Source organism: Delphinapterus leucas, chromosome 14 (genome assembly GCF_059928025.1).
Source record: "Delphinapterus leucas isolate spDelLeu-1000000601 "Yukka" chromosome 14, BTC_Dleu_Yukka2, whole genome shotgun sequence".
NCBI lineage: Eukaryota > Metazoa > Chordata > Mammalia > Artiodactyla > Monodontidae > Delphinapterus > Delphinapterus leucas.
Genome location: NC_143142.1, coordinates 47,008,357 through 47,076,513, shown reverse-complemented (window position 1 = coordinate 47,076,513; position 68,157 = coordinate 47,008,357). Strand labels below are relative to the sequence as shown.

The window sequence follows — 68,157 nt, the reverse complement described above, 5'->3', positions numbered from 1 at the left end:
CGTGACACAGCTGCACCACCACCAGAGTCTATGGGCACTCGCAATCAGTGATGTTGAGCATCTTTTCATGTACTTACTGGTTATTAGTATGTCTTATTTGGAAAAATATCTATTCAGGTCCTCTGCCCATTTTTAAATATGACTGGTTTTTTGCTATTGGGTTGTATGAGTTCCTTAACCCGTTATCAGATAGATAGTTTGCATATATTTTCCCCCATTCTCTAGGTTGCCTTTCATTTTGTTAATGATTTATTTTGCTGTAAAGAATCTTTTTAGTTTGATGTTGTCCAATCATTTATTTTTGCATTTGTTGGTTGGGCTTTTGGTGTCATATCCAAAAATTCATTGCCAAGACCAATGTCAATGAGCATTTTTCCTATATTTTCCACTAGGAGTTTTACACTTTCAGGTCTTATGTTTAAGCCTTCAGTAGACCCATTTCGAGTTAATTTTTGTGAGTGGTGAAAGATAGGAATCCAGTTTCATTCTTTTGCATGTGAATATCCAGTTTTCCCAATACCATTTATTGAAGGGACTATCCTTTCCCCACTGAGTATTCTTGGCCCTCTATGAGGGTTTATTTCTGGGCTCTCTATTCTGTTCCATTGATCTATGTGTCTGTTTTGATGAAAGTACCATACTGTGTCGATTACTAGAGCTTTGTAGTATAGTTCGAAATCAGGTAGTGAGATGCTTCCAGCTTTGTTCTTCTCAGGATTGCCTTTTATAGGATTAAGTATAAGAAATTCAAATGTTATTTGTGTTACCAAGTCCAAGCCTGTACTGCTTGCTGCATGACAGGCCAATAAATGGAGAGAGAGGTTGTTGGGGCAAGGAGTAGCAACTTTATTCTGAAAGCCAGCAGACCAAGAAGATGGTGGACTTGTGTCCCAAAGAACCATCTTGCCTGAGTTAGAATTCAGGCTTCTTTTATTCTAAAGGGGAGGGAGTAAAGCCAAACACTTCCTGGTTCTGGTCAGCCTCAGGAGGGGACTATCTATCTATCTCCCTGCAGTTATTCACAGGTGGGCCTGGTCAGGATGTTTCTTATGAAGCTGACAAAGGTATTTTAGCTTAATGCTCATTACCTGGGAGGCAGGCTTCCCAGAGATGGGCCATTATGTATAATTTAAGCTTATAGGCAACATCCCTTTAGGGATTAACTTGTAATAGAATACAAAGGTTCTTCCCTATTACTACAATTCCCCACTGTCAATGTCCATTCCATAATCTTGTGGGAAAAAGGACAAAGACCACTCTGGCTACTTCCAGAAGCTACAAATATTCCTTAGAATCTTTAGTCAGTCTTTTATCTACAACTATTCGAACGTGATGAACCCCCTTAGCACTTTGTTCATTTGTAATTCAACTTGGGGTTTTGGTTCCAGTTCCCAATACATGTACTAAATTCCTGAGTTGTTTATTTGGACAAAATTACACAAATTGGTTGACGCTTCTCCAGCTACAGTGAAATTACCATCTACTTCAGTTGGATGGGCAGATCTGTTGGAGGCAAATGCGTGAACAGAGGTTGGTACAGAGCCCAAAGTTTTAACAGGTTGGCAACTGCTAGTTCTTTTAGAGCATTTACAGATTCTCTCACCTGGGCAGACACCTAGAATGGCCTACCATACAATATTTCAAAGGGGCTTAATTTAAGCCTGCTTCTGGGAGCCACAGATCCAGAGCAAGGCAACTGGCAAGGCCTTACCCCAAGTTAAGTTGGTATTCATTTTCTCAGTTTTTCCTGTTGATTGTGGTCTCCAGGATGAATGTAGTTCCAATGCCTTAATCCAAATCAGGGGATAATTCCCTTAAGAAGGGCTTTAACCAATTAAAAAGTACTGATTTTAAAAAATAACTTGGAAGACACTGGGATAGCCAAAAGGCACAGAAAAAGACATTCAGCCTCACTAATCATTAGAGAAATGCAAATCAAAACTACGAGGTATCACCTCACACCAGTCAAAATGACCATCGTCAGAAGTCTACAAACAATAAATGATGGAGAGGGTGTGGAGAAAAGGGAACCCTCCTACACTGTTGGTAGGAATGTAAATTGGTGCAGCCATTATGGAAAACAGTATAGAGGTTCCCTAAAAAGTTAAAAATAGAGCTACCATATGACCCAGCAATCCCACTCCTGGGAATATATCTGGAGAAAACCATAATTTGAAAATATACATGCACCCCGGTGCTCACTGCAGCACTATTTACAATGGCTAAGGCATGGAAGCAACCTAAATGTCCATCAACAGAGGAATGGATAAAAAAAGATGTGGTACATACATACAACGGAATATTACTCAGCCATTAAAAAAGAATGAAATAATGCCACTTACAGCAACATGGATGGACCTAGAGATTATCACACTAAGTGAAGTAGGCCAAAGACAAATATCATGATATCGCGTATATGTGGAATCTAAAAAGATGATACAAATGAACTTATTTACAAAAAAGAAATAGGCCCACAGACATAGGAAAAAACTTATGGTTACCAAAGGGGAAAGGGACAGGGGGAGGGATAAGTTAGGAGTTTGGGATTGCCATATACACACTACTATATATAAAACAGATAAACAAGGACCTACTGTATGGCACAGGGAACTGTACTCAGTATTTTGTAATAACCTATAAGGGAAAAGAATCTAAAGAAGGGTATATACATGTATAACTGAATCACTTTGCTGTACACCTGAAACACAACATTGTAAATCAACTATATTTCAATTAAATTTTTTTTAATAATTAAAAAAATAAAAATAACTTAAAACTGCTACACACAAAACAAATTGTTCACAAAATATTCTCCTTTCCTTCTGAAGGTTTTACGATGCATTGTTATCATTAATCAGTCTTTTACTATTAAACTTAAATGGCCAATTGAGACAATTCTGAGACCATTCTTCCACCACCGATTAAGACTGGCATAATGGCCAGAGCGGCTGGGACAGCTAGCTCAAAGGGAGGGGTTAAGGTTTGAAGCAACATATCCTCTCTCTCGTTCCCTTCCTTTTCTTATTTTCCCTGATGTAATAGCACAAATGCTTGGACATAAGAATTTCATCATTCTTCCCTGCTCTTCACAAAATAGCTAAAGAGTCATTCAAAAGCCACTGTAAAACCATAAATAGCAATTGATCACCTCTAACCATTAAAAGGTTGCCTTTTTGCTTTGGCATCAACCAACTGGGATTACAATGCAATTGAAAAGAAACTTGGTTACTGCTGTGACATACAACAATTTAAGATAATTACTAAAATTATGACTGATGGGACTTCCCTGGTGGTCCAGTGGTTAAGACTCTGTGCTTCCAATGCAGGGGGCACAGGTTCGATCCTTGGTCAGGGAACTAAGATCTCACGTGCTGCACGGTGTGGCCAAAAGATAAAATAAAAATTAAAAATTAAAAAAATTTTTAATAAAATAAAATTATGACTGCTACCATTTACCAGGATATACTAGAACTTTAGGAGTTCCATATGATTTCCAGAATGTGTACATTAATAGCATTTACCCACATGATACAAGAAGTTTTATCACCACTTATTTGATGATGCTGCCCACATAATTTAACATACCAAATAAGCCTAATTAGTTTAATATTTCTCTCTCTGAGATGGAGAGAAAATAATTTGAGTTGTTCCGGGGACCCTTTGGAAAACACCTCAAAGTTAGCTAGAGGTCAAGTGAACTTCATTTAGAATTTGATCTTTGGGAACTTTGTCAAAAATATCAAAAAGTTTTAACCACCGATAATAAAAGAGCTCAAAGGCAAGTACAGATCACTTAAACAAAGAAACTCACAATCTATTACCAAAAGCAGTTCAATATTTTAAGAAAACTTTGTCCTCTTAGAGAACCAAATTCAGGTTTTGTGCCACTTTACCTTTAAAATTCATTTTCTTAAGTTCAATCTTAGCCAATCCTGACTATGCACAAAACTCTTTCAGTGTTCCTCCTCCACAAACTTTCTGTATCCATATTACTCTGTCCCTCACTTTCTTTTCCATTCAGAAATGACCAGCTCTAGGACAAAACCACCTTTTTCCCTTTTACAAAATGCATTTTCATTCCTCATACCTTCTCTGCTGAAGACACACATCCTACATCTTTTCATACTGAAATGTTTCCCTTATAATTCTTAACCTTAAAACCTTAATCTCTAGTGAAAACCAAGAAGCAAGTACTTGTAAACTGTCATACCAGCATTTCCTGATTGACAAACTCTCTGGAGAAGGCAAAGATAGGCAAATTTAGATACGCCCAGCAAATAATGTTCTAATATTTTATCCTATTTGAAATGACCCAGATAGTCAATGATTTCTCTTCATTTAATTTAGTTTGGTTTCAACATACAAAATCTTGAGACTATTTTACATACACATTCCCAAAACATAATTATTTCTATAGAGTTTACCTAAAACTCTTAACTAATTTACCTCTATATTATTTACTCAAAAGCTTTATCATATTATTTTTCTTGCTGACATATTTTGTAAGAAGAATAATAAGATCTTATTTAATTTCTAGTAAACCTAAGTACAAAAAGTATTACGCTTAACGTTGACGACTCAAAAGACATGTCTGTATTAATCAAGCCAACAAGCTTAAGTTAACTCAGATACCAGATATTAATTCAATACCGAATATTTCCTAGATCATGTGAACCCAAAATTCATTCTGGCCAGTTTTTTATATGAGTATATATATAAGCACTTAATTTCCTTAAAGACAATTAATTTTGGAAATGCCACACAACTATTAACACACATACAAACACACAAAAAAACACAGGGGCCTCACAGTTCCCGTTCCAAAATTTCAGCCATGAATTGGGTACAACAATGTAAAACCTACCAGTTACAAAAGAGGTTGGATTCAAATTGGGTTTCTGGTAGATGGGACAAATCAAGGTCAGCTGTCTAGATGGCTAAACACTTTTTACTAGTATTTATGGAAAAGACACTTCTATTTCTATGTGTAGATTTTGGCGATTTTAGGAACCAAGTAGAACGTTTCTCTTCTTCCTGGGAATGTCTCACTCTTGGACAAGAACAGACAGGTTTTTTGTTTTTTCCCTGTTCCTTTCCTCCATTAGTAAAAGTTTTAAATATCACAAAACCGATTTGGCTGTAAATGGAGAAACAGAACCAAACAAAATGAAACAAAAAACCTAAAGGACAAACAGAAAATCCTAAATAAACCCTCAAGTTCAATCTTGGGGTTTTACATATACCTGTGACACAGGAGACCATAAACGATGTAATTAACACAGCAAGGGTAGCAGTACATGGTACACAGAGTCCCAAGATAACCCTGCCTAACCCCCTTGTGGAGATCCTCACAGGTACTGTGGCCACACAATATAACAATAAAATATCATCCTCTTCTCACCCATGGGTTCATAGCTGTAAGCAGATCACTTATCCAAAATGCTCCTCAGAGCACTTTCTTTAGGGATAGTTGAAACATTCCCTTTTTTTTTTTTTTTTTTTTTGCCGTACGCGGCCTCTCACTGTTGTGGCCTCTCCTGTTGCGGAGCACAGGCTCCGGCCGCGCAGGCTCAGCGGCCCTGGCTCACAAGCCTAGCCGCTCCGCGGCCTGTGGGATCTTCGCGGACCGGGGCATGAACCCGTGTCCCCTGCATCAGCAGGCGGATTCTCAACCACTACGCCACCAGGGAAGCCCGAAACATTCTCTATTTTTAAAGACAGAAATTCAAGCCAAAAAACCACAAACGGCACACACAAATGCTAGCGTCCAAAGAAACCAACAAACCGGTTCACAAATTGGGTAAAAGTCCAACAGCTCTTTCCTCTCTCCAACAGGGTACCCCACTCAAATACAAAAGAAATTGGTTTATTCCGAACAAAAAGCCCCAGAGAGGAAATAAAGTTCCCGGCTGTACACACCGGAGCAACTTACCCTACTGTATGAAGCCCCTCGGATCCCAAATGTAGATTCTTCACTCCAACTGCCAAGCCCTGGGGGAGCCGGTGCCACTTTGGGGAATTTTGAAGAAAAGATCCTTAGGGCAAGTGGTCCCAGCAGCTGCTAGGGCCCAACTGGGGTTGGCTAGCCACAAGCAACAAGCCTCCTGGCTGGCTGGGCCAAAATGTGTTACTGAGTCCAAGCTCGTACTACTTGCCTCACGGCAGGCCGATAAATGGAGTGATGAGTTGTAGGGGCAAAGGAAAAGCGACTTTATTCAGAAAGCCCGCAGACTGAGAAAAGTAAAGGCTCGTGTACCAAAGAACCATCTTGCCTGAGTGAGAATTCAGGCTTCTTTTATACTAGAGGGGAGGGAGTAAAGCCAAACACTTCCGGGTTCTGGTCGGCCTCCGGAGGGCATGTGATGATTTCTATCTCCCTGCAGTTATTCACAGGTGGGCCTGGTCAGAATGTTTCTTGGGAAACTGACAAAGGTATTTTAGCTTAATGCTCATTACCTGGGAAGGCAGGCTTCCCAGAGATGGGCCATTAGGTATAATTTAAGCTTATAGGCAACATCCCTTTAACGATTAATTTGTAACAGAATACACAGTTTTTCCCTATTATATTTAGGGTCTTTGGTGGTTTCATATGAATTTTAGGATTTTCTATTTTTATAAAAACTGGGATTGGAATTTGGATAGGGATTGCATTGAATCTATAGATGGCTTTGGGCAATGCGGACGTTTTAACAATATTAAATCTTCTGATCCATGAATACATGACATCTTTCCATTTACTTGTGTCTTCCTCAGTTTCTTTTATCAGTCTTATCAGTCTTTTCAGTGTACAAATCTTATCAGTCTTTTCAGTGTACAAATCTTTCACCTCTTTGGTTAAATTTATTCCCAAATGTTTTATTGTTTGTTTGTTTTGTTTTGTTTTATTGGGATACAGTTGCTTTACAATGTTGTGTTAGTTTCTGCTGTACAACAAAGTGAATCTATTATAAACGGGGCTGTTTTCTTCGTTTCTCTTTCAGATATTTCACTGTTAGTGCACAGAACTCAACTGATTTCTGTATGTTAATTTTATATCCTGCAAGTTTCCTGAATTTGTTTATTAGTTCCTTGGTGGTGTCTTAGGGTGTTCTTTAAATAGGATCACATCACCTGCAAACACAGACGATTGTACATCTTCCTTTCCAGTTTGAATGCCCTTTATTTCTTTCTCTTGCCTGATTGCTCCGGCTGTGACTTCCAGTACTATGTTGAGTAGGCGTGGCTAGAGTGGGCACCCTTGTCTTGTTGCTGATATTAAAGAAAAAGGTTTTGGGGCTTCCCTGGTAGCGCAGTGGTTGAGAGTCCGCCTGCCGATGCAGGGGACATGGGCTCGTGCCCCGGTCCAGGAGGATCCCGCATGCCGCGGAGCAGCTGGGCCCGTGAGCCATGGCCGCTGAGCCTGCGCGTCCGGAGCCTGTGCTCCGCAACAGGAGAGGCCACAACAGTGACAGGCCCGCGTATTGCAAAAAAAAAAAAAAAAAAAAGAAAGAAAAAAGAATCACTATGCGGGATGTATCTCATAATCACCAACTTTGGGGGGCCATTAACTACTTTCTTTTTCCCTGAAGTCTTCCAGAATAATGCAGCCTATGAATGGGGGTGACGAGCAGGGGAGGAAGGCAGGACGTGGTGGGAAGGGGGCTCTGATACCAGGGTTGACTGTGTCTTGCAGAAGGATATGTAGCAGGAAATCACCCCCCAACTCCCTCCCCAGTACCTGTGTTTTTTGTCTTTTTTCTTTTTTTTAAGTGTATAATTTGATATATTTTAAGGTTTTTTTTTAAAGTATAATTGACATGTAATGTTATATTAGTGGTTTTTCAAATAGAGAAGAGGATAATTAATGAGTCTAATTGCACGGTCATCTGGTTAAGGAATCAAACCTGGCCTGTAGCATAACTGTATAAAACACAATCTTATACTTTCTTTAAATTTTTAAAAATTTTTGTTAAAATTTTTGGTCATTCCAACATCAGTTACCTATAGCAGGCACAAAATAGAGTGGGCATCCTATCCACAGTGATTTCCCAGCATCCATTCCATCCCGCTCCTTTGCCACAAGTGTGTGCACTGAACCAGACTGGGCTGAACAGGGCACCTTACCCTTGGCCACAAGAAACTGGCACATAAGCTAAGCCATGGCAATCAAAACCCTTCCCCAGGATACTGCAGAATGGGGCTGGAGGCAGAAAGCACCACATCCTGTCTGCGGCAGAGCCGTTAGGACCTGAGTCTGGCAGCACCAGCACCCCGTCCCCTACCACAGAGGAGCTGGTTTGGTAGAACAAAGCCAGCACACACGAAGAGGTGGAACTGGGACGGCTGAGAACAAGACTTGGTAGCACACACGTTCCTGATTCCACTGATTCCTGGGGCCAGCTCAAACCCAGCCTTCCAAAGGTCAGAATTTGCAAGCCAATACAGTCCCCATTTGCTCAAGCAAACTTACCACTTCTTCACTTATAAGCCAAGGAGTCCTGAATTATACAACCAAAAGTCAAGTTTCAACTCAGCTGTTTCTAGAATTTATCTTTCTTACTTCTCTGGAATTCCACTGGGATGTCTGTGACTAAACAGCAGTTGTGCTTCCTTAAAGAAAGCTACACTTTCTTTCTCATTTCTCATAGACTCTGCCAGGGAGCAGTGGTTAAACGCCTAGACTCCTGACTCAGAAGGTCCTGGTCAAATTGTTACCCCAAAATTGGGTTCGCCTCTTGGTGGGTGTCGAGCCAAAAGACATAACCAATTCAAAGAGCAGGAGAAGGAAGGATTTATTTCTTGCAGCAAGTAGGGAGAACACCAGGGATCTTTCCCAGAGCAGTGCCTCCCCAAACAGCAAAACTGGGGAAATTTCAAGCTAAAGGTATACGCATATTCATGAAGGGGTTTGGGTGGTATATGCATATTCATGAAGGGACTTGAGCAGAAGAGAATTCAGCATAGAATTGGGGCAAAGTTTACCAGCATCCAGGCTTCAGCTGATTGAAGTCAAGAGGGTGAGAAAAGGTTAAGATCATCATCCCTTAAGTTCCAACCAGTCTGGGGTCTCAGCAGGTCATTACCATCCTCCACCTGGATGGGGGGACCTTAGTTCCTGCAGAACTCAGATATGTATCAGATTGGTGTGATATCCCTTGAGGAAGAATCAGGACCTTGTTTTGTTGCTGAACTACTGTTTCTTGACTGCTTTTCCCTTGTTCCTGAATTCCCTCACTTCCGTTAAGATCATTAATTACTGAGACCTGTTCAAGGGCAGGCGTGCATGAGGCCAGGCTTAGATCACAAAATGCCTTAGGCCAAAAATGGCTTCTCTTATGTCAGGAAAGCCATGCCTGGTTCTCTTTCTCCAGGGACTCCCTACCTTATCGGTTTATAAAATCTCAGCTCAAGGATTTACTAGCTGAGAGATCAAAGCCCAGGGGTGACACCTGCAGGAAGTGGTCTGTTTAAATGGGTTCTAGTTAATGGGGAGATTTTTTTGTGGGCTACTTGTCGATTGGCATATCACATAGTTTATGAATGCCACTAGTCAGTGGACTCTGATAGAATTATCTTGAGAAAACATTCCCATCTGTCACTCAGGGCTATCATTCTTTAGCTTTCCCTTCCTTCCTTGTTCCTTCTTATATTGTTACTATAAATGATCCAAGAAATTATAACCAGAGGCAGCGGCAGCCAAAAGAAGACACAAATTGGAGGCAGATTAAGAGGATTAAGAATAGAAAATAGACAAGTTTCTTGGGATTGTTAGAGCTTCCAAGGAGAGAAGTATATTCAGTTCTTTTCTGATATGAACTACCTTTTTTATAGTTATCTTAATATTAACTTAGGAGCTTTCAGGCTACAAAAATTAATTCATGAAATACTGCCGAACTATGGAAGCGGGGAACACCCTTGTGAGTCGGATGAGGGGTCTGGCTAAGGTTTACAGATAAGCAAGGGTTTGTTGTACATTGATGACAGTGCAGGTCGGTGCCTTATCACACCAACCTGACAACCCCACGTGCTCCTTACATGTGATAGTTTTCCAAGGCTCCATCTAAAAGGAAATGTTGCATAATCCTAGCTGCTTTGGAGGGTACCAAATCACTCTCATTAAGGTTTATGAAGACTGAGTCATTCCCCAGAAAGGGGACACCTTTGATCTAAAGCTACTCATTCAGAAAGGTAGTCCTTAAGGACCTGGGGATGACTTTGTTTTTGTTGGTTATACAATCATCAGAAAATGATGACAAAAACTTAAATCTTTTTATTGTGACCATTAGAGTAAGAACACAAGTCAACCCCAAAAAACATGTAATATTTGAAAATACTTGGAAAAGGGAAAAAAACAAAACAAAACTGGGACTTCCCTGGTGGCACGATGGTTAAGAATCCACCTGCCAATTCAGTGGACGTGGGTTCGAGTCCTGGTCCTGGAAGATCCCACATGCCACGGAGCAACTATGCCCTTGCACTTCAACTACTGAGCCTGTGCTCTAGATCCCTCGAGCCACAACTACTGAGCCCGTGTGCCACAACTACTGAAGCCTGCACACCTAGAGCCCGTGCTCTGCAACAAGAGAAGCCACCGCAATGAGAAGCCCTCACACCGCAACAAAGAGTAGCCCCCGCTCACCACAACCAGAGAAAGCCCAGCACAGCAACCAAGACCCAATGCAGAAAAAAATTAATAAATATACAAATAAATTTATTTAAAAAAAAAACTCAGATAGCTAACTCAACGCATTATCTGAGCTATATACACTTGAGGTAGTTATATGAAAGATGTACAAATAAGATTCCTTTGTAAAAAATTCTCCTCACAGTTTAGATGTCCTAATGTAGTGATTGGGAACCTGCAAACAATTTAATCACTTACAAAATTAAAAATATCTAACCTTTTCCCTCTTCCCCCTACGCCTGCCCGTGCATGACTTTTCCAAGCCTCTGGAAGACCTGTTTCTGTGGGGTCCCCGTGTGGCTGGACAGACAGGGAGCTGGGAAGGGAGCTCAAGATATTCTTGGAACCTGTTCTAGCCATCAGCTCTGGAACAGAAGGGCCTACTGAATGGCAGAAACCAGAATCCAGGCCTCACGTCTTCAGGAGGCCAAGAGCAGTTAAAAGCGGAGCTGAGGAGAGCCTTAAGTCTGAGGCTTAGTCCTTGGATTGGCAGGTCAAATAATAAATTCCTTGGTAAAGCAAACTCTTCAGTCTGAGGAACTCCTTTGCAGTCTCGGTCACACTGTTAGATTTTTACCTCACTTTCCCATACAGATGATTCTGCTCCCAATTCCGATGTCAGGAGTGGGCGTGCGGGCAGGAGGGGCAGGCGTTCCCCACACCACCAAGGAATTCTCCTTCACCAGCTGGCTGTCCTACAATTCAACCCAGTTCTGACACTATCTACCCGGAAATAGCATCAGACTCCACAAATTAAGGACTTAGTGGTACCCTAGATGTCAGTTGCAAATCCAGCTCGCCACCCACGCTTCTGATCCAGTGACCCCCTCCTTGGGTTGGATTAATTTGCTAGAGGAGCTCACAGAACTCAGAGAAACATTTTTCTTACTAGATTACTGTCTTGTTATAAAAGGATATAACTCAGGAATAGCTAGATGAAAGAGATGTGTAGGACAAGGTATGGGGGAAGGGAGTGGAGCTTCCATGCTCCCTAAGCAGCCCACTCTCCCCATCCTGCCATGTGTTCACCAACCCGGTTGTCCAAACCACAGCCTTTTGGGGTTCAATGGAAGCTTCATTATACAGGCACAACTGATTAAGTCATTGGCCATTGGTGATTGATTCCACCTCCAGTCCCACCTTTCCCTGGAAATCAGGGGGTGGGATGAATGTTCCAACCCTTTAATCTTGGTCAGTTCCCCTGGCAACCAGCCCCCATCCTTAGGTGAGTTCCGAAAGTCACCTCACTAACATAAGACACCTTTACAGTTCTCGTCACTTAGGAAATTCCAAGATTTTTAGGAGCACTACAGCAGGAACAGGAAGACCAAATATATATTTCTTACTAGAAATCACATTATCACACATACTTACCAGAACAATTTCTTTTCTGTTTGTTCCACAAGTAGAGGTTTGGTTTAGTTTGGCTTTGCTTGATAATTTTCTCCTTAAAGAGTTAACGTATGTTCTGTATAGGTAGTACTTAAAGGGCAGATCAGATGTATCATCTCCCACTCCTGAGGTATGGCTGGCTCCTCAGTGGAGTGTGTTAAAAAAGAGACAGCAGGGGCTTCCCTGGTGGCGCAGTGGTTGAGAGTCTGCCTGCCGATGCAGGGGACACGGGTTCGTGCCCCGGTCCGGGAGGATCCCACATGCCGCGGAGCGGCTGGGCCCGTGAGCCATGGCCGCTGAGGCTGCGCGTCCAGAGCCTGTGCTCCGCAACGGGAGAGGCCACAACAGTGAGAGGCCCGCATACCGCAAAAAAAAAAGAGACAGCAGGCCCCAAATAGAGTCACTTGTGCTAACCTTGCATCAGCAAACCAAGACTTAATACCTAACTTAATTGCAGTTTCAACCCCTCCGCTCCCCTGCCTGCCCCACCCCGGCAGAAAGGTAACCTTTAACCAGTCAACCTGGAATCACCTGGTTAGCATTGGTGAGGTCATCTGCCCCTTCCGTTCCCTTTAGGAAGGTGACCTTGCCTAAAACAATGCATTCTTTGCTAATAAATTTCTTCTTCTGGCCCTTTCACCTTTAAAACCCTTCCCTTTTCTACAGCTTGGTGGAATTCCTTTCAATTTGCCAGATAGGATGCTGTCCAATTCATGAATCGTTTAATAAAGCCAATCTGAGCTTTAAATTTACTCCGTTGAATTTCTGTTGTCGAACAGGTGGCACACCCTGCCTACGGCACCACACGTACATAGCAGAGTTGGAAAAAGCACAAATTGAAGGCCAGATTGACCTAATTCCAAACATAGTATTTTTCACCTGCCAAATAAGGATAATACCACAAAGGACTGTTGGGAGAATTAAATATATAAAATGCCCCGTAGAATTGAGTACGGGGCCCTCGGAAAATATTAATTCCCTTCTCCTGACCAAGAAGAAGGTTAGTTTTCTTCTTCTGATCTTGCTAATCTCCAAAATCCCAAAAGAGATTTATGAACTGTCCACCTCCAGGGGCCTGTTTCCACCTGCTAGGTTGGTTTGAAATGGGCGTTTAACTGGCCAGTGATTGTTTCCATAACAGCGTTTCCCAGCCATCTGAGAGCTCTGATGAAAATTTCCTATAATCGGTAACTCTAATGATGGCAAGCGCTTTGTCTCTGATGTAAACTACATCTGAGCACTGGAGTCAATGTTCTAGAAGGCTTCTAGTCTAATGGCTTTAGCAGTCAGACATGACTTCAGTGGTGAACTTTGGATTTATGGTAAAATTCTAGACGCCGAAGTATACTTGTTTGTACCTTCTGCAGTCCATGTTCTTATTTAAATATGATATTAAAGATAAACTCAATAAACTTTTATTTAAATAATTTTTTAAAAAATTTTAATAATTTTTTTAAGAGAGATTTCCTAGAAGAAAGCAATGCCACAAGCTCATCATGCCAAAGGAGAACATTTGATATAAGTTTATAATTTTCACAGAAATTTCTTGTCCTCAGTGTAGTCTTTCAGGGGTCAAGGCTGGAGTCTTACTTTTAAAGATCTCAGTTTCTAACTGGTATGTGCCGCAGAGGGCTCTAGAGCCCTGATGGGAACGAAGTTTCTATGAGCACGAGCTTGACACGTGTATATGTGTGTGTATGTAAGTGTGTGTTGGGTGGAAACATTTAATAGGAATGTTCTAAAACAAATAATAGGACAGTAGAAAAAACAAAATAAATATTTATATACATATATGTGGGCTTTAAAGACTAAAAAAAAAAATTTTAATAAATAAAGATAATCTGATTGGAGCCATTCTTTCCAGGCCCTAAGCAGTGGTGTCCAAAGAAATAGAGGGATTTTAATGTCATTTTGAGCCCCAAGATTAAATGATGTTCACTCTCTCCCAGGTTATTTAAAAGAACTGATTAACTCATCAAAATCCCCAGGTACAAAAAGGCCCAAAAGAGTGAATGAAAAAAAAACAAGAGTGAATGAAAGAGCAAATGTGAGTGTTTAACAACATGGGCATGATTTTGCCTATGGAATAAGGTGTAATTAAATTCTATGCAAAATGTGAAATTCTTAATTTGAAATAGCACAGTATTAAATGTCTTAATAAAGAATCTCTCGGGACTTCCCTGGTGGTCCAGCGGTTAAGACTCCGTGCTTCAAGGCAGGGGGCGTGGGTTCCATCCCTGGTCGGGAAACTAAGATCCCACATGCCGTGCTGCATAGCTGAAAAAAAAAAAAAAAAGTCTGTCTCTCTCTCTCTCTGTGCAAAATTAAAATAATGTGAAACATCTTAAATTTAAAATTCTTTAAGGATCTCATAATTTTAAAGCTAGTGGCCCACAAGAACTGAAAACTGTGATTATGCTCTAACCATAGGGCAGTGCCACTTTAGCTGATTTCCAGAAATACCCATCATCCCTTGCCAGTCAAAACTGGTAGAAACAAATGGCATCACAAACTTGCAATCAAAGGCCTCACAAGTCTGACTTGACAACCGTGCTGAATGGTGGGCATGGAACCACAGAATGATGCTTCCACGGGAAAAGGTCTTTAGATGATCAAATCCAATTCCCTCATTTTATAGGATTGTAACATTCCATTCAAGGGACCTACTCTCTGCTTTTTTTTTTTTGGCTGCGCCTGGTGGCATGTGGGATCTTAGTTCCTCCACCAGGGATCAAACCTGTGCCCCCTGCAGTGGAAGCATGGAGTCTTAACCACTGGACTGCCAGGGAAGTCCCCCTACTCCCTGCCTTGAAACAATGATGAAAATTCTTATACTCCCCCCACTGGAGAAGTAGTTAGTTATTTAATACCTCAGACCATGTATCTTAAATAATCACAGGACACAGGGACGATGGAAAAAGTAGTTAAAGAAAAATATCCTGGTGTGAGAATCATGGCAGGTACTGGATCACAACAGACTGAGATGGCTCCATTTCCCCTCTTACTGTAAAGAAAACTGGGTGTGGGATGGGAGTTTTTGTATAATTGAAAAAGAGGAAACATTTATATAAACTGTTATATGCTCCAGTTATAACCTTTGGAAACCACTGTAAAAATAAAAATCCATATACTATTAAAAAGCTTAAAGCCTGAGTCTAACAGGTAACTCAAATTTGGACCCAATATGGCTACATGATATTAATAAATGGCATTTTGCTAAAGTGTATACATACCTACTCACTCCCTTGTCCTCATGATATCTTCATATACTACATATGAGTAATATGACTATATTCACATATAAGAAATTGGAGAGGTTTTCATCTATTGCTCCTAGAATTGAAAATACAAACTTCTCAAAAATTTATCTCATTCTCAAGTAGGGAATTCCTGATTATGGAATAGTAACAGCTTGTCCATAACTTGGTAGTGTTAATCATCCAAGAACCAAACAATGGGAGACAAATAACATTTGCAGCACAAATGGTCATGACCCTGCATAGAAAAAAAACAATGATGATATCAACTTTTGAGGGGCCGAATTCTCTTATCCAGGGTTTTGATCGTAAACTGCCATGAACATGTGTTGTGAGGAGAGGCACATATACAATTATTTTAAAAAACTACTTTTAACTAAAAAAAAAAAAATCACTGAGAATAATCCACTATCATCCAAGATTCTCCCTCCTGCTTTCTTGCTCTCCCTTTCATCATCCCTTTGTATTTCCTCTTCTAACAATAGCAGTCCTTACCTACATAGTGGTTGTGATGTGCCAGGTGCTGTTCTAAGCACTTTACATATATTATGTAGTTTATCCTCGCAACAACATTATGAGCTAAATAATATTACTACTCAGTATAGAGATGAGGAAATTAAGGCATAGAGAGATTAAATAACTGCCCCAGGTCACACAGCAAATGTGTAGTGAGATTTTTTTCTTTTTATAGCTTTTTAAAAAATTAATTTATTTATTTTTGGCTGCATTGGGCCTTCGTTGCTGCGCGCAGGCTTTCTCTAGTTGCAGCGAGCGGGGGCTATTCTTCATTGCGGTGCGTGGGCTTCTCATCGTGGTGGCTTCTCTTGTTGCGGAGCACGGGTTCTAGGTGCACGGGCTCAGTAGTTGTGGCTCTCAGGCTCTAGAGCGCAGGCTCAGTAGTTGTGGCACACAACCTTAGTTGCTCCACGGCATGCGCGATCCTTCCCCGACCAGGGCTCGAACTTGTGTCCCCTGCATTGGCAGGCAGCTTCCTAACCACTGCGTCACCAGGGAAGCCCCGTGTTGTGAGATTTGAACCTAAGCAGTCTGGCTTCAGAGTGTACACTCTTAACCAAGAGCGTGTGGGCAACAATTTCTCTTTTGTCGCTAAAGTGACTTCCTACAACTTCCTTTGATTTGTGGTCTATTCATACAATGGAATATTATTCATCTGTGAAAAGGAATGATGTACTGATGTATGATACAATGTAGATGAACCTTGAAAATCTTATGCTAAATGAAAGAAACCAGACATAAAAGGTTACGTATTATGTGATTCTAGTTACACAAAATGTCCAGAATAGGCGAATCCATAAAGACAGAAAGCAAATTAGTGGTTGCCAGGGGCTTCGAGGTGGGGTAAGGAGGAAGGGGAGTAACTGCTTAATGGATACAGAATGTTCTTTAGGGTGATGAAAATAATCTAGCGCTGGATAGTGCTGGTGATTATATAACATTGTGATGTACTAAATGCCACTTTAAAATGGTTAAAATGGTGAATTTTATAGTTTAAAAATTTTTAACACAATAAAAAAATTGGAAAATAAAAAGTAATGATGGATAGAACTGCTGGTATCTTAGCCCAAATCAAGGCAGTGGTGCCAAACTGAACTAATAGTCATTGTAATCTTCACTGTTACACACTTGCAGTAAATAAATAAATGAGTAAATAATTTTAAAGCCAATTTTACTTAAGAATATCCTTAATGAAGCAGTAACCGTTATTAACTGTACAAAATCTCAAACCTTGAGCATACATCTTTTTTATATTCTGCGTGATAAAATGGAACGTACTAATAAAGCACTTCTGCTGCATAATGAAGTACAATGATTATCTTAAGGAAAAGCGCCTGTAAGATTTTTGAGTTAGATGAATTAGCCACTTTTTTCAAAGAATACCATTTTTACTTTAAAAAACACTTAAAGGATAAATAATGGTCATTCAGACTTAGTTATCTGGCAGATTTTTTTTCAAAATTGAATGAAGACTATGATTTTATATACATATATAATGTAATATATAACATATATATAGTTTAATACATTATTATATATGATTTTTAGTGTCCCTTTGCACAGCTTTTATAGTGGCTCTCTAGGTATTACATTAGATATATAATTATAGGTTAAAAATTGTTACATTATATATAAATCATTTATAATTATATATATATATATATATATAAAATGTAATACAATTCAGTAGAGGAACTATAGCCTTTTCAACAAACAATGCCTAGAGCAATCGAACATCCATAGCCAAAAAATTAACTCAACCTAAACCTCAAACCTTTTATAAAAATTAACTCAAAATGTATCACTGAGTTAAATATAAAACAAAAAATATATAAAACATCTTTTTAAACAGGAGAAAATATTCAGGATCTAGGGCTAGACAAAGAGTTCTGAGACTTGGGTATACCAAAAACACAATCCACTAAAAGGAAAAACTGATAAATTGGACTTTATCAAAATTAAAAACTTTTGCTCTGCAAAATATCCTTTTAGGAGAATGAAAAGACACGCTGCAGAGTGGCAAAATATGTTTCCAAACCGTACATTCAACAAAGGGACAGATCTAGAATATATTTAAAAGTCTCAAAACGCAATGGTATAAGAGCAAAAAATCCATTTAGAGCATGAGTAAAAGATGTAAAGAGATAGTCCACGGAAGATGATATAGAGATGGCAAATAAGTACATGAAAAGATGTTCAGTATCATGCATCACTAGGGAAGTGCAGACTAAAACCACAATGAGATATCACTACACATTTAATCAGAATGGCTAAAATAAAAAATAGTGACAAGGGACTTGCCTGGCGGTCCAGTGGTTAGGACTCGGTGCTTTCAGTGCTGAGGCCCGGGTTCAATCCCTGGTCAGGGAACTAAAATCTAAGATCCCACAAGCCATGCAGCGCGGCCAAAAAAAAAAAAATAGTGACAAGTGAAAGAAGTCAATCTGAAAAGGTGACTTACTATATGATTCCAACTAAAAGATGTTCTGGAAAAGGCAAAACCATGGAGACAGTAAAGAGATTAGTGGTTGTGGGGAGGGGCGGGTAGGGAAAGGGGTGAATAGGCAGAGCACAGAGGATTTTTTAGGGCAGTGAAACTATTCTACAGGACACTGTTGTAGTGGATACATGTCATTATTCACCTGTCAAAACCCACAGAATGTAGAACACCAAGAGTGAATCCTAATGTAAACTATGGACTTTCAGTGATAATAACGTATCAATGTAGATTCATCAATTATAACAAATTTATCTGGTGGGGATAATGATGGTGGGAGAAGCTTGTGTGTATGTGGGCACAAGGGGTATAGGGGATATCTCTCTAAGTTCTGCTCAGTTTTGCTGTGACTCTAAAACTACTCTAAATAATGGAGTCTATCAGGAAAAAAAAAGCGATAACACCCAAGCTGGTAAGGATCAGAGAAACTGCATCACCACTGCTGGTGGGAATGTAAAATGGTATAGGCACAATGCAAATCAGTAGCAGTTTCTTAAAAAACTAAACATGCAACTACCATATGACCCAGCAATGCTCTCCTGGGCATGTATCCCAGAAAAATGCAGAGTTATATCTATATGAAAACCAGTACCTGAATATTTAGAGCAGCTTCATTTGCAATAACCAAAATCTGGAAACAACCCAAATGTCCTGCAACAGGTGGATGATTAAACAAACTGTGGTGCATCCATGGCATGAAATTCTATTCAGCCATCAGAAAGGAACAAATTATTGTACACACAACAACCTGGATGAATTACAGAGAATTATGCCGAGTTAAAAAAAAAATTAATCCCGAAAATTTCTATACTGCATGGTTCCGTTAATATAACATTTTTAAATGACAAAACTATAAAAATAGAGAACAGATTAATGATTGCCAAGGGCTTTTTGTCCCCCCCCCACCCCCCGCCCCGCTCCACTCGCTTGGCATGCGGGATCTTAGTTCCCCAACCAGGGATCCAACCTGCGCCCCCTGCAGTGGAAGCTTGGTGTCTTAACCACTGGACAGCCAGGGAAGTCCCAGATTGCCATGGTTTAAACAGGAGGTGGGAACGAGACAGAAAGGGACTTGGTTATATGAAGGCAATTTGATGGATTTTTGTGGTAATGAAACTGTTCTGTAGTTTGTATCAATATCAACATCCTGGTTGTGACACTGCACTAAAGTTTTGCAAGTTGTCACCGTAGAGGGAAACTAAGTGAAGGGTACACAGGGATCTCTGTATTATTTCTAACAACTGCATGTAAATCTACAATGACCTCAAAATAAAACTTGAATTTTAAAAATTCTATGAAGTCATGTACCTGTCATACAGGGAGGACAGTACTTATTGCCAATGATGAACTTTAAGCTTTCAAGCAAAAATTAGCATTTTGGAAAATTTGTTTCTGACACCATGAGCATCAACTTCCAAGACTTAAAAAACTTTTTTAATGAGACGAGTGGTGACATTAATGTTATGTTTTGATACTGTGTGATGAAATGTACCAAAAGTTGTAAGAGCTACATAAGTCAGTGAACCAATATTTTCTAAATAATCAATGCACGATACGACAAAATCATGCATAGATGAAAGATCCATTCAAAATATGAGATAGACCAATAGGTTTACTGGATGGAGTACCAAAATTCATTGATTTGTTTTCAGATTCCAATTGTATCTAACCTTTAAGAAATTACCATTCGTCCACTTTTAACAAAGGATATTCAAAACGAATATCCGTAATGACTTGGAAAGCTATTCAAATATGCCTCCTTTTTCCAACTACATATCTGTGTAAGTTTAGATTTTCTTTATATTCTTCTACAAAAATAATATATTGCAACAGACTGAATGCAGACACTTATGTAAGAATTCAGCTGTTTTCTATTAAGCCAGATATTAGAGGTTTGCAAAAAATGTAACACAACACACACTCTTTTTGCTAAATTTTCTTTTGTTTTGGAAAATATAGTTATTTTTCAAGAAAATAGTATTTATGTTAACACGTATGGGCTTGTTATTTTTCAAGGATTAATGAAGACATAGTTTTCAATTTTCCTCGTTTGAATGTCTAGTATGGTAAGAACTGATAAATGGAATATTCATATGCAAAAGCTCTTTGAGGCCCTCAATAATTTCTAAAAGTATAAAGGCTCCTGAAACCCAAAACTCTGAGAACTGTTCTAGGAGTTTAAAGTGTTCTTATTGATTGTAGTTGTATGTTCAAACAGATTCTTAACCAGACTCACATACTGTGAGGCTTAAGTCAGAAAAGAAGAGAGGGAATTCCCTGGTGGTCCAGAGGTTAGGACTCTGCACTCTCACTGCTGAGGTCCTGGTTTTGGTCCCTGGTCGGGGAACTAAAATCCCACAAGCCACAAACATGGTCAGTAATAATAATAATAATAAAGGAAACAAGAGAGTGGCCAGTTTTAGAGCTGTGGGGGGCACATTTCCCCAGGGAGAAAGGAGCTGCCCTCTGTCCCTCCCTACATCGGGACAGGGCAGCATGGAAATGCTGAGATTCCACATGGAAGATCATTCCCATTGGGTGTGTCCAGTGGGTTTCTAGGGAATCACCTGTGAGGCCAACACACTTGGCCCCCAAAGAGAAGGCAGTCATTTGAAAGCTACCCCCAGTTCTTGCTCTCCGTCTTATAGAAAATATTATGCTTCCAGAACAGCCTGAATTTCTTCTCCACCTTTATCTATTTTTATTTTTTATTTTCTTACTCCCCTCCTTTAAAAACAAAAACACAAGCAACATTTCACCAATTAGACCTTTACCAAAATAATGATTTGTAGTATATCCAGCTATGTACAGAGAAGATCCGTCTATAGCAGGTGAAGTGGTTGTAATATATTGTAGGTGAAACCATCATGAAGAATTTTTCATTTCATTTGTTGGCTGTATTGCTGAGTTAATCTTCAAAGTGCATATTGCTAAAAGGGGGAAGAACAATCGATCACTTAATTTCTAAATTTAAAAACTCTCATTGAAATGAATCCAACGAAACAGTCTAATGTTTAAATGAAGTGCCATGAGCAGTCTCCTGGCATCCCTCCCAACTGGCAAGGGGACCCCAGGCTTGTCTCCAGGAACATGCTCTGGCCTATCCCACTTTATTCAGATGCTAAAACATCAGGGTGAGCACAAACTTCAGTCTCAGGAAAAAGGTCATTCCGATTTAAGATTTAAACTAGAGCTGGAGTTTCTGCTATCAGTAAATTTACTGTAGAAATGCCTAGACTAAGGAAAATGTAAGCTGACTCCTTGCTCTTGGGCATGTTTAAATGACCCAGAGGCAAAACAGTTCTGTTTTTATAATATGGTGGCTGTGTGTGTGTGTTTCCACTTAATGGCCCTACCATGTCCCTGATACTCTAATAGTTCTCTCCTTGATTGAATTAACTTCCTTCTTTCTCTTCTCTTTGTTTTATCATTTTCTTTAATTCCAATTTTAGGTCAACAAATCGGCCTTTATAATAGCACTTACATCTACCAGTTTCCAGAGGAATATCTTGGCAGTCCCATCCACCAGCTAACTGGTCCTCTCCTCCCTAACCACTCCCCCACCATTCCTACTCCAGCCCCGGAGTACATCCCTACTAGCCCAGAGGACCATGCCGGTGGGCACAGCTTCCACCAGGTTGACCTACTGGGTCATTGACTGATCTGTCCCTTTTATTTTGAGCCATAGAGTAAGCTGGAAATACCTGTTTTAAAAAACAAAAAACAAACAAACAAAATATATATATATATATATATATTTTTTTTTTTTTTGCGGTACGCGGGCCTCTCACTGCTGTGGCCTCTCCCGATGTGGAGCACAGGCTCCGGACGCGCAGGCTCAGCAGCCATGGCTCACGGGCCCAGCCGCTCCGCGGCATGTGGGATCCTCCCGGACCGGGGCACGAACCCGTGTTCCCTGCATCGGCAGGCGGACTCTCAACCACTGCGCCACCAGGGAAGCCCAAACCTATATATATTTTAAGTAGTTTTCTAATACGCTTGTGAAGTAATTGATCCACTGCCTATGACCAGCTTTAAACATCTTCCTGAGGTTGAGGAAACATGACAGCAGTGTATGAGAATAAAACTATTTGCTTTCTGTTCATTATCATTGTTCATCTTTTGAATAACTTCACAAATGTATTGTCTTTAACAAACAAGTGTCTTTAAACAAATAAGTTTGTCTACTAAAAGAAATCGAAAATTTAAAATACAGCATGCTGGGCTTCCCTGGTGGCGCAGTGGTTGAGAGTCCGCCTGCCAATGCAGGGGACACGGGTTCGTGTCCCGGTCCGGGAAGATCCCACATGCCGCGGAGCGGCTGGGCCCGTGAGCCATGGCCGCTGAGCCTGTGCGTCCGGAGCCTGTGCTCCACAACGGGAGAGGCCACAACAGTGAGAGGCCCGCGTACCGCAAAAAAATTAATTAATTAATTAATTAATTTAATTAAATACAGCATGTCTTGAATAATCATTTTTTTAAAGAAAATATCCTCACGCTTAAGGTAATTGCAGTATTTTCGGTTTCAGAGATGTGTTAATCGGGCGTGTTTTGTCTTCAGTTTTGCTAGGAATTTTCAGAGACCCTGTTTTGAATGAAATAGAACTGGAAGAATTTTTAAGTTTCACTTTTAAATGATGTTCAGATTTTATTCCATTAGAAGTGCTCTTTTATGAGTGAGGATAGGAATCTGCATATGAAACTGTGCTCTCTGTGACTGGGGTATGTAGTGGGTGCTGGGGTTCTCTGTTAGTCCTGCCCTTCCAAATGAAAGCTTTCCTGCAGGACATGCCCTACCCCAAAGGGTGCTGCCTTGCTTAATTTTCTGCTCCCTCCCCGGGGACAGCCCCAATCCAATGGCTGTTGATGTGGGGAGTACAATGGCCTGGCCCCCTTGCCTCAATTCAGGGCACTCTAAGGGCCCCCCCAGCTCCAGAGCTCGCTGCAGAGGATGCTGAAGCCTCAGCTGCAACCACAGCACAATCCAACCTCGCCCTCTGCCTGGTCCACCTTCCCTCACTCCATCACTGGTGTTCCCAAGAGCACGCACAGTGAACGTCCTGTGTGCAAATATCCATCTCAAATAGTCCCCAGGGTAATTTCAAGAGTGTATTGCCATTCTAGAGACCTTCTGAGGCAAGACTTTAAAACCTCTACTTGAAAATCTTGCCTTAGAGTTAGTTACCACACATGAAGCCAGAATCATTTGGGAACTTCTTTAATGCAAAAGCCCCAAATGTGCCTAGCACTCCCTTCCTACAAGCCTGAGCTCAACCTTTAGAATGATGACACTTGCAGGTCACCTCTCCCCTTAACCAGGAAGGTTGAAATGTGTAGGCAAAATCAGTTGTGCCTTTCAGGAGGGTCACAGACTCCCACCCCAGAAAATTGCACAACCACACAAAATTCTGGGTACAGTTCCAGAAGGATAATAAAATCCCCCGTAAAACCCTCCATGGATCCCAATTTAAGACCTGTTGCTTTATAGTGAACATAACAAGAACTCATAGTCTCAAAGCTGTTGTCCCCAGCATAGGGAGTAGAGAAATTTTTTTTTTTTAGTATATATAAAAAGTCCTAATTTGTCTTTATATAATTCCATCAATAGGTTTTGAATAACCAAATATGAGAGTCAACTTACATTTTCCAGAGTCATATTTGTTGTGTTTGAACTTGTCTCTTGATACTTTTTCCTGGTACAGTAGACACTGACAAGGGTGATGACCAGCATCACAGCAAACACAGCAACAGTGGAAGACACGGCAATCACAATGGTGTCTCGAGTTGAGCCTCTCTTTTCACACCTTTCTCCCATGTACCACCAGTCTTCCCCTGACGGACACCTACATGTTCGGAACGTGACTCAGAGTTATGAGTTGATATTTTAATCTGAAAATCTTCACCATCGAAGGTGTGAGTCAACACTCAGGTCATTGGCAGATAGAACTATTTGTCACCCATTCTGGACTAGAAGGGTTGGTTAGACTAGCACAGGCAGGGCCAACGGAAAGGAACAATGGAATTACTCCTAATCTGGGACTTAACACAGCAGCTCCCAGCTGGGAAAGGAAGGTAGCATAGGTACTGGAGAAAATTTAGTTCTCGGTGTCCCAGTCCCTCCACATCCCAGCTATGACCGTGGCCAAGCTCTTCTTAGAATTTAGGTATCTACATCTAGGAAACGAGGACAGTCACAGTAACCACACCAGACCGTTGTGAGGACCTAATAAGATGTGTAACTCATGAGGACTGTTTCAGGCAATTAGAATAACGTGCTACCTTTGCATAAATAATTCTGTCGTTCTGCTGGCAACACAAAGTCCCAAATGGAGAGCAAAAGATAAATATCTTATGAACGGTTTTGAGATGAGAATCAACTGATTTCATTCATATGAAATATCATATGAATCCTACATTGTGGGAATGAAAAAATATGTAACAAAAGAATGGGTAGATTGTATCCTTACCTGCACTCAGCTTTGCCATGATGGAGAATGCAAATGCCATCATTCTCACATTTAAAGTTTGTGCAAAGGTCATTGACGCCCAAGGTCGGGATTGGCTCATTTTGTGTAGTATTAAGGTGGGATATGTCTAAGGAGGGTGAGAGGAGAGCATGGAGGGAAATCAGTTGGGGGTTTAACAAGCATTTGATCTTTAAGTTTCAAAATAAAATGTTCAGGCTTCAGGTTTGTGAGAAATTCAGGTACTCTTGAAGCACCATTCAGTAACGTTTATAGGCAGTGAAAAAATAAACAGGCAGGCTGAAATCTAGACACAAAGGGAAGCTGAACCAGCCTGCGGGACTACAACTGAACACATGCTTGCCTGGGCCTTGGCATGGAAACAAACAGTATTCCTGGGAAATGTAATTATTGGCTGCCATGGCTGAGAAATTTTAGAAGACAATAGATTAATGCTATTACTGACAAGATATATGTGTGTGTGCACACATCTCTATATATGTATGTATACATATCTGAAAGAGACAATAAAGCCGGATCATTTCCACTCTAATTTTATGTGTTTCTGGGATATTTTTACTTCTGGAGTCCTAGAGTTAAATTCTAGGGTATAATGGCTATACTTCAGCTTATTTCTAAAGAAGTGTTCTGGACTAAAGCTTTCCACTATTGCTCCAGGCAGTGTTAATTAAGTTCTTTATCCTGGAACTGTCCCTGTTTTCATTTAAATTATTTTCATATTGTTAATGATTCATACTAAAAAGAATCTCACTCATGTCCATTCCCTCCCACGTTTCTAATATATCTAAACACGGAATCCAGAAAAACACAGTAAATAATCAACGACCACAAAAAAAAAGCAGCTTAGATAAAATGACTTTTATTGACATACCTTCCACTGTCAGGAGGATATAAACATCATCTCCTTTCATAAAATCTCTGCTTTTCAGCCTCTCATGGGTCATAAAGACACTGTATCCATAGCCCCTACCTCTTTGAAACTGAGTTCCATTAGGGAAAAAATCTTGTACTCCCACTTTGGAAGGCCTGTCCCAAAAATAGTTTCCATTACCTGAAAAAGCAATTTATATTAATGGATTGTGTTTAACATCATCATAGCTTTTGGTGTAGGAAAGCACAAGCAATGTGAAGCACAATTAGGACAGAGCTCAAAATAATTCAGTGATGCTATTGACCTGTAATGTATTCCCTGGCAAGTCACTGGAGTTTCTTCATTTAGACTGTCCTAAAGAAATGAGATGCCATGGCAGAGAGGAGCACATTCTGGAATATGAGTGGAGAGGTATCAAAAGCTTCCTACATGGGGGTGTCACACTTCTACTGAACAAGCAGTGTAGAAACTCCGTTGCCCATTAGAATCATTCTTTAGTGGCCTTCTGAGTTACAGGTAGTCCTTTTAGCTGAGTTAAATCAATGTGTTACTGAGAGAGTTTTTAATATTAGCACTGAACAATTCACCTCAGTAATTGAATTATTCACCTAACAGAGTAAAGTCCTTCAGGAGTAGAAGACAGTGAGAAGCACTGCTTCTGGGAAAAGGTGGTGACACACCTAAACTTGAGCCATTTTCAATATCATTCAGGGAGAAATGTTTTGGAAAAAGGTAAAGAAATTCTGAACATCAAATCCCCACACCTCTTTGTGAATACTATTTTTTTTCCTATCAGATTATATATATATATATTTTCCCCAAGCCACTCAGGTCCATTCTTTTCATATACAGAATTCAGATTTGGCAATAATATTCACCTTGCCACAGTTCCATTTTTCGCTTTATTATGTTCCCAGAGGGCAAAGGATTATTACAATTAGAAATGTGATCATTGCTTTCTGGGTGCTCTTCTTTTTCAGACTAGAAAGAGGGGGGATGGTGTCACCATTGGCAAGTCCTCCAGAATTCTTTAATAAGAAGTTGAAATCCATTCCCATACCCTTCCCAACACTACGGAGCACCTACTCAACATCTTCGTTCTGATCAAAAACCGCCCCCATTACAAAAGCTGAACTGTTTTTGACAATTCAGAGGCAAGACCAGGACAGCATGGGTTAGGAGAACTCAACATCTGAGAGCCTCGCCATACCAGGCCCTTCCACAAACTTCCCTACTTGATCTGTAGAGATACTTTTAACAAATGTGTGGGGTTTTTATTACTGTCCCAGTTTTACTTCTGAGGACACTGGTGTTCCAAGAGATTACCTGCTCAAGGTTACACAGCTAATGAGAAGCAAACCTTGGATTGAATCCAGGTGCGTCGGACTCTAAAACTAAAACACTCCTCGTACAACCCTGGGAATTCAGGTATTGTCATCAGTTTCCAAAAATATAGCCAATATCTTCTCAATTTGTTGGCATCTTTGCTGACATTTCTGACAGTCTCCTGCCTGGGAGACTCTGTCCACAGCTGCTGAAGCCCTTCCCCTAAATATCTTCTGATCCTTAGATTTGGGGCTCAAAATTCCCTAGCTACCTGGCTATGCAGTCTTTCCTTCCCAAATCATCCATCCCTCCTAGAGCAGTGATTGTGTATTACCAATAAAAAAGATGAGTCACAAACCAGTGGTCATAAATGGGTCTGTAGTTATACTCCGCTTGTTGGACATACGCTGTCGAATGTCAGGATTTTGATCCAAGATGGTCATCGTGACTTGTTGCCAAGGACATGGCCACTCTAATTGATCATCATTGGCTCCAGAGATCAAGTGGAAATACATTCCTACATTAGGCAAACTACTTAGATTCAAGCGAATCTGAAAGGCATAGCCTTTAGAAGAATAAAATGAAGGACTGAAGACAGATCCGCTGGGGCTGCCAATGAGCTGTGTGAAATTCCTTATATGCCAGACATGATGAGGGCACTGTGTTTCTGAAAGATTGATGTCATCAATAGACAGGCCACCCCGTGAGGCACCAGCGCCTCTGACGCCTCCAAATACCACTCTAAATTTATTGGTCACTTTCAGTGTTACGTGGTAAAGCTGCCAGCTCCCGATGGGTATATCTGCAAGAGAGACATTATTATTCCAAAGAGGACAAAGGACTATGAATCATGTGCAAATCGACATTAGAGTTCTAACCTTCATGGACAAAGGGTCTTTCTAGACCTACTGCTTCCTGCGGGTATGAGGTATGGCTTTCTTACGCCTCCAGCTCAGGCCCAGTTACTTCAAGGCATTTCTGTGGGGATGGCGCAGCTCTCTGGAATATCTGGATGCTTATCTAGCTGATTCTTAGATAGAGCACCCTTTCCCAGAGATAGGTGAGCAAACGATAGCATCTAACTCATGAGAACTCCATGCCCAACTTGCAAGTTACCTCCCATTCAGTTAGTTAAACAGACAAGCAAGCCCAATACTCTACACTTGTACCCCAGATTCCTGTGATACTCAGCCAAAGCCTCCTTTAATCTATTTATACTTTGATCGGAATACTTCCTTCACATGCAAAATTTTTAGTCAACTCTTTGGCAGTATTAAGTATGAATTCACCACACCCTAGAAAGCCCACATCTTGCAACTGACTCGATGTTACATATCTGATATTTGGTACCATCTCCTTTCTTCCCAGACTACACGTCCCCTCCACTATTACTCCTACCCCTAGCTAGCAGCACATTGTATGACATCTTGTCTTATTTTCTGATGTCACATACCCAAATAAGAAGCAGTCCATTTAAAAGTTCTCAGAAGCCTCCCAGGTAGAGAATAGCTCAGGAATTCATGTCAAACTAGTAGTTAACTCAATGCCTTCAAACTTAAATATATTGGCACTTAATGAGAAACATGTTGCTTGAAAATAAGTTAGAAAGATCCAAATTACAGAAAATGCTATTCTCCGTGGAAGGACCCCAGATTGAACAAAAACCTTTCATGAGAGCCTCCACTTCATTTTTACCAGTGCTTTCAGTTTAAATTCTGGACTCCTAAGCAGGTTTCTTAAGTACATTTTGTGCTATTATCTGTCAGTAATAACACCCACAGATTGCTAATATATGTGTAATCAACTACGTGTGTAATAATCTTATTTATAATCTTTTATATATGCACTCGATACATAAAATGTACATGTATAATGCGCGTATATATGTATATACATATAGGAAAACATCATCTATGTTTCAGATTGTTTTTCACTGTTAAACAGGGGGAAAATGGCATGACATATGACATAATGTGGATCAGTTTTATAATAGGTTTTAGTCAATTCATTCAAACCAAGAGGTCACTGTGTGGAGCAGACAGTAATACAGCCGCCAGGCCACAGCCCTTCCCTTCCTCAGCGGACCTTCTGAACCATCTGCTTTAATATGTGATCAATGTGACCCACCTCCCGGACACATGTTTAGAAGGAAGGGTGGCCGTCTAATCAGTGTTGCCCTCTCTCCACTCAGAATTGCTCCAGAAGATGCATTTAACTCAAGTCATAACAATTAGAATCCTTTGCTGGAATTTATTTTTCTAGGCTAGAAATTAGAGGAAGAGACCCTTCTCTAGTCTGATGGTACATTTGGTAAAATGTAAGCTGGGAAGTGAAACAGCCAAAGCCCCAGTTTTACAGACAAAGCCCATCTGAGATAACAGGAAAGGTCCCCAACCATGTTCAGGGACAGGTCCCATCCTGCCAGAGGCCAGCTCCTCTCTTCTCCATTCTACAATATAGTTATGTTGAGCCAGTAACTCTTCACATTTTGCCTAAGCTAGTTTCCATTATATTTTTAGTTGCCAAGAACGGACTTCCCCAGCACCAGAGACTGATCTACAGTTTCTTAAGTGTCACATATTCTGTAGCACAGAAAGGACTCTCATTTTAGCTTCCCAACCACTGCATAAAACAAGTAGGACCAAGTTCTACATTGAAAAGTACTAAGTCCATAGCCCCTACCCTGCTGTAAGTGGTTTTGCATTAAGTAAAGGGTTAAGACTGACTCACTCTGAACCCAAGAATAAGAATGGTGATAGTGTACCTTTTATTTCTTCCACAAGGGTCAGAGTCCTGTTCACACTGGCCGCAGAATATTCCCTGATATAGATGTTCAGTTGGTCATATTCACTTCCACTGTTATATAAAAAAAATTGCAAGCACTGAAATCCTCGTTTAGGGTATAGTATTCTACTTCCCAGCATTGCTGTGGCCCCCTCATTTACAGAGCTCCTGTTGAAATGCATGAAGAAACCAGAACCTGTTAAAGAGGACAAAATGCAGAACTGAGAAAACAGATACCGGATACAGGAATGCGTGTCTCGCGGGCACTCTATTTCCACCTAGTTCCCACTGTATGCAGGGCACTGTTTTGAGCATTTAAATGCAGTTCTTGGAGCAGGCAGTCTATGAAGAAAAGCAACATTAGATCACTTTTTTCTTACTACACATGTTAGTTTTCAAAAATGGGAAAAAGTGTTACCTGTTTGGTTTAGCCTCTCTCTCTCTCTCTCTCCCTCTTTCTCTCTCTCTCTCCACCCGCCCCTTCCCTTCCTCCCTCCTACTGATCTATGTAGAACCACTATCCACTATTCAAATCTACATTTAAAAAATATTTTTTAATTGAAATATGTTTGGCATGTACCATTGTGTAAATTTAAGGTACACAACATGTTCATTTGACACATTTATGTATTGGCATCTGATTGTCATTGTAGCAATAATTAGCACTTCTATCACAATACATAATATCATTTCTTTTTGGTGGTGGGAATAATTAAGTCTAGTCTCAGCAAGTTTGATGATTATAATACAATAGTGTTGCCTATTTTCACTATGCTGTGCATTAGATCTCTAGGGCTTTTTACTACTTGTTACAAGTTTGTACCTTTAAACAACATCTGTCATGTCCCCACCAATCCCCCAAAAAAGAAAAAGGAAAAGCCCCTCCATGCTCTTAGAGATCTCTACCCCTTCCCAGGTCATCTGAGCTGTCAAGCAATGGCCCTGGGTTCTGAAGGCTAGTTTTACATATTTGCTGCCAGAAATGAGAAAATAAATAAAAATGTGGTGCTTGTAGCCAAATAAATGACTATTTGATTCAAAACAAAATTTCAGTGGAAAAGAATACTCATCTGAGTAAAATTAAATAAATTGTACTTTCTACCTGCATTTAAAGTATTTTTGTAACAGGAACGTGTAATCACAACCAGCTGAAATTCTGAAACTGATTAATTCACAGCCTGGTGCTGTTCACTGAAGTTCTCTTGGATTCTTCAGGCTTCAAGAAAACAACCCCACTTCTCCAGAGAAAAGAGTCCTTTCGGGGAGGGGCAGCCCCTCTTGCTGTGGGCACACACTATGGGTAGAGGCTTCACAGAGCCCAGCGCTGACTCATGGGGAAAAAAAGCAAACTTGGACAGTAAAAAGCAAAGAAATTAACCATATCCTTATAAGGCACAGAACCAATTCCTGAGCAGCACGAGTGGGTTATCATTAATAATTCTAATAAAAATAAGAACTCAAATCCCAGTATTTCACAGCAAAGAAAGAGGCTAGAACCACTGAGAGTAAAAGCTGGAAGTATCTCACTCCTGTTACCTTTGCACCGGCCCATGTTGGAGTGATCACTCTCTGGCCCCTCGGGAACCTGGGAGACCCGTTGCCAGTCAGCACTATCTTCTGAACTTTGAATCATACCACACACGTTTTCCAGTTCAAAATCGCACGACTCCATAAAGCTCAAGGAAGAGGCTACCAAAGCAAAAAGACAATTATTGACGCTCATATATAACATGATAATCTAAGTAGTAAAAACTGAGATTATCCTGAAGCACTAGGAATTCTAGGATGACATTAAAGGGGACTTGTCACTGATTCTGAGTGATGGTGGCTTCAAGATCTCTTGATATCTGCAAAACCAAGACAATCGACCAACTGTGTAGTTCTGTATAAACTGCCTGCCCCAAGTCTTGTTTATCAGGTTAACTAATTATAGAAACCTGAGTCCACACTCCCCTAGTTATTCAGAGTAATAAACCACAACCTGGATTATTTGATCCCATTTATATTATGACTGCACACCTCATTTGGGCTGAAAAGAGTTTTGAATATCAAGTTGGTCCACATGTGCCTTAGTAACAGGTTCAAAAACTTGAGTGGGTCATGCTCATGCTGCTATAGGACTCCGTTTGTTTTTATATCTAAAGCCCAGAACTTGTGAGAAGAAAAATGCTGCTTCCATGTTGTAGTCTGGTATCTGGGGGCTATTCTGTTTTGTTTTGTTTTCTTTCTTTCAGAATATCAAACTTCAACTATCAAACTATTATCATCAAACAATTATCTAACTATAATTTCAGAAAACCCAGCAATGCTTGGCAAAATGGCACAGAACAGAATGTTTTCCTACAGAGCAGAGAGGAGGAGAAGTCATTTTGAAGAACCTGTCACATACAGCAGTTATACAGTTGATTCAACTTTAAGATATCAGAGTCACTGAAATCCATTCGTTGGCCAATCACATCCATGAAGTCTGGGATTCTTGTCACAATTGTTGGTTCTGATCCATTCTGGAATGCAGTTTTACTATAGTGCATCACTGAGCTGTAATCATAGGGAACATTCAGGGAGTCTGTTTGTCGGTCATCATAGGATTCAAAATTGCTCTTTTTGCCTAAATGATAGATAAAAATCTTTAATTACTTGATGTTCACAAAATTTAGTTTATCTTACTCCAAACACTGTTAACTTAGAAATAAAGACTATAATAAACAGTGCAACCTTGGCTACAACCGACACTCTATGGTATTTCAAGAGTGTTTCATATATTCCTATCTTAGAATAGACTATTCAAACTTAGAATTGTGATACCAGCTGTCATGCTGAACTTATCTAAGGTTTCATTTCAGCTCAAAGTTGGACTTTAGCATTTGGCCTAAGGTTCTAAGAACTGCTAATGGAAAGAAGGATTCTAAAAAGTGTTGTTGAAACACTCAGGGTCATTGGCAATCAGGAGAGGTAGAGTATCCTCAGTGGATGGAGATGAAAATAAGAGGACTTTGGGAGGTGTGGTGGGGTAGGACCTGGGAATGATAACGTGGTCATCAGAAAGGATTGACATCGTCAGTGATTTCTTAGTTATCTTAGTTATTCTTAGTTTCTGGAACATGTGTAGATGTATGTAAATAAATACATTTAGAGAAGATTCCTGACCGCTTAGCATCATACCAATGGGCCACTGACTGCAATGTGAAATCGAATGATTTTGCAGACACAACAAGGTAGATTTGATCAACAAAGCATAAAGATGTGTTATCAAGTCGAGGCAGAAGTTTCTAACAGAAATAAGACATTGGAAATCTTAAAGAGTGAGGCCATAGATTAAAGCTCAACACTTCTCTTGTTCTAGAAATCTTTCAGTTGGCTTCAGTGCCTTCCCCCAGACTCTGGGTAGGGGTGAGGCCAGGGGCAGGTAATGTGATGTTAGAATTGTGATGTCAGGGGCCCTCAGCGCAAAGCAGCCCTCACTGGCCTCACTTGATAGCGATGCCATCCTTCCCCTCCCCCTCCCCCCCCACACCCCCGCCATACCCTATGGAGGCACGATGGACAGGGAAACTAAGTGTCCCTGCAGAAAATGTGAGTTCTAGTCGGACAGGGTTATTAAAACCTTTCTGACTTTGAGCACAAAGTCACGAAAAGTTCAGGCTGTTGCAGTGTTTCCCAACATGGGCTCCAAAGAACAATAAATCCGGGAGATCAGCTCAGTGCTTTGTGACCACCTAGAGGGGTGGGACAGGGAGGGAGGGAGGGAAACGCAGGAGGGAGGAGATATGGGGATGTATGTATATGTATAGCTGATTCACTTTGTTATACAGCAGAAACTAGCACACCATTGTAAAGCAATTATACTCCAATAAAGATGTTAAAAAAATAAAAAATAAAAAAAATTTTAAGAAAAGAACAATAAATCCAAACACTCCACAAAAAGAAAAAAAAAAAGCATGATCAAGTCATTTTAGGAAATGCTCCTCTTGGAGATTTACAATTCATGTTAGTCTAGCAAAGACACTAAACAGTACAGCAGTGTAAATAACTCTAAGTTTAATTTCTTTTAACTTAGGATTTCCCAAATTAATTTTGGGAAATCAGATTCCTTTCCTCACAACCCCCCTGAACAAATTGTGCAATGGCACTACATAAAATAATCTTCGGGAAACACTGGTTTCTAAGATCACATCCAGCTCAAACTGGGGTTCTGGAATACTGTTCCCCAAAAACCTTCAGGCACTTCAACTCCTATTGAATTACAGCCAAATCAAGTAAGATCAAAACATCAGAGTTTTCCCATTATTAATAGACAGCACCAATGGCAGAAGAGGGCACATGTTTAGAAATTCAGTATTTAACTTAAAAAACAATGTAAGAAAACAAGATAAATGTACCTGAAATAATTCTGTCCCAAATTATGCTGACATAGTCATCCCGATCAGACCGAGACTGTTCATGCCAGAATCCCAGTGCGTGGAGAAACTCATGTTGCACTGTTGCTATTCTGTCACAGCCCTTTCCGATGGAGAGTTCTTGCTTCCCAATGCGCCTATTTCCCACTGAAGACCAGCAGCTTACAGGAGGGTTTACAGAAGGGGGAGAGGGTTTTATATTGATGCAGGTGGAGGTCCTAAGGCAAAATCCCTAATGCCTAATGCACTTAGGTACCCACCTAGATCCTTCACTTATGTTTGGACACCATGTATTTCTCTCAAAACCCCAGTGCAGTATGAAAAGCCTTCCAGACCAGATGACCTTTGGGGAACTTGGGCTGTGACACCAAATGTTTAAAAAGGACTGAGTCATCCTCCAGGCAGCCAAGTCCTGATCTTTTCTGGCAATTTCAAAATTTTTCAGATGGTCCTTGAATAAGGGTTTTATAGGTATAGCAACCATTCAGAACTGCTAACCTTGAGTCAAATAACTATCACCTTCTTAACTGAAGTAGTAAGAGTTCTTAGGTTAAAATAAATTTAAATATACATGTGCACATGCATACAGATGGGTTTTACTTGAAGGCAGAAATAAGGAGTATAGAAACGACAAACAGGTTGAAGTTCACAGAGTTACAGGGTGGATGGCATGCGATCCCACCTTCCTTGTCTTAACGTTGGCAGTCTGGTTGCATGTATGAAAATATTCTTTTATGGCTAAAGAAAACAGATCCAGCAAACAGCAATGGAAGCCCCCGACCCCCCCCCAAGGTTAGGGTCGAGGGCAACTGCTGTGATGTAATGCCCCAGCCATAACAGTTCTCATCAGAGCACTTAGAAGACCAACTCTTCAACTTACCCACTGCCCTTGAACACTGATATATAGTTGGGTTCTCCAGACCAAGGCTTGAAGTCAATGCATGTTTTTAGGCGATAGCGTTCAAATGCATTGAGGATAACTCCCCTGGCATTCATTTCTGAAGGAAGAAAACAAACAAAAATAAACTTATTAAAATTACCACCATTGAACAGTTCACCATGGAAACAGGCCATGCAATATATTGTTTATCATGCGTTAGCCCCTCCATGAATATTTAGTGTTTTATTTTTTAAAAACTTAGTATACAGCACCAATCAAGTATCACATGCAATTAATTGGTTGTTCTTCAGGTAGCTTTTTTTCACCCCATATATATTTCCCTGGAGTCATTACAGGTGCAAATAGCAAAAAGGGCATTTCCTTACCTCAGAGAACATATACATTGGTTCGCAGGCAACCAAAATGAACAATCACTGTCACATGCTTCATCTAAGAAGCTATAATATGTATTTAAAGCCTCACAGCAGAGTTTTTAATCTGAGGACCTTGAGATGAGAGGGACCATGAATATGTTGAAATAGTAGACAAAGAATTACGTCTATATCTATATATATCTATCTCTGCAAAGTGCATTTTCTGGGGAGAGCATTCATAAGATTCGCAAGTGAGTTCCGGTTCCAAAACACAAATAAGAACCATTGCTTTCAAGTTGAGTGATGCTAAAAGGTTAGATAGAATGGAGCTCAAAGACAGCAGAGGTGTGAAAGCAGAAAAGACGTTCAGGAAAAGAAGCTCAGAGGGCAACCCGGAGGAAGGAGCTATATCAGGTGCATATGGAGAGACAGTCACAGCTGGGGTCAAGTACGGTGAAGTGAAGGATGGTGTCTGCCGGGAGGTGGGAGACAGTATGGCAGAGAAGATGGTGTGTGGACTTTGGAACAAGACACAGCTAAGTTCTCCCCTATCCTCACCACTTTTTTTTTTTTTTTTTTTGCGGTACGCGGGCCTCTCACTGCTGTGGCCTCTCCCGTTGCGGAGCACAGGCTCGAGACGCGCAGGCTCAGCGGCCATGGCTCACGGGCCCAGCCGCTCCACGGCATGTGGGATCTTCCCGGACCGGGGCACGAACCCGCGTCCCCTGCATCGGCAGGTGGACTCTCAACCACTGCGCCATCAGGGAAGCCCCACCACTTATTTTTGATGCATAATCTTTGCCAATTTAATTTACCCTTAGAGCTTTGGTATTATCATCAGATCATCTAAGTGGGAAATTAAAATCAGCTTCACAGGGATATTGTGAGGATAGCAGAGAAAGTAGAGGTGAAGTTCCAAGTACAGTAGTCTCCCTTTATCTGTAGTTTTGCTTTCTGCAGTTTCGGTTACCTGCAGTTAACCGAGATCCAAAAATATTAAATGGAAAACTCCAGAAATAAGCAATTCATAATTTTTAAGTTGCACGCCACTCTGAGAGCTTGATGAAACCTTGTGCCATGCCGCTCCATCCCACCAGGGACTCCCCAACCCTGGACATCCATTATCTGCTCCCAACACCCGATCATCAACATCACCATGGGTCAGTGACCCAGCATCACCCGAAGCAGAAGATCCTCCGCTGATGTGTCATCAGAAGGTCAACAGTAGCCTAACGTTACATCACAATGCCTACGTCATTCGCCTCATTTCATCTCATGATGCAGGCATTTTATCATCTCACGTCATCACAAGAAGGGTTAGTACAGTACAATAAGATATTTTGAGAGAGAGAGACCACATTCACTTAACTTTGATTACAGTGTATTATAATTGTTCTCTTTTCTTATTAGTTACTATCTCTTCCTGTGCCTAATTTATCAATTAAACTTTATCATAGGTATGTAGTATAGGAAAAAACATGCTATATATAGGATTTGGTACTACCCACAGCTTCAGGCATCCACTGGGGGTCTTGGAACATATGCCCCGAGCATAAGGGGGCACTACTGTAAAGTGAGCATTTATCTAATGTTTATTTCCTTCCTACCTTCTTACATGTCCATTGCACAAATATTTAAAGACATTATTCAGAAAGCCTCTGTCTAGGTGAAAGTAAAGAACAAGATACATGTGGGACCTAAAATCCATGAATCTATAAGAGGCACTCAGAATTCAACCTTTTACAATATCACACAAATAATACATGTTCATTGTAAGTTAGAAAATATAAACAACAAGAAAGAAATTATAAAATCTTACCCAGAAATAATCAACCACATTTATCATACTTTTTTCTTATGAATACGTACATACATAATATACATATTTTTATAAAAAATAAAGTCACAGCCTACATAATATATTATAAACTATTTTTTCACTAAATAATATATCTTAAAATCTTCCTTCCTCAGTAAGTATTATTCTTTGGGGGTTTTTTGTTTTTTTTTTTTGCGGTACGCGGGCCTCTCACTGTTGTGGCCTCTCTCTTTGCGGAGCACAGGCTCCGGACGCGCAGGCTCAGCGGCCATGGCTCACGGGCCCAACCGCTCCGCTGCATGTGGGATCTTCCCGGACCGGGGCACGAAGCCGTGTCCCCTGCATCGGCAGGCGGACTCTCAACCACTGCGCCACCAGGGAAGCCCAGTAAGTATTGTTTTTACCATTTTAATGGCCACATTATATGACGGTAAGATACATAACTAACTTCCTATTGTCAAATATTTAAATTGTTTCCAAATTTTCTGTATTGTAAGTATCACATTTGGGTCACTATTTCAGATCTATCACTTCCTTAAAATAAGGCATGATGATACCAACCACCACATGACTTTTTGAACTGAACGTAAAAGGAGCTTGCTTGCCTTCGATTTTTATCAAAGCTTAATGAGGATAGTCTCTATCCTGCGTTGAATTGTTTGGAGACTCAAATAAGGGAAAAAATGTGAAAGTTTCGTAAAAAGTATAGCTTTCTACCAAGATAAGATCCTTATTTACCCTGTGCCTTTATTTACCAAGGGTTTTAATTCACTTTGCATCACAGATGCAGAAGAGCTCCACCAGGTATCCTGTTACCTAAATCCCCAGGCTCCGAAGAACAAGGCAGGTCCCAGACAAGCCTAGGAGTTAAGCAAGCAGCTGTTTAGAATTATCTTCTCCTTGTTAGCCCCTTCCTGCTCCTAGCACCTTGGTCTTCATTTCTATTCCCACCTTTTACCCCTTTCCTCCTCTCCCTACTTCCCCCTACCACTCACTTCAAATCTGGCACTCAGGCAAGCAACTGTAACTCACTCACAGGAAGCTATACACCGTTGCTTCAAGTTTCACCCCTTTCAGGTGAGTTGCATCTTAACAGCCAGATAATACCTGAGGCTTAAGCTAAAAGACTAAAGCCCTACTGGCAGCATTTCATATGGAAAACAGTTTGGAGTTTTCTCAAAAGACTAAAAATAGAACTACCATATGACCCAGCAATTCCATTCCTAAGTATATATCCAAAAAAACCAAAAACACTAATTTGAAAAGATGCATGCACCCCAAATGTTCATAGCAGTACTATTGACAATTGCCAAGATATGGAAGCAACCTAAGTGTCCATCAACAGATGAATGGATAAAGAAGTGTGGTATATGTATATACACAATGGAGTACCACTCAGCCATAAAAAAGAATGAAATTTTGCCTTTTGTAGCAACATGGATGGACTTGGAGGGCATTATGCTAAGTGAAATAAGTCAAATACTGTATGATGTCACTTGTATGTGGAGTCTAAAAAGTAGGACAAACTAGTGAATATAACAAAAAAAGAAACAGACTTACAGATATAGAGAACTAGTGGTTACCAGTGGGGAGAGGGAAGGGGGGAGGGGTAATATAGGGGGAGGGGACTAAGAGGTACAAACTATTAGGTATAAAATAAGCTACAAGGATCTATTGTACAACATGGGGAATATAGCCAATATTTTATAATAAGCATAAATGTAGTATAACCCATAAAAATTGTGAAGCACTATATTGTACACCTGTAACATATAATATTGTACATCAACTATATTTCAATTTTAAAAAAGCAAAAAATTTTTAAAAAAGAAACAGGTACATAAAGCTCATAAGGTTAGGATAACTTTGGTTAAAATACATGGCAAAAATAGCCTAAGAGATACAGTCAAATTAAAGCTCACTGATCTTTCATGGAACACAGGAGAATAAAGTTTTTAAGCTATATATACATACATATATATGTGTATATATGTATGTATATGTATTATACACATACATATATATGATTTTGAAACAAAAGTATTTAAAATTTTTTAATCAAAAGATTAAAATCAAAAATAAATATTTAAATAAGGAGAGGTTGGTAAAAGGGTACAAACTTTCAACTGTAAAATAAATAAGATCTGAGAATCTAATGTAAAACATGGTGACTATAGTCGATAGTACTGTATTGCATAATGGAAATTTGCTAAGAGAGTAGAACATAAATGTTCTCACACACAAAAAAAGGAGAAATACGTGAGGTGATGGATGTGTTAGTTAACTCGATGTGGGAATCCTTTCACAATGTATACATATGTCCAATCACCACAGTTACAATTTAAGTATCTTATAATTTTATGTCAATTATACCTCAATAAAGCCGAAATTTTTAAAATTTTAATAAAATGTTTCAGATTTTCTCCAGTTCCAAAAGCCAATGAACATCATTCTCTCCTGATGTTACACAAGCTCTTTATAGCTTCTAATCCTATTAATTACTGTTGCTTTGGCTTTTTCTACTGTACTCTTGGTTTTTCATCTGTTTAATGGCCATTCTTCCCTTCTCAAAAATCTCTATCAGGGCTTCCCTGGTGGCTCAGTGGTTGAGAGTCCGCCTGCCGATGCAGGGGACACGGCTTCGTGCCCCGGTCCGGGAAGATTCCACATGCCGCGGGGCGGCTGGGCCCGTGAGACATGGCCACTGAGCCTGTGTGTCCGGGGCCTGTGCTCCGCAACGGGAGAGGCCACAACAGTGAGAGGTCCACGTACCGCAAAAAAAAAAAAAAAAAAATCTCTATCAGATCTCCCATCTATATCAATGCCAAAAAGTTGCTCTCCCAGGCTGAATTCCATTCTGTGCCATCTTCTTACACAATACAATCTTCCTGGGTCATCCAATAAGATCCATTATCTATGAAGTACTCATTATACGCAAGGCACTATGTGAGAATCTCATCCATATCCATAGCTTCAACCATCTCCTATACCCTTAATAACTCCCTGTTAGATTTCTCTATCTTGAATGACCAGATCAGACACCAAGCCATTATATGATATCTCCACCACAGTGAGCCTGATGCATTTCAAATTCTGCATGCCCAAAACCAATTTCCACCACATTTCTCTATCCTACCCTCTCCAAGACATATTCCCTATTCTTGTTAAAGGTGTTACCATCCACCCAGGTGTCTAAGACATAATCTTGGACACTAGCACTTCTTGCCCTAGACTCACCTTCTTCTTGATCTCTTGGAGCCAATCACCAAATCTAATTGTCTCCTAAGCCTCTCTTAAAATTATCCCCTCTTGTCTATCCTCGCTGAGAGAGTCTTGGTTCAGAAACTCTTTAATCTTTCCCTGAATTTCTTCAAGAGTCTAACAGATCTTCTTACTCTCTTTCTGTCCCACTGATAATACATCTTCTGTACTGCAACCAGAGTGATAACAATCTCACTTCTGCATTAAAACCTTTAGCGGCTGCACATACCACTGGTATACACACCACGTTCTTTAACATGGGGAAGACTCAAGTCCTTCCCAATCTGAAGTCTGCCTATCTGTTCAACTTCATTATCTCCCCGCTCTCAACCTACTTCCCAGCAGGGGTTTTCTTCCTTTCCCCATGCCTTTGCACATAGTGATCCATCTGCCTAGAGCGTGCTTCCCTTGCTATTAGAGGCTGCACTAGCCCCCATAGTTCCTTTCTATGAATTAGAGAGGGCCACCTCACTGTACACCAGAAACTAACACAATATTGTAAATCAAATATACTTGAAAGAAAGAAAGAAAGAAAGAAAGAAAGGGAGGGGCACCTCATCTGGGCAGATGTTGCAAGTGCTGGCTTGGCAGGTGGATGAATAGTACTTCATGCAAAGAAATGAATGCTCATGATGAATATAATGCAAACTTAATTTCAGTCCCACTTGTGCCCCCTCCCCAGGCACCTATGTGTGGTGTACAACTTGCACAAGCTTCATGGCAGCCCTACTGCATAGGGTCACCTGCTCCCTAATGCATATGCCTTTATATCTAGGTTGAGTTAAATGTCCTCCAGTGTGCTCCCATAACATTTTGAACATATCACTAATCATTACATTTACTGCATTCTATTATAATTAGCTTTTGGTTTATCTGAATCTCTACTGAAATGTATGATATTTAAGGAAAAACCTCCCAAATAGCAGTTCCTAAACTGATGCTGGTCAAGGGTATCATTTTTACTAAATGGGGACCATGTTTAGAGCTTTCCATTACAATAAATTTCTAATATAGAATAGCTGTCCTTTCTTTTGGATTAGGTTCTTCTGACTTTTTAGTATTAAAACATTATTTATTTTATAAACAAAAAAGATGATAAAAGATGATAGTGGGTTCTTGTTGTTTAAGTTCCTCAATTGTCCAAATAAAATATTAGTAAAATAGTGACAGTTCCTAAAGTTTTGTTTGGTTGGTTGTTTCATGTTTCAAACTCATATGTAAAGTCTGAACATATATGAAACCACTGCTTTAAAATAAAGACTAGCTCCCTAAAATTTATGTCCCAAGCAACCAATACAGAGTAGGCTCTCCATAAATATTGGTTGAATTCATCCTTTATTGGTCAAAACTCAGCAAATATTTCAGACAAAATCATTTAGGTTCTGTTCATTTTTCATTTTGCTTATTTTTTTTAAAGTGTACTTAGCCACACAAAACAACAAAGAAAAAAACCCTTAAAGGCCATGTGAGTCTTCCCTTGGAAATACTGTCATCATATTCTGTCAGGAACATACATTAGTTCTGGGCACTCCAAAGTGCATACTAACCCAAGCTATCGTCTAGAACATATGGAATAGTATGAGGCCATCTATATCTTTCTCCAACGATGGAATTTCTTTCTTGTACCTGTCAAAATTAAGTGGGAAAGGATTCATTGAATGTATCAGTCAAACATTTATGAAACAATCAATAGTTAATCTAGAAATAAAGGAAGTTTTAAGCTTTCCCAGCCAGCCTAAACAAATTGCCAGGGTGTGTGCGTGCACGTACACATGTGTGTGTACACCTACTTTTATCATATTATAACAAAGGTTTAGGAGGAAATCACTAATTTCTGGGGTTTTTTTTTCTTTCTTTCTTTCTTTTTTATTTCTGAGTTTTTTAATAAGGAGAATGATAAGCATTAATATTTCCTTTAATCCTATCATTTCACTTCAATTATTCATATTTTTACATATCCTTGTAATAGCACAAGGTCGTGGGCCTGACGCATAGTGAGGCCAAACAATCTGAAACATCAGAGTTTGGAGCAGAGAAAGGTTTATTGCAGGGCCATGCAAGGAGATGGGTGGCTCAGGCCCCCAAAAACCCCGAGCTCCCCAAAGGGTTTCAGCAAAGCATTTTTAAAGGCCAGGTGAGGGAGGGTGGTTACAGGGTATGTGATCAGCTTATGCACAATTCTCTGATTGGCTGATGGGAAATCACTAATTTCTATCATTAATTTTGTTGATAAAGTTGAAGCAAAATCATGTAAATAATGATTGTTGGAAAACTGGACAATAAATATGGTAGATTCATAGACTAGTTTCTTATACTACAGATTAAAAATATACAAGAAGGAAGTGATAGCAAAACCTCAATCATCTTGATCTCAGAATATCAGAAAAAAAATCACACATGAGCTGGACCAAAGTTTTCAAACAATTTTAAAGTACTTGAAATTTTTTTTTTCCTGGTCCATTCATCCTTCATCAAGTATTTTTTTTAACATCTTTATTGGAGTATAATTGCTTTAAAATAGTGTGTTAGTTTCTGCTTTAACAAAGCAGAATCAGCTATACATATAACAAAGTGAATCAGCTATACATATACATATATCCCCATATCTCCTCCCTCTTGTGTCTCCCTCCCAACTTTTATAATAGAAAGCTAATAATGTTTCATTAATGTATTCACCCAGCCAGCAAAATGAACACTGTTCAAGAGAACAGAGATCCATTGGTAACCAAACTACCAATGTCTCTACCTTCCTAGAGCTCTTTCTAGTAGAGGAGACAAACAGCATGTAAGAAAACAGTCTAAGGACTTCCCTGGTGGCACAGAGGATAAGACTGCACACTCCCAATGCAGGGGGACTGGGTTCGATCCCTGGTCAGGGAACTAGATCCCACCTGCATGCCACAACTAAGAGTTCACATGCCATGACTGAGAGTCCACACGCTGCAACTAACAAGCCAGTGAGCCACAACTAAGGAGCTGGTGAGTCACAACTAAGGAGCCCACCTGCCGCAACTAAGACCCCATGCAACCAAATAAATAAATAAATATATTTTTTAAGTTTAAACAGGATATATTTAATAGTAGCAGAGGAAATGAAAAAGGGAGATGTGGACAAGAATAAAGGGATTAGGGGAGTGTATTAGATAAAGAGGTCAGGACAGGACTCCTTGAAAGGGTGACATTGAAGGTGAAATGAGAGTGATAAGAAAGAGCCAGTATTGAAAGGGGCTCTGGAAAGATCATTCCAGACAGAGGAAACAGTAGTTGTTCTGCTCTGAGGTAGGAATATGCTTGGTATATTTTGCATGTTTGAGGCCAGTGGCCTAAGGAGATGAGATCAAAGAAGAGAGGAGATGGGAGGAGAGATAGGCAGGAGTTAAATCATGCAAAGTCCTAAAGGCTGTGGGTAAATCTGGATATTATTCTAAATATGGTAGGAAGCCATTGAGTTTCAAGCCAGGAAGTGAAATGGTGGTGTTGCTTATTTAAAAGTTCACTTTGCTGTAGGGGATAGGGGACAGGGACAGGGTGGAAAAGATTCTAGGAGGGCAACATTTGAAGCAGATAAATTAGGAGAAAAGTGGATTCTTTGGAGTATATATACTTTGGAGATAGAAATAATAGAACTTGCTGATGGAGTGGATGGTGGGGTGAGGGAAACGGAAGAAGCAAAGGTGACTCCTAGGTTTTTTACTTATTCAGTGGAGTGGGGAGAGGGAGTGGTGATTACTTTACTAAGAGGGAAAACTAGGGAGGAACAGCTTGTATGAGAAATCAGAGTTTAGTTGAGGACACATTATGTTTGAGGTATCTTGTAGACATTCCAATGGAACTGATGGATTAGTATTGGGATAGACAAGTCAGGAGCTCAGGGGAAGGAATGAACCAGAGTTATACATTGGGAGTCATCAGCACAGAGATGACAAGCCCTGGTACAGGGTAGGATCAAGGAGAGAAGAGCAGACCAAGGACTAAACCTCAGACACTGCAGCTCTGTTTCTTGAGTTGAAGTTCACAGTGGGGGTTGAGGAATGTTTAAGCTCCCTTAAACTACATGTAAGGTACCTGTGTTCATCTGTGTGCCATGATGGCTAGGTAAGAACCAGTACTCTTTTTTTTTTTTTGCATTACGTGGGCCTCTCTCTGTTGTGGCCTCTCCTGTTGCGGAGCACAGGCTCCGGACGCGCAGGCTCAGCGGCCATGGCTCACGGGCCCAGCCACTCCGCAGCATGTGGGATCTTCCCAGGCCGGGGCACGAACCCGTGTCCCCTGCATCGGCAGGCGGACTCTCAACCACTGAGCCACCAGGGAAGCCCCAGAACCAGTACTCTTTATGATAGTTTGGGAAGATCTTTATGTGGCAACTCTATTCTCAGCTGTCAGAGTAGGAGTCACAAAACCTTTCTCTTATGGTAAAAACCTGATTCATTGAATTTACAAATTCAGTTTAATTTTGCTTCAACTGGCTTTAATCAGTGAGGTTCTATTTAAAAATGAAAATATCATATTGTTCCCATAATGAAAATCAGTCAGATCAATAAGACCAAAGCATACCAGGTGAGTGACGGTGGGTTTAACCACACAGAAATCTGAGTAATGAATGATGAAGATACTATTATATGAATCCCTTAGAGTATAAAGTATTCATTGACTAAATGTGTCAACTATGATTCTACACCCTTAGAGATAGTTGGGCTTAACAAAGCCCATGTTGTCCCATCATTCTCAGATACTCTATTTTAGCTTGCAGTGGTTAATTGAAGGTCTTTCCTTGCATTGTTTCAACTCACCCCATCAAGTCTGATGTCTCCCTCAAAAAGATCCAGTCCCGAATCTAAGAGGGAAGGTAAAAATTTGTGTTAGCAAATTGGATTCAAACTCCCCACTTAATAAAGAATTTAAAAAAAATCCACAAACCTTCATTGATATCAAATATATCCTGGTCAATTCCACCATCTACATCTTTAACAAAAAGAATAAAAACACATTGAACATTGTGTTTATGAAAGAAGAAAATCTTTATCAATTACCAATTAGAAGTAAGCAAGGTTCTTTTGCCTCAGATAAGAGAGTACCAGGTTCTGATTCAACATATATTGATTCATTGATTGATTGATCGATTGATTGAGACCTCCCATGAGCCAGGCTTGGGGCTATGGGGCTTTTGCATATATACTCTTGTTTTACCCATGTCCCTTGTATGCCAAATAACTTCAGGAATAAGAAATTGGTCATTCCATATAATATTAAGCTTAATTTGAAAGACTAGATTAGATGACTAGATTAAATAAGAAGCAAATATTTAAATTTGGTCAAACCAGTACAATCTATCCATATATTTATATTCCTTGCTAATAGTGTACCTTGGAACTCTCAAGCAAAATTCCTAATTTATATTTGAATTATTCTTAAGTTGCAAAGGGGTAGATAATATGGCCAAGTCTCTAACTGTACAACTGAATAGGACAGACATCAGGTCCATTTGATTTGACACAAAATAACAAAAATAATAATAGTAGGCATTTTATGGGATGCCGATATGTCAGTCACTGTGTTTGGACTTTCTTATACCACCACTTATTTTTTTTTTTTGCTGAGTAGGTGGAACGCCGGAGCAGAAACAATAAAACGTTCCTCAATAAGTCAAAAGAAGCCAGCGCTTGATCAAAGTTCAATGCAATTATGCAATAATGCATATGCAATTATGCACTGTGCTTAGCATTAAATGTGTCCTAAGTTCTTCTGTTCTGTTGTTCTATTATTCACATAACCTTTTTTTACTATAACATAGGGCAAAACTCAAAATAGACTCACCAAAGATTTCTGGGGTTGGCTGGGAAACAAACACATACAAAAGATATATTATTATGATGCCCACGAAATAAATGGTCTTATTGATTCCAATTTATATCTAACCATTTCTGGGGTTTTCTTTTTTCCCTAGTATTATGGATAACTTTCTGGAAAAATCCCAAGAGAGCTAAATCAGAGTCTAAGATAACTTTTTGACCCAAGGGTCTTCTCATTTCATATAAAAAATGAAACAGCCTGTTGTATGGATTTGAAGGTGAAAGAAACAAGAAACCAACTTCACAGGTTGAAAAGAAGGCAGAACATAAGAGTCTTGCCCTCAATTAAGGGTTCACTTTAAACATGATTTAAAGTGAACATGATTCTAAAGAATTCATGGAGCTATGCTTGAAAAACCTAATAATTTATTCCCAATATTGAAATATTATTATAATTTTTCATGATCCTTTAAAAAGAAAATTTTATTGAAGACCTCATTAACCATGGTTTACTTTCACATTTGTCTCAAGACTCCACCTTCAAAGTCAATACCAAATACTCCAGAAAAAAAATCTATGGCTATACTTTGCAAGTGGGAAAAAAAAAAAACTTCTGAAAACAGATTCGCTACAGGTGATGAAATGAAACCCAGACCACATACACAATGGCAAAAACTAAGTAAACCTGATATTTCTTAGTGAAGTCTAGTTTAAAAAGCTCATGGGACTGGTAGACAGTAGGTCTGGGTTTTATTCCTGCTTCTACCAACTAACAGCAAGTCAGTTCACCTTCCTGATACTCAGAATATCTGTATAATATGGTCAGTGCCTGCTTTGCCTGGGTATTATGATGGTTATATGATGTAATGTGAAAGAACTTGGTAAACTTTGTCATACAACTGTAAGGTACAATTTTATTTAAATACTTACCTGTAGATACTAGAATATAGATACTAGAATCAGTTGGGGTGTTTGACAAGCATGGGAATAACTGGTTGGATGATGACCATCCTTTTTGATATTAATTAGTGCCTTGATTGCCTCACATTTGGCCACACACAGGCACACACTCACAGAGGAATGCCAACACACCTCCTGAAAAAAGTCATCAAGTATTTGTTCATAATTACAGTTTTAATAAGTCTTCAATAGTATCTCCTGTTCTCACTGCTGTAGTTCTGTTCACAGAATATCAGCTCAACATAATAATTGTTATTTAAAAATCACAACTAAAGGTTCCCCCCCCAGTCACTTGAAACTTCATTTAAAACCTGATTATGAAAAAACAAAAAAAACACAAAAACGTGATTATGGTTACCAGGGGATAAAGGGGGGGAGGGATAAATTGGGAGATTGGGATTGACATACACACATATACACATATCTATATAAGATAAATAACTAATAAGAACCTGCTGTATAGCACAGGGGACTTACTCAATACTCCGTAATGGCCTATATGGGAAAAGAATCTTAAAAAAAAATAAATAAAGAGTGGCTCTCTATATATGTATAACTGATTCACTCTGCTGTACACCTGAAACTAACACAACATTGTAAATCAACTACACGTCGATAAAAATTAAAATAAATAAATAAAACAAACCTCAAGTTGGTTTGTGGTACCAACTACCTGTCACTGTAGAAAGATAGGTCTAACCTGATGAAGAAGCAGAAAAGAAATCCCATGCTACAAAACGTAAGTATTTGCTGTGCCTGTGACATTCATCATTCACTCCGTCATGTCTCACATTACTGTAACAGCAATATGTGTCACATTCCGCAGTAAAAATGGAATGATTTTCAAATTTCACATTTTCCATCTTATGAAAAGAAAACTTGTTACACAGCAATGAAACTGAAGATAAAACATAACTTTATGTCAGTGTCTCTGACTTTTCTTCTGGTGGGTCTTCTTCTCACTCCCAGTACCCTGCCTGTCCCTGCTCGCCAAAAAGAAACGTTTATTTCATTGACACTTTGAAATTCCTTAAAAAACAAAAAACGAACGAACAGGTTGTTCTTTAATAATCGGTATCAACTACCCCCAATTTTTCTAATTGTTTTCCATACATTGTTTTCTTACCAAGCCAAAAACCCGGAGGAGGGCAGCAAAGAAAAGAAATGAAGGCAGATACCAAGAATCCATGCTGTCACTTCCAGCTGAAAGTTGCAAACTATGAAATTCAGAGTAGCATTTACTTTTTAAAAGGCAAACATCATAACGTATAGCCTTTGATCTTAATGATCCATCTGGCAGGTCAGCCCACTGCAGTAGTAATACCTCCAATCAAAAAGTTAAAGTCCAGTATCCTTAACACTGTTCTGCAGAGTTTATTGGTTGTTATTTTGTGTGTGGGTTTTTTTTTTTCTCCTGTGTCAACACTCAATAGCCAAGTGCCTGGCTGAGACCTGTTAATAAGTTCTCTAATGTATAATACTGGTCCCCAAGATTATTAAGTGCCATTTGAGGGAAAAAAAATCCAATTAATTTCTAAACTCAATCTTTCAAATGGAAACATTTGTGAAGCTTCTGCCCTTGTAGCCCTGAGCTGCTTTAATATATCCATGTATGTCCATGACTGTTTATTGTTCATTCATTTAATAAAAATGTATTGAATTACAATACAAAATCCATTAATGTCCTAGAAACTTGGCATATTTGATATTCACATATAAAGTGGCAATAGCAAAACAGCAACATACATCTCTCCTGAAAATTCCCATCAAGCAAAGTCAAGTGGGAGTTAAAGACTGGGAAGGGTCACTGGTTTTCTGAAAAACTAGTGTCCCCAATCCATCTCTCAATTCTTTCTTTTTCCTCTTGGGGTAATTTCTCTTTAGAGACAACCTACTCTCTCATTTCCCACACTTTCACTCTCAACTTAAGTGTGATGCAGGGTAATATTTTTGAAATACGAATTTTTCCCCTCAGTATTTCCTTCCCCACTCAAGATTGGTCTTTGCTCCATTCTGTGCTAATAAAAAGGATATGAAAAGACATGTAGGGGCTTCCCTGGTGGCTCAGTGGTTAAGAACCCACCTGCCAATGCAGGGGACATGGGTTTGAGCCCTGGTCTGGGAAGATCCCACATGCCACGGAGCAACGAAGCCCGTGCACCACAACTACTGAAGCCTGCATGCCTAGAGCCTATGCTCCTCAACAAGAGAAGCCACTGCAATGAGAAGGCTGCGCACCACAACGAAGGGTACCCCTCGCTCACCACAGCTAGAGAAAGCCCACATGCAGCAACAAAGACCCAACACAGCCAAAAAATAATTAAGTAATTAATTTTTCTAAAAAAGACTAAAAAAAAGATCCAAGGAAACAGCAATACTCTACAAAAGAAAGCATGTCTTCAGCGGAGGAGAATAACTCCTAAGAAGCCAAGAGTGGCCCAGAAGTATCAAAGAAAGCTACCAGGTCTGAGGGGCCAAATGGATAGGAATAAGCCCAGAGATTAACCCACGCGCATACAGTCACCTAATTTATGACAAAGGAGGCAAGAACATACAATGGAGAAAAGACAGCCTCTTCAGTAAGTGGTGCTGGAGAAATCTGGAGAGCTACATGTAAAAGAACGAATTTAGAACACTACCTAACACCATACACAGAAATAAACTCAAAATGGATTAAAGACCTAAATGTAAGACGAGACACTATGAAACTCTTAGAGGAAAACATAGGAAAAACACTCTTTGACATAAACCACAGCAAGATGTTTTTTGACCCACCTCCTAGAGTAACAGAAATAAAAACAAAGATAAACAAATGGGACTTAATTAAACTTAAAAGCTTTTGCACAGCAAAGGAAACCATAAACAAGACAAAAAGAAAACCCTCAGAATGGGAGAAAATATTTGCAAATGAAACAACAGACAAAGGATTAATCTCCAAAATATACGAACAACCCATGGAGCTCAATATCAAAAAAACAAACAATCCAATTAAAAAATGGGCAGAAGACCTAAATAGACATTTCACCAAGAAAGATACACAGATGGCCAAGAGGCACATGAAAAGATGCTGAACATCACTAATTATTAGAGAAATGCAAATCAAAACTACAATGAGATATCACCTCAAACCAGTCAGAATGGCCATTATCAAAATCTCTAGAAACAATAAATGCTGGAAAGGGTGTGGTGAAAAGGGAACCCTCCTGCACTGTTGGTGGGAATGTAAGTTGATACAACCACTATAGAAAACAGTATGGAGGTTCTCTAAAAAACTAAAACTAGAACTACCATATGACCCAGCAATCCCACTACTGGGCATGTAGCCTGATAAAAGCATAATTCAAAACCAGACTTGTATCACAGTGCTCACTGCAGCACTATTTACAATAGCCAGGACATGGAAGCAACCTAAGTGTCCACTGACAGATGAATGGATAAAGAAGATGTGGCACATACATACAATGGAATATTACTCAGCCATAAAAAGAAACGAAATTGAGTTATTTGTAGTGAGGTGGATGGACCTAGAGTCTGTCATAAAGAGTGAAGTAAGTCAGAAAGAGAAAAACAAATACTGTATGCTAACACGTATATATGGAATCTAAAAAAAATGGTACTGATGCACCTAGTGGCAGGGCAGGAATAAAGATGTAGACATAGAGAATGGACTTGAGGACACAGGTTGGGAGGGGGAAGCTAGGGCAAAGTGAGAGTAGCATCGACATATATATACTACCGAATGTAAAATAGTTAGCCAGTGGGAAGCAGGAGCATAACACAGGGAGACCAGCTCGGTGCTTTGCGATGACCTAGAGGGGTGGGATAGGGAGGGTGGGAGGGAGGCTCAAGAGGGAGGGGATATGGAGACATACGTATGCATATGGCTGATTCGCTTTGTTGTACAACAGAAACTAACACAGTATCATGAAGCAATTATACTCCAATAAAGATCTATTTAAAAAAAAAAAAAGAATGTCTCCACAGCAGACTGCACAGAATGACAACAAGGGACCAGAGAGAGGGATGGATGTTTCAGAGGATGCTTGTGAGGACACATGACATCAGGAGCAGATGGGACCTCAGCTGTTAAGTTTAGGCACAAGCCTAGGGGTAAAAGATGGAAATCCTGAATTGGCTGCGATTAAATATCTCCCACTTATGTGGATAGGGACCCAAAATAATAGTTATGGTTACAAAAAAATAAAGGTATTTATTATATACATCTCTTTTTGTGAGCTGAGATGTGAAACTGAGACTCCTGACTGCATTCTACGTGTCGGGACAAGGAGCTCACATTCGAAGTTAGCAAATTGGAAGCAGGCAGATAAGAAGCAACAGTTCCTACAGGACTGTTGGAGTCTGTTTTGGACCCTAATTACAGAATATGGACAGCGCCTTGCTACGAATCTCACAGAGAGTCATGGAGGCATGGCTGAAATCCAAATATAATGTGTTTTGACTACAGTTAATGGATATCTTTTACATTTCCTTCTTTCTGGGGTTGTCAGTGATGCTCTTTAATGCAGAAGCTACACTTGGCTTGTCTAACACACCTCCAGTTTCCCTCACTTGTACCCCACCCCTAGGAAACTTTTTCAAGCTCATCATGGAATCTGAAGTTGGATCCCAGGAAAATGTCTGCCTCCGGTTGCTGGTCCTCCTCTGGTCTTCCTTTCTCCCAGGTAATATGGAAGGAACAGGCATCTGTGAACAGGAGACCCAGTGCTGGAGATTCTAGGCCTTATGGATTGCTCTGAAAGCCTCTTAAACTATCAGGAAAGCATATTTCTCTGAGGAATGTGATTCTGAAGATCCCCATGGAATATGAGTACATTCTAGACCTGAGGGTAGCAGACCATGAGTGTAAAAAACTTCTTAACAGGAAATAGTACAGAGAGATTGCAACAAAGATCCAAAAGACTTTGTATCTTTCTTCTTGTAGTGCCTGTTTCCGTCACCTGACTCTCCTTCCCCCCCGCAAAAAAATAGTTTTCCAGGAACAGAGTTACAGATACAGAGAATAAACAGGTGGTTGCCAGAGGAGATGAGGTGGGGGAAAGAAATAAATAGGTGAGAGAGATTAAGAGGTGTGGACTTCCAGCTGCAAAATAAATGAGTCATGGGTATGAAGTGTACAGTTCGGGGAATATAGTCAATAACTATGTAATATGTTTATCTGGTGACAGGTGATAACTAGACGTGTAGTGGCGATCATTTTGAAATGTATAGAAATATTGAATCACTATGTTGTGCAACAGGAACTAACAAGGTCAAGTACACTTCAAAAACAAACAAACTCATAGAAAAAGACATCGGATTTGTGGTACCCAGAGGCAGAGAGTGGGAGGAGGGGGAATTGGATGAAGGCAGTCAAAAGGCACAAACTTCCAGGTATGAGATAAATAAGATCTGCTTTCACCTTCTGAGAGGGTCCACATTCTGTCCATGGAATGTGTATCTCTCTAAATAAACTTGCTTTCACTTAAAAAAAAAAAAGATAATTAATACTAGAGAGCTTCCCTGGTGGCACAGTGATTAAGAATCTGCTTGCCAATGCAGGGGACACGGGTTTGAGCCCTGGTCCGGGAAGATACCACATGCCACGGAGCAACTAAGCCCGTGCACCACAACTACTGAGCCTGCGCTCTAGAACCTGCGAACCACAACTACCGAACCCGCGTGCCACAACTACTGAGCCTGTGTGCCACAACTACTGAAGCCCTCACGCCTAGAGCCCGTACTCCGCAACAAGAGAAGCCACTGCAATGAGAAGCCTGCTAGTCACAACTAGAGAAAGCCCACGCACAGAAACGAAGACCAACCCAGTGCAGCCAAAAATAAAATAAATAAATTTATTAAAAATAATAATAATAATTAATAAATAAGTACTAGGGATGTAATGTACAACGTGGTAAATATAATGAACGTTGCTATGAGTTCTATATGAAAGTTAAGAGAGTAAACCCTAAGAGTTCTCATCACAAGGAAAACTATTTTTTTCTGCTTCTTTAATTTTGTATCTACGTGAGATGATGGGTGCTCACCAAACACCGTGATAATTATTTCACAGTGTATGTAACTCAAATCATTATGTATGTAGGCAAATCACCTTAAGCTTACACAGTGCTGTATGTCAATTATATCGCAATAAAACTGGATGAAAAAAAAGTTTTGTAAGTTATTTCATTAATTTCCCAATGCTAACTTTTATGAAATCTTATAAGCACTTCTATAACATACTGGGGAGGTACATAAATTTAAATTTAATTAAATGGATCTAGGAAAAAGGAAAAGAATGGGGGGATGTGGTGACTAGAGAAGTCCCTGGGCAGCTAGGGGGACACAAATTCAATAGGGGTCCAGCCAAGTGAAGGGCAGAAGAGCTCCTAGGACATCTGCACACCCTGGTGCTGAACAGACTAAATCATGTCCTTCACACAGATCTTCTAAGCCCCTCCCCACATTACCATCTCTTACCCCTTTTTCAAAATTGTGGTAAGTTACTGTAGTAGTCAGAGTTCTCCAGGGAAACAGAACCGATAGGATGTATATATAGATAGAGAAAGAAATTTATTTTAAGGAATTGGCTCACATCATTGTGGAGGCTTGCCAGTCCAAACTCTGCAGAGTGGGCCGGCAGGTTGGAGACCAAGAGAAAAGTTGATGTTGCAGTTTGAGTTCAAAGGCAGTCTGCTGGCAGGATCTCCTCTTCTTCTGGGGACCTCTGTCTTTTGTCTCTTCAACCCTTCAACTGATTAGATGAGGCTCACCCACAGTACGGAGAGTAATCTGCTACTCAAAGGCTACTGATTTACATGTTAACATCATCTAAAAATATTTTCACAGGGACATTTAGGCTTATATTTGACCAAATATCTGGACACTGTGGTCTAGCCAGGTTAACACAGGAAATGAATCATCCTGTGATGGTTACCTTTTTACTGCTCTTCTTTTATTGCCAGACTCTTCATGATCACCTGTTTATGGGATGGCTACTGGTCATGCTAGAGGTGACTACTGTTGCCACTTAATACAAGTGGCTTGATTGTCAGCTACACCCCTGGCTGAAGACAAAGATGTTATGTATCATAGTTCACAAGGACCATGAATGACAATGCAGTCACACCGTTGATCAAAGGACTGGGAGTAACCTTTGAGATGTCAAGAAGCCAGCTGGCTGAGGGAGTGAGGAACAATTCTATTCCTACACAGAATGATCCTTCTTCAAATCTCTGCACTGGTTTCATAGAGGGAGCTCTTCTGCTAAGAGGCAGCCCACAAAGAAACTGAGGGGGGGAAATCGCTGCAGCATGATGAGATAAACAGCGTCCTGCCATCACTACAAAAGGATCAACAGGTGGCTCAGAAAGTTCTGCAACCCTAATCTAGTTCAGCTGTCCTGGTGCCGTTAAGAATTCACCCCAAGCTCCAACAGGTCCAGAGTGGGCATCCACTGATACCCGTTCATCTACTTCATGAGATTGCTCAAGAGTTTTAATGCCCTCAAACTCCAGTCCAGTTTACTCCTCCTGTAGCTCAGGCCTGCAAACACCTGGAAGAAGGGATGAATCATTCCTTCTTCATGCTTTGGTTGCACTTATGTATGGTACTCATTACCCAAAAGTATAGTTATTATTTACAAATCTTCCTCTCCCGAGTAACTAACTGAAATCAGTCTCATTGAAATTTGTAACTCCAATACTTGGCACTTAATAGGTGCTTGGTAAACATTTGTTGGGAGAAATGGGAATGAACTATGGAAAATCAGTATCTAGAAAATGCTCTAATTTCTGTAAGCCTACCCCAATGCCATTAGGCGCATAGCATTTTTTTATGGGCACAGAGGCCAACAAAACCACATGTTTTTGTCCTGAGTGTTTTTGTCCAATAAGAACAAACATTTCCCACTGGGAAGAAATGTAAGGCTTTGTTGTGATCTATTGCTACGGGTTTCCTGTGTACACATCAACGCTTCATGGTTTGGTTGGGCCAAATCAGACTTACGTGCAAAATGACATAAGAGTACTTCCCGAGGGTGGGGTTGTGTATGCCCGACACTAACACAGTTTAAAAGCCACTCGTCAATATGAATGTATTCAGTGTAAGCTCACTCCATTCATTTTCAAGAAAATTTCAGCCGAATACCCAATAACCATAGTTTGTCAGTTGTTCTTTAAGTAAATATGGTGTTTTTTCATGGAATGAGAAAAGCAGCTAAATCAGTTCACATCTCAAGCAATCACATAAGTGCTTTTCCTCAAAAACATGTAAGTTGAGAGCATGGATCATTGGCTATTTGGGTCAGCTAAGATGACACTGTTATAGGCCCTGAGATACAATCACTAAAGTGCAACTAATCTGGTTTAACAACTAGCAGGTGGCACTTTCCATGTGCCCAACACAACGTGCGTCATCCAGCCTGTTTTCCCCTGCGTTGGCTTTTTGTTTCATTTTGTTTTACAGTGTCCTGCAGAAGTAAGCCACCCAGACGTGTACTAAAATGACAACTACTTTACAAAGAATATGTAAATGACACTACCTGCTGTGCAACAACAGAAAGAGAGCATGAGGTAAACAAGGTCCCACACAGTGCGCAAGACCGGACTGGTGCACAGGGGGATGAACTTGACTTTGTTACATTGGGTTGTTCAAGTGTCTGGTGTCGATGGCACTGCTTAAGCCTTTGCTGCTTCTGGTAGGAGAAATCTTGCTGGGCAGAAGCAAAGGAAATTTGAGAGACTTGTCTTCTTTCTTCCTTTCATTTTCTGGGCTCCAGTTTTTAACTTGCAATAACATTAAGCCTGGGTCACTTTAACCACAAAAATTACTGAGAAAGAAAAGCTTGAGTGTATGATTCACTTCATTGTCGTCGACTGTGAATAGAAGGGATCTCTGAAGCACTCAGCCGGTGTGTCTGGCTCCTGGTCCTTTTTTTTTTTTTTTTGCGGTACGTGGGCCTCTCACTGTTGTGGCCTCTCCCGTTGCGCAGCACAGGCTCCGGACGCGCAGGCTCAGCGGCCATGGCTCACGGGCCCAGCTGCTCCACGGCACGTGGGATCCTCCCGGACCGGGACACGAACCCGTGTCCTCTGCATCAGCAGGCGGACTCTCAACCACTGCGCCACCAGGGAAGCCCTCCTGGTCCTTCTTGTCATGTGTGCATTCCTTTGCAGCTGTCCCCTAACTTCTTCTCTTGAAACCCATTTTCATTCTGAAAAGTGATTAAGGACCCCCAAAGAAATTTTACTGTTCTGAGCTACCTATCAATATTGACCTTATTAAAAACTAAAACTGAGGGAATTCTGCAGTGGTCCAGTGGATAGGAATCTGTGCTGTCATTGCTGAGGGCCCTGGTTCAATCCCTGATCAGGGAATTAAAATCCATAAGCGACGCGGCATGACCAAAAAGGAAAAAAAAAAAAATTAAAACTGAGAAAAAATTTGAAATGCATATAATTCATTTTAAAATAACAATTTAGGACTTCCCTGTGGCGCAGTGGTTGAGAGTCCGCCTGCTGATTCAGGGGACACGGGTTCGTGCCCCGGTCCGGAGCGGCTGAGAGGCCCGTGTGCCGCAAAAAAAAAAAAACAAAAAAAAAAAACAATTTAAAACCCAGTGTATGTTAACATAAATAATATACTTTAATGAAAAATAAGTACATATTAAAAGACAAAAATAAATTAGTGAGAAGAGTGGCATCGTTTTCTGTCTGCAAATCTCTTAATGTCTGGCTTAATAGAAGACAGTTGGATTCTCAGATGCACTTCTGTGTTCAAGTCCTTGCTACGTATTGTTATGATTAAAGTATATGAAGAAAATTTGGCCTCAAACAGAAATGTCAGTTGAAAAAGGAAGGAGTGTTTTAATAGCTTTTTTGGGATAATTGTGGCTGACCTTCTCAAATACTATACCCAAACTTGACAAGCTGTAGTTTCTTAAACCACATCAATGAACTTTTCGTATTCTGTTATATTAAAATCCGTTGGTCCATCTTGCATTTTGAATGGATCCTCTACTTATGCATTGTAACATCATTCATCTTTTAGAAAATCTAGATCTTCCAAACATTAACACATTTAATTGTACCTTATTAGATAAGTCTCTTTGTTAACATCACCGTCAATCTCATCAGAAATGTTTATAAGTATTTGGGAAACTGTCAAATTCGTGATGGCAGATACAAGATTTCCACAATTCTAACTTTCTTTTGAAAGCTCCATTATTATCATTGACAATAAATACTGCTAGTTGGTTTCCTGGACATTTTAGGCTCATTCCATTCATTTGCCAAAAAATTTCTGTCAAATACCTAATAACGATAGTTTTGTCTGTCAGTTGTTCTTTAAGTAAATATGGTGTTCCAGGAAAAAAACAACTAGTTCAGCTCAAGCAATCACACCAATAATTTTCCTCAAGACAAAGATTGTATTTTGGAATGTAGCAAAAGTGCCCTGTGTGAACTTTCCACGTTGTCACACATAATGTTACAAAGATGTGCACTCAAAGGTCTAGATTTGACAAAATTACTTTTTATAGCTTCATCAGGACATTTTAAAGGTAGACTGTTTTGTGGTTGTTTTTTACTGCAAGTGCCTGGCAGTAAAGAATACAATGACTGCTGTCCCAGTGCCTTTGCGTCAAGGTGCATTGTCAACACAGTCAAAAAAAAAAAAAAGGCCAAAATGTCAGTATTTTATGAAAATAGTTTGACCTGTGGAGCCCTAAAAGGGTCTAAGGGACACTCAGGGGCCTGTGGTCCACACTTTGAGAACCGTTGCCTTATAGTGAGGGGAAAGATAGAATGAGACTCAAAAAGACTGGGATTTAAACCCTTAGCTAAGAACTTCAGCTACTTATTAGCTACCTGAGCATGGGAAAGAAACTCTCTGAGTCTCAACTTTCTTACGTGTAAAATAGAAATAATAAAATAAATGGGCATGGTTAGCATGTTTTAAAAATTATATGTATAGGACTCCCCTGGTGGCGCAGTGGTTGAGAGTCCGCCTGCCGATGCAGGGGACACGGGTTCGTGCCCCGGTCCGGGAAGATCCCACATGCCACGGAGCGGCTGGGCCCGTGAGCCATGGCCGCTGAGCCTGTGTGTCCGGAGCCTGTGCTCCACAACGGGAGAGGCCGCAACAGTGAGAGGCCCGCGTACCCCCCAAAAAAAAAAAAAAAAAGAAAAAAAATTATATGCATAAAGTTAGTGCCTAGAATATAGACCAAACTAGGGTATGAACCAGAGATGTGTGTATAAGGGAGTTCATGAACAAAGGAAAATATGGAAAACTACACTGTTCTTTACTTAACATATTCATACATTCATTCCAAAATATTTACAGAGAGCCACAGCCAGACACTGTGCTCGGTGATGGGGATACAGAAACAAATGACATGAACCCTGCTCTTAAATAGTTTACAGGGGCATTTAAATCACGCAAGCTTCAACCTGATGAGTGCTATCAAAATAGGTATACACCAAGTGCCAGGGTCGAGCAGTAAAATACCTGCTTGTAATCTATGGCTGGATTTAGGAAGCCAGTTTAAAAGGAGAGATGGGCTCTTGGGGCAATCTGAGTGGAGAAGACTACAGAAAGCCTGGTTTTGACAGGGTTTGCTGGTCACCAAAGTGCCTAGTGGGCTAAGAAGGAGAGGGGGAGCCCCACCATTCTGAAGTACAAACTGTGCCCTCAGATGGGGAGGAGAGTCACAGCGACAGTGCCACGAGCACCGGATTTTCGGGTCCCCACCACGGTGGTGAGAAGCAGCAGCAGATACTCATACATACCTCATGGGAATCTCCAGCTATAGCTACATAATGCTCAGCTGTTCTATGACTGAGGACTTTGCTTTGACAGGTGCTGCTGTGGGTTCTGGGCCCTCGAGTTGCTGACTTTGTGTGGTCAGAAGGAGAAGACATTCATGGAGGAGGTGAGATGTGATTCATTGCAGGTTTGGGTAAGAATAAAAGGGAAAGAACAACATTTGCTTCAAGTGTCATAATTTAAGCCGTTGGTCACTGTTTCCATGGAGCTGGCTCCCCGGATGAGAGTTCTGAAGAGTTATGTCTGGGCCTGGGACACAAAAGAATGACACCTCACCTCACAGATGCAGCAGATGAAGTCATCATTGTTTTCAGACAAAGCAGACAGGACATACAGGCTACTGTTCCATCTTCATCTGAGAGAGGAAAAAGAGAGATAATGAATTACCATGGTAATGTGTCATCTCACATGTGGGCTTAAGGAATTCACTACCTGCAGTAGACATTTCAGGGCTGAGGACTACAAGACAAGAGTAACCAGCATATCTCACAAACTGGCCCTAAAACCAGTCCCGCATAGTGAAGTGACTTGAATTGCTTTAGCTACCCTAGAAACTTCTGAGGATGACTCTCTCACAACCCACCTTTATCAGTTTCTGGAAACTTTCTAAAAAGAAAATGTGCTTTCTTGCAACCAGTAGACAAATAAGTCCTGGAGATCTAATACACGATATAGAGATTGTAGAAAACAAAACTGTATTAGAAACATCAAACTTGGGACTTCCCTGGTGGTCCAGTGGGTAAGACTCCACCCTCCCAGTGCAGGGGGCTCAGGTTTGATTCCTGGTAGGGAATCCCACATGCCATGTGGTATGGCCAAGGAAAAAAAAGAGAGAGAAATATCAAACTTGCTAAGAGACTGGATCATAATTACTCCCACCACCACAAAAAAAGAAATAATATGTAACATAATAGAGGTGTTAGCTAATCACATTACAATATATAAATGTGTCAAATCAACACATTATACACCTTAATCTTACAAAATATCACATGCCATGCCAACTATGTTTTTTTTATTTTTGGCTGCATTGGGTCTTCGTTGCTGCACACAGGCTTTCTCTAGTTGCAGAAAGCGGGGGCTACTCTTCATTGCGGTGCACAAGCTTCTCATTGCGGTGGCTTCTCTTGTTGTGGAGCAAGGGCTCTAGGCGCGTGGGCTTCAGTAGTTGTGGCACGCGGGTTCAGTAGTTGTGGCTCTCAGGCTCTAGAGCACAAGCTCAGTAGTTGTGGCACACAGGCATAGTTGCTCCACGGCATGTTGGGTCCTCCCAGACCAGGGCTCGAACCTGTGGCCCCTGCATTGGCAGGTGGATTCTTAACCACTGCGCCACCAGGGAAGCCCTTTTTTTTTAGGGCTTTGCCGCGGGGCTTGTGGGATCATAGTTCCCCGACCAGGGATCGAACCTGGACCCACAGACGGCAGTGAAAGCACCAAGTCTTAAGCACTGGACTTCCGGGGAATTCTCTATGCATCAACTGTTTTAAAAGAACAAATCCACTGACTGCTCTAAATGGCTCATAACGATCCAATCAACAGATTTCCTGCCCTATTTTATGCCGGTGTTATTCTCAGTGCGTGGGATAATGCAGCGAACTGAACAGATGAAGTCCTGCCTTCACGGAGCTTATGTTCTCATGGGAGAGAAGACAGCTCTCAGATCTGTGACCTTAGAGCACCACATGAGGGAGTGATGTGCACCCTGAAGACATACAATTCAAGGCAAGGAGGTCCAGAGTGACTGAGGGCATTATTTATATGAGTGGTTGGGGAGCGAAAATCTCTTGTTAGATGACATCTTTCCGAAACCAGAAGGACAGAATTTAGTGAGTGGTGGGTATGAAGTTTCAGGATTAGAGACCCTGTAAAACAACACCTTTTAAGAAAATGAATAAACAAAAGTGGCCTGATCAGTTATCAGTTATACAAACAGTGGCATTTCCCAATGAAAAATTGGGGCTGCAAATCAACTCTCTATTAATCTCAAATGTGACCTAAAACACTACTTAATATTTATTTCTGATCCCCAAAACAGGGTTAAATTTTGGAGAACTGAAGGATAAAATTATTATAATAATCCAATTTCTGTTAAGTTTGCATGGAAACCACTAAGAGAAAATGACTTTTAGGAAAGCCTGAGACAAATAGCTGAGCTGTCTAAAATATTTTAAAATCTCCTTGTAGTTTAATTATTCATCAAACACATGCTATACACCTACAAGTGCTAAGTACTGGGCTGGGCACCAAGGGTCCAGATTTTGAGCCACAGCCCTGTCATCTGAGATTCCACTGCCAAAAGGGATGGTAGACTGGAAACTAATTACTTACATCACATGGCTACAACAGAACATGGCCAAGGTGCGTTAGGAATATAACATCCAGAGAAAGGAGAAACCGAGAGGCTTCTCAGCGAAATCTCCTTTACCTTTCCTTATTGCCCTACCACAACTTATTCTTTTTATGTGCCCCAGCAGCTAGCAAAATACCTGGCACACAAGAGGTACTCAACAAATATTTGCTGAACTGAACCAAACCAGGTGACACCTTGACAAAGTTCCTACCCAGGTTCTTCCTCCACCACATCCAGGGTTCTATTCTCATTTGCCCCAGGCCTCCTCCCACACTACATTCCTTCCTCCCTTCCTTCCTTCCTTCCTTCCTTCAATAAACACGTAGGGACTTCCCTAGCGGTCCAGTGGTTTAGACTCCGTGCTTCCACTGCAGGGGACACAGGTTCGATCCCTGGTTGGGGAACTAAGTTCCCTGGTTGGGGAACTAAAATCCACCATGATTAGGAAAGGGAATAAGGAGTATTGGTAGCAATTTTCAATAGGATTTTCAGGGAAGTAAGACAGAGGGAAGGGGGCAGGGCACAACCTTTAAAAGAATGACATAGCCCTTGAGGATACGACAAATCCTAGTTAGAACAGATTAGGCCCAAGATGGCAGAAGACTCGACTTCCAATAGACCTTGAGCCTCATTATATGCTCATTGTAACACATTACCATATGCTAAACGACACACTCACAGGTGCCATGACAGCTCTGAGGACAACCATAAGAGGCCAGAAAATGGGCCTGGTATTCCTGGAAATCCACACCTCTTCCTCAAAATAGTTGGAATAATCCTCCCACTTATTAGCCTATGAAATTACCCAGCCAGTAAAAACTAACCACCCCATAATTCAGGGCCACTCGCACCTTCTGAGACAGACCACATTCTGTCTATGGAATGTGTGCCTCTCTCAATAAACCTGCTTTCACTTTACTATGGCTCGTTCTTGAATTCTTTCCTGTGCGAAGCCAAGGACCCTCATTGGCGGCCCGTCCCAGGAACTCGCCCGAGACCTGGGACATAACCATCCTCTTGCACCATATTTTCCTGCAACATCTTTACAAAGGAAAAGGAGGAAGGTGGTCTTCTCTCCCTCCCCACTTTTCCTTTGATTATAAAAATGTAGCCCACTTAATTCTTGGGGCAGAGCCCTCTTGCCTGCCCACTTGGATCCTTCACAAGCGTCCTATATTAATAAATCTACTTCTTACCTATCACTTTGCCTCTTGCTGAATTCCTTCTGTACCGAGATATAAAGAACCTGAGCTTCATTAAATCCTGAGATGAGTTGTTTGCCTGAGATGAGTTGTTTGGTTTCAGTTGGAAGATTGTGGGTTCCAGTCCCATCTCAGGTGCAGTTTCACAAGGACTTACTAAAAAAGTGATATTTGAATAATAATCTGAAGGAAGTGAGGCAGTAAAACTTCGGGGATTTTTATGAGGAGAAAGTTCCAGGCAGAGGGGACAGCAAATGAAAGACCCCGAGTTGCAGGCATAACTGACATGTTAAAAGAACTACAGGGATGACAGTGTGGCTAGAGTGTGTATGTGAGGGAGAGAGTATCTATAGGGAAGTCAAATGGGTAATGGCCAGATGTCTGTGTGTGTGTGTGGTGGTAGGGAGAGGGCTTGCAGGGCTTTGCCAAAAACTTGGCTTCTACTCTGTGTGTGATAAGCATCCACTGGATGATTCTGAGCAAGGGGATAACAAGATCAAGAATGTCTTAGGGAAATCATTCTGGCTGCTATCTTGGGAACAGACTGAAAGGTCAGCAAATGCAGACTGTAAGGTTATTGCAAAAATCCACAGGGAAGCTGATGACAGCTTAGATCCGGAAAGTAGCAGTGGGGATGGTACCAAGAGGTTGGATTCCTAGACATCTTTTGAAGGTAGGATCAACAGAATTTGGACTGGATGTGGGATATGGGAGAAACGGAGTAATCAATGATGAGTCTAGGTTTGGGGGCTGAGCAACTAGCACAATAGAGTTGCTATTAGCTAAAAGTGGAAAACCTGAAGGACAACTAAGCTTGTATGGGGACGGGGAGAGCAGGAGTTCAGTTTGGACAAATTAAGCTTGAGTTTTCCTTTAGACATCAAATTGAAGATGACCGATCTATGAATAGGAAGTTTAGAGGGCAGGTATAGGTTAAAGGCAGAAATTTGGGGTTAACAGCAAAGAGTATTTAACACCATGAGATTGGATGAGACCACTAAGGTGTAAAATAGAAAAGAGAAAGCCTGCGAGGACTGGACCCTGAGGCCCTACCCACTAAAAGTTCAGGGACGCAAGGAGGAATAAGAAAAGAAACTAAGAGGGAGTGACCAGAGAGGGCCACAGAAGAACCAAGAGAGCATGGCAGCCTCCAAAGCAAGCGACAAAAAGATGGAGCGGGTGATCAATTGAGTCAGACACTGCAGGTAGGTCAAACAGGATGAGAACTGAGGGCTCATCATTGGATTTAGCAAAATGTTATCTTTGGCCACCTTGTTACATACAGTTTTGGGAGACTTGAAGCAATAATAGCCATTCTGGAGTAAGACAAGTAAGAATATAATAGAGAAGTTAGTGACAACGAATACAGACAACTCTTTTGAGGTGTAAGAAGTAGAACAAAAATGGGACATGAGCTAGAGGAAGAATGGGGTCAAGAGAGTTTGGGTTTGGGTTTTATTTGATCCAGAAGTAACAGTGCATTCGTAACACTTTAAGCATGAGCCAGTAGAGAGGGAAAATTTTATGATGGACAGAGAGAGGGGACAATTGCTGGAACGATGCCATTTAGTAGGTGAGTAAGGATGAGACCTGGTACACAAATGGCGAACTTCATCCACAGCAGACCAAGAATGTGAGGTGAGTAGACTGAGTACCTGAAGCAGGTGGGTAGATGGGGGTGAGGAAGAGGTTGTAGAAATTCTCTTATTATTATTGCTAATCTCTCATTTCTATATAAATGGGATAAAAGTATCAATTGAATAATTTGTTGGGAGAATTAAATAAGTTAATGCATAACACATAGGAGGTGTGTAATAAATGTTAAATATTAAATACTATTACAGGTTAGTCTGGGTGATCTAATCTGCTCTCGTGATATTGAAACTGACCTCCTATCCTTTTTTTTTTTTTTTTTTTTTTGTGGTACGCGGGCCTCTCCCGTTGCGGAGCACAGGCTCCGGACGCGCAGGCTCAGCGGCCATGGCTCACGGGCCCAGCCGCTCCGCGGCATGTGGGATCTTCCCGGACCGGGGCACGAACCCGTGTCCCCTGCATCGGCAGGTGGACTGTCAACCACTGCGCCACCAGGGAAGCCCTGACCTCCTATCCTTGATTCACATTTAAAATCCTGCTTCTACTGGACATCTCTCAAAATCAACAGATCTAGAACTCAACTCACTTTGTCCCTCTCAGGGCAACTACATCTCCTGCAAGCTCATCACAGCGAATGGCTCCTCCTTCTCCCAGGGCACATCAACCAGGATACCAGTTTTCTGGATCTCCTGCTTTCCCTCATACTCACGCCTGAGCCATTTGGTAAGCAGATAGGGTAGGGGGTTCCCTGGAGAAAGAGAAGCAGGCATGGCTTTCTTGACATAAGAGAAGCCATTTTGGCCTAAGCCATTTTGTGATCTCAGCCTGGCCACAATGCTTACCCCTGAACAGGTCCTTGTAATGACCTTAGGGAACAAAAGAACAAACTGTTATCAGGCAAGAGAAATCACAATAGCAAAGAAAATAAAGCAGTTGTAAAGACTCCCAGTTCTGTTTCAGGGGTAAAGATTAGCCTGAAGCACTTTCTTGAGCTGTTTTGCTGAATTGAAACCCCTTTGGGCCCTCAACCATCACATCAACTGGAACCCAAGGTAACTGACCCTCCTGACTTCAATCAACTAAAGCTTGGACTCTGTTGATCTTGGCCCCAATACAAATACAAAAATGTATTTTGTCATCCAATTGTAATTGTGTGATAAATCTGTTGGCTGTAATGTTTGAACATTTATATATGCATAGTAGCTACGGATTGTATTTTATAGTATTTGGATGATTTTTTTAAAAAACAAAGTAAAGCACCATCTAAATCTCTCATTATAACCAAACCAATATTCACTGCGTAATCTTTCAAAGTTCAGCCTCTACCAGTCATTACCCTCCTCAAAGACCTTGCGTGTCCCTGGGTACACAAGAACAGACCCTTGAAGCCTGGCTCCTCACGCTCTGCCCCATCGGAGTCTGTCTTATCTCCCACCACACCCTCCATGAACTTCTGCTCTGTCCATCCTGCTCTCCTCACCTTCTCCTAAACACATCTTGCTGAGTGTGTTCCTGGCACTCTGCCCCTCCTATTATGATCTAGGTATGATGCACCTTCCAAAGTCCAAGTCAATGTTAGTCTCCTCTTCCTTGATGTCAATAAAGTGATCTCTCCCTCCTGTGAGATTCGACGGAATTTATTTTGCCATACTTCGTTGGAGATGTTTTTATGGACATATTGTATTTTCCCTCTAAGTTATAAGTTCCTTGAAGTCAGGATGATATAGTACCCTTTGCCCTATATCCATAGTTTGTAGCCTAGTGTGAGTCTGATTTTGCTACATGTGATTTCCATTTGTTAGATACATAAAAGCTATGTTTAAAGTGGTGTACACATGGTTCACTATAAATAACATTTCCACTACTTCAGTAATCCCCTACATTCACATGGTTCAGTGAATAGTTTTTGGACTTCTTTTCGGGCAGGTTGGAGTATAATCAATTTCTATTAAATACCTACTCTGTGTAAGGAACTGGAAATATGAGAGTTCAAACAGCATGTTTGCCCTCATAAACTTTGCCTTCTATCAATCACCTTCACAATACTCTTATTTTTCCTAAAGAATCACAATTGTATTAGAGGAACTGCTGTTTAAATCATTAGAAGGACATGTGGACATGATGACAGTTTGGATCAAAACTAAGGGGTGAACGCTGAGTTTCATAGATCCCTAGACGCAGCAGGTTTACTCTGAGAAAAGGAAGCAAAGTAGGCATTCTCTTCCCCCTTGTTGCCTTCTGCACGTCTACACTGCGTCCCTCTAGGACCCTCTGCACCGTGTGGAATAGTGCACGACCCTCTACACTATGACTGTCTACACTGTGTTGAATCTAGCAGCTCCACTGCTAAGTCTGCCCCTTCCTTTTCCTGGACATTTTATCTCTGTTTCCCTTCAGTTCAGTTCAGCAAACATATATTGAGCACCTACTGTATTCAAGGCATGCTGGAAAGCACTGGTTGCCTGACTTATCAGTATGTTTTATGTTTTCATAATATATAAAATATGTTATATAGAACATATATAAATTTATATTTGTGTATATTTTTATAAGCAGAGTAGAGTAAAATTTATTAAGAGGATTAGGTTCAAAAGTAAATATATCAGGCGAAAACCAAATAAAATAAAATAACCCTCAGGGAGTGCTTGAATAGTCTATAAACCCTACATACGGGGTACAGAGAAGGTGAGGCCCCCCCCCTTAAGAAACAGCCAACTCATGCTTGAAACACCTCAGACTCGCTGTGGTGCTTCTTGAGAGTGACACAAGTTAAGTGTATATGTGATGAGAATTTGCTGTGTGTGAGTGTATACGCGTGTGCCTGTCCTTTTTTCTAGGAAAAACAAAATTATAAAGGTGTGTGCAGTAAGTACTACAAATCATGGTCTTTCTCCCTTTCTGGTTCAAATTGCCCAATATGCCTGCTTTCTCTTCTCCACTCTGGCCGTATTCCAAGCAACTGGTCTTTCAGGGTTCTCTCCATAATGTCATAGTTCTAGGCTGCCACCTAGTGGCTGTTTAGACGTATGTGGTTTTCTGTTTGTTTTTGTTTTTATAAATTTATTTATTTATTAATTTACCTTTGGCTGCGTTGGGTCTTCGTTGCTGCGCGCAGGCTTCCTCTAGTTGCGGCGAGTGGGGTCTACTCTTCGTTACGGTGCGTGGGCTTCTCATCGCAGTGCTTCTCTTGTTGCAGAGCACGGGCTCAAGGCGTGCAGGCTTCAGTAGTTGTGGCACAGCAGGCTTCAGTAGTTGTGGTGCGTGGGCTCTAGAGCACAGGCTCAGTAGTTGTGGCACACAGGCTTAGTTGCTCTGCAGCATGTGGGATCTTCCCAGACCAGGGCTCAAACCCGTGTCCCCTGCATTGGCAGACGGATTCTTAACCACTGCGCCACCAGGGAAGTCCTGACTTCCTGAAGACTGGTTAACCTGAAGACTGGTTAAAAGTATGTGTTTTAACCATTCTTCTTATTGTGCCTCTTGTGATTTGATGCCATCCCTAACACCTTCTGCATTTTCAACACCACCACTAACTCCACCTGGCATTTAGGAACAACGTGTTCCTTCTGTGACAGATGAATAGTAGAAATATGTGCTTCCTTTCCCAGAGCTGCCAGTTTTCCTGTCATAGACTCATGGAAATGGATTACAATCCTTTACATCTTTCAGGATAACAAGTGTCCCAAGAACTTAAAACCATGGCAGGGTTGCACATTACTTCACAGTCTAGACATAATTATGGTTTTCTCCCAAATTACCATGTAATCTTTATTATAAAACCCCAATATCCCACAAGCAATAACAAATTCCTTTCACGAGCATTTATTGAGCACCTATTAGCCACTGCCTGGAGGAAACGCCACCTTGTGAGGAGACGTGAGGGACAATTGCTGTGATGCAATCTTTTTAAACTGG

The 68,157-nt window shown here is 40.6% G+C and overlaps 1 protein-coding gene across 3 annotated transcripts; it reads right to left on the bottom strand.

Moving 5' to 3' along the window:
• Positions 1–18,356: 18,356 nt before the first annotated feature.
• Positions 18,357–62,628, bottom strand: MEP1B (meprin A subunit beta). Of its 3 annotated transcripts, XM_022586912.3 has the most exons (14): positions 46,337–46,391; positions 45,440–45,484; positions 45,313–45,356; positions 42,070–42,148; positions 35,069–35,186; positions 34,171–34,349; positions 32,181–32,399; positions 31,328–31,480; positions 29,772–29,987; positions 27,366–27,809; positions 25,682–25,861; positions 24,793–24,919; positions 23,967–24,168; positions 18,357–21,255 (listed from the first exon to the last, which is right to left on the bottom strand). In XM_022586912.3, exons 5-14 carry the CDS (start codon positions 35,182–35,184, stop codon positions 21,241–21,243), a joined length of 1,851 nt encoding a protein of 616 aa, XP_022442620.2. In that variant the 5' UTR covers positions 35,185–35,186; positions 42,070–42,148; positions 45,313–45,356; positions 45,440–45,484; positions 46,337–46,391; the 3' UTR covers positions 18,357–21,240. The 3 variants fall into 3 exon arrangements, with proteins under 3 accessions (XP_022442620.2, XP_089751185.1, XP_089751186.1); XM_089895059.1 differs by lacking the exon at positions 46,337–46,391 and adding an exon at positions 59,374–62,628 and having other exon boundaries at positions 35,069–45,484; XM_089895060.1 differs by having other exon boundaries at positions 35,069–45,484; positions 46,337–48,364.
• Positions 62,629–68,157: the final 5,529 nt, after the last annotated feature.

Bases quoted from the DNA above. Each gene is read 5' to 3' on its own strand.
- MEP1B (XM_089895059.1), bottom strand. From the start codon at position 35,262: ATGGCCTGTTTCCATGGTGAACTGTTCAATGGTGGTAATTTTAATAAG. The intron at 29,988-31,327 runs GTAACAGGAGTG...CCTCTTTAACAG, and splicing joins CAACATGGGCCGGTGCAAAG to GTTCTGGTTTCTTCATGCAT. The intron at 24,920-25,681 runs GTATGTCAATAA...CACCCTCCTTAG, and splicing joins TATCCTCCTGACAGTGGAAG to ACATATCCCACCTTAATACT.